The following is a 72089-nucleotide window of genomic DNA, read 5'->3' on the forward strand; positions in this document are numbered from 1 at the left end:
TCGCGTTATCTGGCATAGATTGCATTCATAACAAAACATAAGTATAAATAAAACGTGGCAAAGTAAACCTAGGGATCGTCAAACAAGCTGTCTTAAACAATTTGTAACCAGGTTAACCGTCATATTCATATCAACTAGAATACTTATAGAATTATACGCTTCCATCATTTGTGTTAAAGGGTAACTATGTACTGTGGATCTGTATTCTACTCGTAAAAGTTGTCTGGGTCGTAACTGTCTACTTGGAGCTAGAAGATTGATTTTGCTTAAAATGAACGGGGCGTCTATGGTTCCTGATAAGGACTTGTGTAGAAACATGCACTGTGCCGTCCTTCTGTGTTCTAATGAATCGAGTCCAAAAAGTAAACATCTAGTTCGGTAGTCAGGACAGGCAATATTACTGGACCATGGTTAAATATAAAATAATTTTAACACCCGCTGATGTGTCCTTGTTTGGAAGCTGGGTATTTGGCGTTGAGCGAAAAGTTTGCAAGAATAAGTCCAAGGCTTCTTGCATAGCCATTCCATCGAAAGTTATCTTCTTGATGCCTCTTTTGAAGGTGTCCACAAACCGTTCAGCTTGGCCGTTGGACTGGGGATGAAACGGAGCAGTAGTCATGTGATTGATGCCATTCTTTTTGCAGTACTCACGAAACTCCAAACAACAAATTGTGTGCCGTTGTCACTGACTATTGTTTCTGGCATTCCAAAACACGCAAAAATTGACCTCAAAATTGCTATGGTGGCCAACGTGTTAGTACTGGATGTTCTGACAATTTCTGGCCACTTCGAAAATGCGTCAACTACGATTACAAAGAACTCCCAGTTGATGGGTCCTGCATAGTCGCTATGCACTCATTGCCATGGTTTTGTTGTCTCGGGCCAAGAAACAGGAATTGCATGTGGTGGAGATTTTGCAGCAGCTGCACAGGCTTGACAGCTAGTAACCACATCTATTATGTCATTGTCCAGGGATGGCCAGTACACAAAGCTTCGGGCCAAAGCCTTCATCCGCTGAATACTAGGGTGTCCACGATAAAGTTGGTCAAAGAACATATACGAAACTTCTCCGGGATGTCCAATTTCTTCCTGAACAAAATGCAGCCGTCCACCACAGATAGTGCATCCTTTCGCTAGTGGTATCGCGCCAGTCCTGCCTCGAAAGATGCATTTTGAGGCCATCCTTCCTTGGTGTACTTGCTCAGCTTGCGTAGTATTGGATCCACTTGAGTAGCTTGCTGTACATTAATGCTGGCGATGATGTATTCTGGTTTGGCATGGTTCCTTATTAGGCGAGATAAGATGTCGGCATTACCAAACATAGAAGGTAGCACGTACTCCACAGTGAAATTGTACAACTGATACGTTAGAGCGAATCGTTGGAGTCGATTCGCTGTATAAACCGGAATACCCTTCTTCGATCCGAAGATACTGACTAGAGGCTTGTGGTCCGTCAGTAGATGAAAATGTCGACCAAAGAGCATTTTGTGGAATTTGGTGACGGCGAAAATGATAGCCAAACCTTCCCGATCGATTTGACTGTAGATCATTTCCGTCTTAGACAACGCCCGTGATGCATGTTGTATGACCTTCACCGATCCGTCAGGGAACTTGTTGCTGATGGTTGCGCCAAGTCTTATCGATGATGCATCTGCTGCTGACAATGATGTCCAACGTCGGGTCGTAGTGAGTTAGTAGCAGACTCGATGATAGAATCTGCTTGAACGTATGGAATGCATCTTCACACTTCCGGGTCCACAAACCGTACTCCGACCGCTATGCGGATACTCGGCTCGCACACATCTGCGTGTGTCGCTCAGTGCGAGCACCTTAGAGTGGCATTCCACGGGACGCAGCATACGTCCGCAACAGTAAACCAGACCAAGTGCCCCGGCGGCAAAATCAGCATGCTTTCTCGTTCTGTCGGTATCAATTGTCAATTGGACAGAACGAAAAAGCATGCTGATTTTGCCACTAGGGTGCGTCGTCGTTTGTCACGCGAGAATCTTCGCCGAATTTGGAGGTCCGTCGATTTTTGTATCAACGCGTTCGGTCCGGGCTGTGACGTGCCAACACCGGAGAAAACAACTTTAGATTGAAGTATCACACGTTAAGGTAACCGAGAACCCGGTCTGCAGCGTGACGTGCCGCTGAACAGAGAATAATCAAGCATAAGTTGAAAGTGTACTGGATTTTTCGGATAAGTTGGATGCTGGAGAGAAGAATTTCGGGTTCTTTAATGAAATAAATAATGTGAAAATATCTGCTTTATTCAAATTTTCGAGCGCTTATATAGTAAGACGCTCTTTATCTCCTAATGAACGTAAGTGAGATAGAGGATATCTTTCTAACTTTCGAGACCCAAATTTTATGACCTTAGCCTCATCTCGCGTTCAACGAAAGGGGGAGCGTGGGTCCTATCTCGCGTTTCGTTTCTGATGATAACATTTGCACCATGCTTGCGCACATGCGTTGGCCGTAGCGCAACGTTTGTCGATCCTGCATCGCCTATACCTTTTGGTACCAACGCGTCGTGTCCTTTCCTTTTTATGTTTATTAAGGATCACGATCGCAACTGTACCGAGAGTTTACATGCAAATTCTAAGCCTAGCGAGATTTACGGGCGCGTCCCGTTGATACCGCGTTATCGGTTATCGGTTATCGTCGCTTATTCCTACTCTCGTGGCCTTCGCGCTATCCCAATCTAACAAGCATTGGAAGTACGATCTTACTCGTACTTGATCTGAATCTTTTTAGCGTGCAAGTTTTTCGGTCATAAAATGTATGGTCCATGGGGCCACCTTCATACCGCCCCCTACCGATTTTTCCATACATTATTACTTTATGGAACTCTTATACTGTCTCTTATTCAGTTAAACATGGCTGAAGACTCAATGGATGCTGCTCGAACGGCCGCAACTGTGTGTACGAATAATACCTCGAGCTGCTGTCAGCGTTGGTAGCAGCAACGCCGATTTACAACCGCAGACTTCACAACAAGCGAATGAGCCACAGCAGCAGGTAAGATTGACAATTTCCAATTGCCATTGAAAGACCAAATTCTGGTTCTTAATCCTAACACGATCTTCAGCTTAAATGTTATTCTATGTACGTCTATATAATACACAATTTATCAAATTATTATCATAGTTACTTGGATAACTGTGGAAAATATAGCATACATCGTTTGTTGTTACACCGTTCGTAGTGGCGACATTATTTTGACCTATGATCGCATTGAACATTTGAGATAGCTTTCGTTAGCCACCGGAAAGTTTATTCCAGCGCAACAGTAAGAGATGCAGGCAATCAGTTGCTGAATACCTCAACGGTTCTATTGTAGTTTACGCTCAAAATGTTATTTTATTTTCAAACATTCAATAGTTTTTACTTATCCATTTGAAGTAACTGTTTTAATGTTTTGTTGTAGCTTGCTAAACAAAAACAACTTGTGAAATATCTGGAACAACAATTTTGGGTGACAGTAACATTTCCCTCCAGGCCATGTCACCCACTTTTTGGGTGACAGCGAAACCACTTGCTCTCTCGCATGCGAAAGACACTAATACCATGAACGTGCTACTGTTTGTACTGTGTTATATGCGCAAAACGGTTTGCATTGCATAAAGAAATGAGATTGATTAGTTCACAAAATTCATTCTTTATTAAACTTATTATAAAATTAATTCTAGTGTACAATGTTGAAACAAATCAGTGGTTGGTTCCGGCAACTTGCACAATATGTAGTACCTTTTTTTACATTAACGCGATCCTTCGACCGGTTCATGCTGTTATTTCGTATATAATAATAGCATAATAATTTATAAAATAATAAAATAGAGAATAATATCGCAAAGCATGAGAGTAGGTTATAAATGAGCAAAGCGCTTCCCACAAATACATATGAGTAAGCGGCTCGCTCTCTAAAGCGATTCCCTTGGCATGACGGTTAATTGCGCTCAAAAAGGCTTAGCAGTCAACGTGTTGTTTTCCTATTCTTTTCTAGCTTGCTCAACAAAAACAACTTATGAAAAATATGGAACATCACTTGCAAGAACAGCAACGGCTGAAACAACAAGCTAATGAGCTGCAGACACAGGAATGTTCCACACGAAAGCTATTTTCCTACAAACATTTTATGGGCTAAAAGCCATACAGTGAGTCGTCATCATGGACATTTCTTGGGAACCCCCTGTTTTGGAGCGTTGTAGGCTCAATCAATGTATTTTAACGGTCATGTTCGGTAGAGGTTCGGTCAAATTTTATCTATCATTCAAATTTGCGATATTCATATATTCTTCTTCTTCTTCTTGGCGTAACGACCTCTTGGTCATGCCTGCCCGTTAAAGGCTAACGAGACTTGTTTCCCTGTTGTACGTGGATAGTCAGTCCTCTCGTACGGGGGAAAGTCCGGTCTAGGTTGGGATTCGAACCCACGCCGTCGAGGTGGTGGGCCCCGGCGCTCATGAGCCGATTTTCTAACCGGCGCTACCGCTCGTATTAGATATTATTATATCATATTTGCATTTATTATCAACGCACAAAGCTTTTGTCTATTTTGTCGGATTGTTGTCCCATTTTCGAGTCAATCATAGTAAAGTGGTAAGATTAAAGAAGCCACAACTTGGTATTTACGGCTGTGTGCTTGGGATCGTTATCTAGTTGGAGTAGGAATCTTCCTTGAAATCCTATCTTCTCGGTGTTTTTTATACAACTGCCTTTCCATATTTCACCGTTGGAACAAGATTCTTTATTTGCATTTCAGTATTGTATTTAATTTCCAGCCAAATTCACCAGCTTTCCTCCTTACATATTGACAGCCATCTGATGCATAAAGGTTGATTTTTGTTTCGTATCTAAACGAAACCTGTCAAAATAATTAAGTCTAGCTACAACATGGTTGTTTGAGAAGTTTTGAGTAAAATAAAAGTGATACCTTGGATCAAAATTCTACATCTTTATCCATGCATTATTTTGCGAAATCAAGCCGTAGTTAACTTTTTTTCGGATGTGACTAGTTTTTTTTACAGCCATTCTTCCGAACAAATGGGGCTTTCTTAGAAAACGCCGTACAGTTGAAACATCAAAATGTAATCAACGCATCTCACGCAGCCTTTTTTGAAGTTCAACAACACTCGTAAATTAGTTTGATCGAAGTTGTCTAATTATTAAAGTTGTATTTTTTCTCTATTATTAGTTTTATTTTGAACTCTACGGTTAGCTTTATATATCTTAATAATATCAGGCACTCTTGGCCGACTTATATTCGTTAATTCATTAATTTCTCGAACGCTTTTGCCCTTAGTCATGTTGTGTATGACTATTTTTCTAAAACCTATCGTAGGCATTTTCAGTGATTAAAATTTCCACTAAACTTGATGCTCACCTACTAGCTACCAACCTAATTTACTTGTGCCATATTGATATATGACTACTTTTTCCATATCAACAAGAAATTCATGATAAAATGAGGTGTCCGACTTTTAGTGCCTGGCCCGAAAACAAGATTTTTTTCGTTCGTGTCCCATTATTTCCGCTGTTGGAGTTTTTTTGATTCTTTTATTTGCATATTCGCAAAGAACAAAGGTTGACGAAGTCCCCTGTGAAGTTTTGTGTCGCTACCTGCTTCGAAGAAGAAGATAACTAAACTCAAAGTGAAAAGATTGTTCGATTTTCAAGCGTCCGACTTTGAATGCCTGGTACTGTATATTCATTTACGTTTGAACCATGCACAGATAGGCAACAGTATTTTAGTTGCACGTCCGATGTTTACTTTCGGTTGTACAGTGATACAGAAGCAGCTGAACAATGCTTACCTGAGCTCGACAACGGTGTAAATAACATAATTCTTCTTCATCGTCCGATCGTATCACTCTGCGGTGGCGGAATCGAGGAGTCAAAAGTTCCTCACTTGAAAACGACGTATTTACAGGGCAAACAATGCTACAAACTAGTGTTGGGAAAGGAGCGTAAGAGCTGGCCACCTCGCTCCGCTCCTCGACAGGAGCGAAAACATCGCTCCTCATTTGTGAGCGAAGCTAGCTCCAAAAAATGTTGCACGACATTTTCGCTCCATTCGCTCCTCTCGCTCTTTTTCGCTCCTTTAAGCTCCTTTCGCTTCTTTCCGCTCCTTTGTGCTCCTTTCGCTCCTTTCGCTCCTTTTCGCTCCTTTTCACTCCTTTTGCTCCTATTGCTACTTTACGCTGCTGTCGCTCCTTAAGCTCCCTTTGCTCTTTTTCACTTCTTCGCTCTGCAATTAGTTGGTAGCAGAGAGATGGCGGCTTGTGAGGCCGCGTATTAGCGCAAATCCCGGTGGCAGAATCATCTCGCTTTCTCGTTCTGTCCAATAGACAATTGTTACCAACAAGACGAGAAACATGATGATTCTGCCACTGGGTAGCTTAGTTTCGTAACTTACGCTTGCAGCTGTTGCGGATGTAGTCTTTTGATAATTACGTGTGCGTAGTACGCACTGCGTAGAGTGTCCTGTTCGACGCTTTGTACAGTATTAGGAATAAGTTTAGGCGTTGGAAAAAAAACTACGCATGATAATTGAACAAAGTTTATTTTATTGTACAGCTTCACCAGTTTAGTCGTCATTTAGCATTTCCTTCATTCGATTATTTCTTTACTTTATTACTGTTGGCAGTACACATGCCAACACCTGCGCTACATTATTTTCAACGACTGGACGTGGGTGTGATGAGCTTGTAGATAAATTTGTTTACTTCGGTACACCACATTTACCAAGTAATTCTGAAGAAGATGAAAACAATAAAGTGCGGTCGCTTTAAAATTTAAAGTTTAAATACCGTCTATAGCCGTACGCCAGCGGTGCGATATTGTTTCGTTCTACGGTTGATCATGAATGTATAAGACAATACGCCACCCGCTGGCGGTTCTACGTACGATCGTTCACCGTTCTCCCTAGCCCTGCTCAATCGCACGCCAAACGTGCGGTCACCTACCGTGCCGACTATAGCCGCACGGTGCGATATTGATTCGTTCTACGGTTGATCATGAATGTGTACGACACACTCCACCAACCGGCGGGGTGGTATTGGTTCGTTCGATTGATCAACGAGCTGCCCACACAACACATATGCATGTAAATCGAATATCAACTTGAAATAATCGTACTTCTATGCAATATGATTGAATCGTAATTGATGCAAAAATTATGCCTATACGTACAAAAGTGGAGGCGCTAACCGTACATTGTTCAAAATGTATATGTTTAGTCGTATATTTTCTAAGTCGGCATCATATACGACTTACGATATACATTAGCCGTACATTGCTCGTTCATCTATACGTATGCATAAAGAAAATCGTATTACATTCTTAATCGGCATAATATGCAACAAAGAATATACATTGCTCGTACATTGTCTATGCATAATGCGATTCCGATTCGAAATATACTAATATGAGATTCAATTTATTCAACTTAATACGACTTCGTGTTGTGTGGGTGGCTAGTCCTACTCAATCGCACGCCAGAGGTGCGGTTACTATTCTTCGTATGGTTGATCAACTTGCCTACCATGTATGTGTGGGGCAAATCTACACACCACTCTTACTTTCGTTCGTACATTCGTACACAAACGATAGCAAAAAGCACAGGTAACAGAAGATAGCGGTAATTGTATCAACCGCTATAATTATGAATGAATTACTGTTGTGGGTGGGCAACGATATGAATTATGGTTGATAAAGTGAGACTTCTGAGAAATATGTTTTTTTTTCATTTTTATCAGGTATGGCAGGCTTGGAGAATAGGTTTTGGTATGAGTATGAAATAAATATTCTGCTAAATATCTGATACATATTGATTTATTAGATTAATTCATTGTACAACGAGTGTTCTATTTCTTTTAAATTCGATTTTGTTTTAAAAAAAAATCTTTTGGAATTTGTTAGAGCTTAATCTGTTTCTTTTGCTGGTTTCATTCTCTCCTGCTTTAGAAAACACGCGCTCACATGGCACGGAGGACGCGGGGATGCACAATTTATGGAGCATCAGTTCGTACAAAGTGGGGAATTTAGTTTTTTGTAGCTTCCACCACTCCAATGGATCATCTACTCGATGGCATAATGGTTCAGCAAGGTAGTTATCCAACTCCTTCTCATTTGAAGAGCGTCCAATAGTTGTACCTTTGGGATCTTCTTCACCATTGAAATAAGCCCATATGCTTTCACTTTCATGAATTGTATCCCTTATTTCGGTTGGCGGCGCTGTCTCGATGGAGGGATTACCCTGGTGGCAGCGGGAACTCAAAATTCCATGTCACGTCTCCGTTTCTCCCGTCTCCATCCGTTTCCTCCCCTCATTGGCCCACACTTTTCAAACGATGTGCAACACCGTTGATACGCTCAGCAGGCTCCCACCTTCGACCCCGGATTTTCGTACTCGCTCTTTTGGGACTTAGTCAATTTTTCAAACAGTTTTCAGTTTTGCAAAACATAAAGAAATAACGTCGATTTGATCAATGACCTTGTTGGTCATTCAAACTTAGTTGGTTCAATTTCAAACTTATTATAAAACTAATCAGATTAAACGTACTTAAAAAGCATGTCCATAATGCACTTGAAATGATTTCAGCACATTTTACAACGGAAATAAACATAGAAAAGAGATTATGCGTTCGATTCCATCATTTTCAATATGATTTACGTCCATGTATTTGAAAATAACAATGAAAATCAAATTCACACTTCGACCAGATTTTCAATCGCTCCGTGCCAAGCCAAACCGCCTACATTAGTATGGGATTTGGTTGTCCTGTGGACAAAGTTCATTGCGGGTGGATAAATTATTTTTATGACCGATTTTTCATGCAATTGTTGAATGGCGAAACCTCAACCACGTACAAAAAAACATTCTTCTTCTTCTTGGCGTAACGACCTCTTGGTCATGCCTGCCCGTTAAGGGCTTACGAGACTTGTTTCCCTGTTGTACGTGGATAGTCAGTCCTCTCGTACAGGGGAGGGTCCGGTCTCGATTGGGATTCGAACCCACGCCGTCGAGGTGGTGAGCCCCGGCGCTCATGGGCCGATTTTCTAACCGGCGCTACCGCTCGGCTGTCGCGGACCCCCACAAAAAAAAAAAAAAAACATTATCAAATTTAAAAAAATATAGAACAGATAAACTTTCGTCACACGCAATTTTTGTTCAACGATCACACTTAGTTTTGGCCACCATAGTCTCAAACCCTCGCTCACAGTCAAGCTGTCAGGGGAGCGTTCAGTGATGGCAGCCGCCGGGACCGGCTTGGAGTGCGTCGAGCGCAGTGAAAGTAAAGTGCGTAAATTAGTGGTGTTTTCGGTGTTATTTAGTGATCATTATCGTTAAGAGTGAAGATTTTGTGCGTGGGCTTGCTTTGCGGTTCATATTCGGCCCGAAATTGGAAGTTGTAGTGTTGTTTACATCGCTACTGTTCCGCATGGTGAGGTACTGCTGCTGCTGGCGTCCGATCCGATCTCGAGGAATTCATCGGTGGAAAACGGAAAAAAGATGAGTATTTTATCATATGTTATATTATTTATCCATGTTAGTTGTTTTATATCTCTTTTTATTTGCAGGAGCTGTTTTGTATGGAGTTGGTTTTGGCTACCACTTGACCTATGTGGGTCCGACGGCGTACCTCGGAATCGCGTTAAACTTGGCCGGATCACATTTCCAGTGTTATTTTGTGTGTTTAGTGATATTAAGTGAATTTTAATATTAAGAATAGTGTAAATTAGCGTCGTTAATCAATTAAACAGAAAATAAATATATGTTGTGAACAATGTATGGAACTGGCGGACTTATGTTTGCATGATGACCATCACTACACAGGGTGCTCGGGGGCCGCCATTACTAACCCATGCGCATGCGCAAAATCGCCCACGAGGGCATCTCAGACCCGTTGGTTGCGTGTCACAACCAGCACCAAACCAGCGCCAAACCAGCGCCAAACCAGCGCCAAACCACCCGAGTAACAAAAATACGCATGTTGCACTATCAAAAGAGTGTTTTTCATGGTATCATCAGAGTACTGATGGAACCCGCGAAATATGTAGGTCGCGTGACAAAAACGGCGTGACGCGATGTTTTTTATACAATGCGCGGTGTTTTAATGGAGGCGATGTTTTCAATATTTTGTCATCACATACAAAGGAAAATTCCCGAGTCGTAATTTTATAATAAAAGAACATTTTTTATTCAAATATATTTATAAACCACGTTACAAACCGCTTATTCGCCAGGAGCCGCCTTTACTGCAAAAATCAGTCATCTCCGCACGTAACTTGCATTCCACCGTGTGAAGACACCGCGGTTGGGCTTCTGGTGCCGCTGCTGCTTGCGTTGAACTTTGGAAGAGAAAATGCATAAAAATTAGCACTGTTTTGGATTCTTTTTGATTATCATTTATCTCAAAAACGTTTACTTACCGAATATAAACGAAAACTGCCGCTCTATTACTATTTTCTTCACATTTTTGGTGAACAGCAATTTCACTCTGCAAGCGGTGGCAAAATCAAAACAACTCTGCTGTCAGCAGGCAAAACTGCCCAAGGCTCATAGAGCGGTAGGTTGGTTTACTTTGGCTTGTTGACATTTGGTTCAAATTCATAATTAATTGTCAAAATAAAATTTTATTATTTCTTCATTGCTTGGTAATTATGAGCAGTGTTTGAAGTGATCATTGATATCAAACTGAACACATTGATTTTATTTTGCGCAATATTTGGATCTGGTTCACTTATCTTGCTTTCAGTCACTTAAAAAAGTGTCTTTTAAGTCTCCACTACACTTCTACGACTGAAAGTAACAGCTCGATAGAAGACCCATGTTTTTGACAAATGTTTTGTTTCGTTACATTATGAATCATGATGAAGCATGGTATGAGAGATGTATAGCGGTTGTTTTGGTTTTTCGCATTCGCAGTAATCAATAAACAATATTTTTTTCCAGCTGTATACAACGAACATCACAGCGTTACGATATCGATAGGTGGCTGTGCGAGCGATCGTTCTTACTCTCGCAACTGCTCAAGATAAAACAAGAGCAGAGCTAATTTTCAACCTATTGATCGAGTATATACGCTGAAGCAAGAAGTTCAAGAACTTCCTGCGAAGTTTAATTTCGCCTGAGAAGCGCGAGAGAAAGTCCCTTACTGCGTTTAACGCAGCAATACATAGAAAATACTGGCAGTTACGAAAACTGATTTCATTGGTATTTAATATAACTCATTTTTTAAGTGCCTTCATCGTAGTCATGGTTAAGTTTTGATATGAATCAATTTTCCGATTCAACTTCAGGGTTTTTATGGTTTGAAAAGTTTAACGACATTTACCAAACCTACCCTGTTTAATGCGCCTTGGTCCGAACCTTTCCGTGTTGCAGTTCTATCTGCATGTATGGGTCCATCAGGGGTGGGATGAGGAAATTCCTCCTGATGCATCGCTTCGTCGCGGTGTTTTGTTCGCGATGTTGTGCTACCGCTTGCAAGTATAGACTCGCGGAGAGGAGCACTGGGGTAGCACTTTCATCACCCGGGCGTTTTGTATGGAAATTGTTGCTCCTAAACTCGCCGTCGCGCAACTTTGTTCGTCGGGCAGCGGGGTTTACAACATATTTTTATGTCACGTGACATTTTCTGTCTCCTGGGTAGTTGCGTTTATGAGATCCATTTCTTTTAATTTAGCTCTACAACAGTTTTTGAATTCTTCTTCATCGTTAAAACTTTAATGTTTGAATCTTGGATCTAACACGGTTGCGTGATTTACTAAAGTATTATCCATGAGTTTAATTTTTTTTCTATTCCTTCAAGGAGTAACGATTTTAGCTTTTTCACATTATCTGTGACTTGGATATTTTCTAAGCTCAACTTTTTGGACATTAGTGTGACAATAACACGCATTTTCGATAAAGTAACTGTCTTTTTGCTGAAACTTCTTTGGTTACTAAATCAAAATATTTAAGAACTCCAGATGCCTTATTCATAACAATCCAATCACTATTCTCCAGCGGGTTATCAGTGTATAAAGGGCTAAAGATGAAATTATGGGCTCCTTATTGCTAAAAAACCGTTCTAACATATAGAACGTTGAGTTCCATCTAGTTGGAACGTCTTGTATAAGTTTCAATTTCATATAGTTAAGGTTCACCTGCATTTCTTGAAGCTTTAAGGAAGCAGTACTACTTTTCTTAAAATATCTCACTATATCCTTAACTTTCGTAACTGTTGAATGAATTGACTCCTGCACTGCATTTTGAATTATTAAATTCAATGTAAGAGCAAAACAAGGCATGTGGGGGGCTCCTAACATACTAATTGCGCGTTTCATGTTAGCTGCATTGTCTGTCACAATGCAGCAAACTTTATTTTCAATTTCAAAGTTGGTGATCACTTTCTCTAGCCAAGCTGATATATTATCCGAAGTGTGTCTTTCCTCATATATATATATATATATATATATATATATGTGATCGCATCACGCAAAATCTACCGGGCCGATTTACACCAAACTTTGCAGGAAGGTAGCTAATTTTCCAGGATTGAATGATTTCCTCCCTACCCCTCCCGAACACCTACCCTCTAAAATTAATTAAAAACAATTTTAGTTCAACCATTATTGATTGGATTTTCATAAAAATTGATACACATGCTGCTTACTTAGGGACATAGCATGGATTAAAATTTCATCCATCTAGGGAAAGGGGAAAGGGGGGCTCTCACATTACCCCGAACCTCAAAAATGGTAAAAATGCAATATGGGTATCAATTTCTCTTTATTAGTGGTCTCAAAATCGAATGGTCTTACTCTTAATGTTCAATCTTAGCTTCAATCTGTTCTTGAATATATAGCCATCAGTTGATATAATTTCATCCATCTTGAGGAAGGGGAAAGGGGGCTCCCTTACTACCCCATACCTTAAAAACGGTAAAAATGCAATATGGGTGTCAATTTCGCAGTTTTTATGGTCTCTAAATCGAATGGCCTTATTTTTAATGTTCAATATTAGCCCAGATTCCCTCTACCCTCCTCCTCTTCAGTAAAACAATAGCAAAGCTCAAAACTAAAAGCGTTAATTCGTATCACATGTATGCAAAGCAAAATGTAATAAGTCTATCTGTATGAAACTTGGCTGGAGTGTTGCTAATTTTTTGTTCTTTCGTATGTCCTCCTACCCTGTCCCCCTTTCGAACCCCTGAGAAAAATGAAAAATAATGAAAAATAATAATACTTCAACAATTATGGAATGGGGTTTTTTTTAAATTTGGTACACATACTACTTAAATATGTAGCCATCATGTGATAAAATGTCATCCATGTAGAAGAAGGGGAAAGAGGGGCTTTCATCCTACCCCCTAGCTCAACAATGGGTAAAATGCAATATGGGTATCATTTTCGTTGTATTTGGGGTTACTAAAACGACTAAATCCCAGACTTCTTCTATCTTCTCCTACGTAACAAATATTCTCAATCACGCAAAATCGGTCTAATCAATTTATACTAAACATAATCATAAGAAAGACAATTATTCAAGTGTGAAATGTCCAACATTCTTATGCCTCCTTCCTGCCTATAACTTTCTATCACCTGGACGATAGAATTTAAGTAGAACAATAAGATGCCACATTACTATGGATGCGACGAATTTAAAAAAAGCGTACATATCGTGGGGTGACGGTTTAACTGGGGTATTTCTCATAATTGCTTCAATTGATGAATTTTAAATTGTTGAACCAAGGTGGAAGCACAATTAGATAGCGAAAGCAAAATGTATATGAACATGGTTTCGTCGACTAAAGGTAATACTAAAAAATACCACTATCCCCAAAACGCTAAATTTAAGATTGCAAAACTCAAGATACTCAATGAAAACCCTCTTTCGTTTGGAATTTCTTTCTACCTGGATGGAATCGGGTTAATCAGCTAGTATGTAATATATACACAGTAAATATGTGTGCATCTTACAGTTATCGTTATCAATAAAATGACCTGTTGCTGCCGGTCATTTATAAATTTAAACGAATATAACTTTCGTTTTTTGCATTTGTCCACCCGTCCGACGTTAAACATATAGCTGTACAATTTTTAACCCTAGATTTAACTATGCCTAAAATCCTATCATAACTTAAATCTAACATAGTACTACTAAGAGTTTTACGACACGGAAGGCTATAACTAGGGCGTAACGATATAAATAATTCTTTAAAATCATCTGCTTCAACTAAATAAAAAGGCAGCGCATGGTTACAAACACCATGGTAAAACACCTTTAACACTTTGTCATCAATGCTCTTCTTCTCAGCCGCGCTGAGGGGTTTTTTCCCTTCAAAGAAATTATTTAACGCTTTTTGAGTCCCTGGAGTTGCTTTACTGGCGGCAGCATTTGCATCGGATTGTGTTTCGCTAGTTTGACGCTGTACGTTCACTGTAGGGTGCTTGTTTTTTATGTGCCGCTTCAAGTTAAATGACGAACTTTTATTACCAGATATTATAGCTCGGCAAATTACACAGTGAAACTTATTTGGCGTGGCAGCTTGTTCGAAATAGCTCCAAATATCGCTAGTTTTCTCCTGCGTAGACATTTCGTTATAACTTCAAGAAAACGTGACTTGCTACCCTGACGATCACTTGCTGTCTGTCCCCGAATATACGTCGGGTCACATATGCAACAAGCGGTTTCAACCGATAACAATTGAAACGGGTAGCATTCCCGGTGGCAGAATCATCATGCTTTCTCGTTCTGTCTGATTAACAATTGTTACCAACAGAACGAGAATGATTTTGAACCGGGAGTGACAAAAAAGTTGTATACCCCGCGCATTTGCCGATTCTGACCGTTTAATGCGCGGGACTGAGCTGCCCTTGTGAGGGAATTTTGGGCTATCAGTGATTTTTGCGCGGTCAGTAATGACAGCCTCCGTAGTACCCCATATAATGATGGTCATCATACATTCATAAGTCCGATAGTTCCATTAATAGTTAAGCTTCGACGTTAATTTACACTATTCTTTATATGGAAAGTCTCTCGTATTTTCATGGTAGCACTGCTACCACCATGGTTATCTGTTTTGCAGTTTTTGCTTTTCGTTTATTTTGACTTTGCTCAACTTGTACGAATGGCGTTTTTCACATGTTCTTGGTGTAGTCTCGCTATCGGCCCCATTGGTAACCGTTTTTATTGTTATCAGTTTTCACACATTCCGCCTACGCTCTGCATCCATTACAGAACAAAGGAGCGAAAAGGAGCGGAAAGGAGCGCAAAGGTGCGAAAGGAGCGAAAGGAGCGTAAAGGAGCGAAGAAGAGCGAGAGGAGCTAATGGAGCGAAAATGTCGTACAACATTTTTTGGAGCTAGCTAGCTCGCTCCGCTCCTCTTGGTGAGCGAAATATTCCGATCCGCTCCTCAAAAAGAGCCAATTTTCACAACACTACTACAAACTTTAATAGTTTACTATACGGCGGCAACTGGCAAGTCGACTTTCTTATTTATCTGAATCGAGCCGATCAGACCTACAATTCAAATTTCATAGCTATTTCTTGGGTCAAACAAAAAACCAGTTGGTTCATGCAAACACTGTAAGTACGGACAATTATTATGTTTGTAATAAAAACGAAAACGAAACATTCAACTATTTTCTGGTATCGTCTTTGCTATTTACTTCATTTTCATGTATTCGCTTCGTTTTTTTTTATGCATTTCGTTTCGTTGCACCGGTGCTCATCGTGCACTGGCATCGAACGAAATTGCAGACCGAGTGGCGTAAACGGAAAGTGTCACAAAATAGACTGGGTGATTAACTTGTTGAACTACATGTTCCCAGCACTACCCAACCAATCATTCTGGCAGCGTCCGGAACAACATGGTGTGCGAGAGTGAGTTCACCGCGACTGAAACACAACCTTTCCTTTTCACACTGCCCTCGTTCAAAATAACTGACGATCGGTATGCCGGACGGTGAGAAAATCAAACGAATGATTGTGAGACTGTGTTGGTTAAGAACAATTTTCTTTCTATCAAAACAAAACAGACCAGTCTATTTAAGAGGGCTAGAGAAATATCGAGGGCCCTAATTGTTCGATAATGTCTCGTAGAACTTTTTTCAACCGGCATCGACGTACCGGAAATCTGTACAAATGGCATGCTAAAAGAATGAACTGACTGAACAACCTTTGTGAATCTTCTAGTGAGTATAAATAAGGGAGGAAAGTGCGATGTGCGATCCAAAAGTGAAGACATTTGTATGACTCGGATAAAGTGCCTATCGCTTTCTGTTTGCTTAAATAGAACATATCATTTCATTTAATTATCGACGATGAACCTGTGTGCAGTGCTTCGGACATTCCTTCTGCAAACGATCAATCCTCCGACGAAGAGTGTACCATCGAGACGAATCCCGAGGATCCGGAGGAAGACGTTGCTCATCACGGAAAATATGGGGACATGTCATTGCAGGAATGCCTTCGATACTATGCTTTAGTCAAAGAAATCGCTCATGAAACTATGAACTTAATTCTGGACGTTCTACGAGAAAAAATGCCGTACCGTCTACCAAAGGACGCTCGGACAATAATAAAGACGAGCCAAACAGCTTCATCAAGCATCGTCAACGTTAAAGGGGGTTTGTTTTGATACAAAACCGTAAAACAGTGTCTTCTGAATCGTTTCAGCTTAGTAAATATTTTATTTAATTAGTTTGGATAAGAAGATGAGAATGCTTTACTTATTGAAGATGTTAATGCTTTATATTGTTTCAGCAATGCACGAAGCAGCATTCAGCACGAGCACGAAGCTTCAGCATTCAGCACGAAGTGAAAGTTCGGTCTATAATAGCACCAGCAAGGGCATTTGTGAAAGGTATGTTTAACATGACAAAAAAACATACGGGTTTATACATTTGGTTCCTTTGACGAATATAAAATTGTTTTTGCGACTAGCTTAAAGGGTGTCCCCGAAAGTATAAGCACGATTTCTAAACAGTTGATTCTTCGGGTGTTTGATTGTTTACAATCAAACCTACTAGATAATGCATCGAAACTATTTTTTTCAACCGTTTCTGTCAAAACGCGAGGCATCGCCCTCTTAAATTACAGTTAGAGGTGACGTTGTTATTAGATAGCAATAGCGTGGAAGGCGAGTGAAAGGAGGGCGAAAGTGAGATGCACTCTGCTAACGCGTTAGTTTCCCCTATAACGCTATACTGTGTTGCAAAGGAAACCAAGGATGCAGGATGGAAGGGGAAATTTTCCTTGCGCTCTGATTTTTGGTAATCGATGGTTACATTGATTATCGATGATTACTTTGCCGGAAAATAAAACAAAGCAAAGCGGAAATCTGCTACACAGTTTCATTCATAGTTTGTAATAGACTTTTTTTTCGAAATTTTCGATTTTTTTCGAAAACTGCAGTTACTCTTGGGAAAGGTGGTGCTGCAACGTGATGAAAATAAAACTACATCCATAAGGTTGAGCCCAGTAAACTGGCCTTTTACCGGGCCCTGCAAACAGGCCGTGTTACCGGGCCACGTAAGTCCTGTTAACGGGTCGTGTCACCGGGCCACGTAAACGGGCCCTGTAAACGGGCCATGTAAACGGGCTGTGTTACCGGGCCCTGTAACCGGGCCATGTAAACGGGCCGTGTTACCGGGCCCTGTAACCGGGCCATGTAAACGGGCCGTGTTACCGGGCCCTGTACCCGGGCCATGTAAACGGGCTGTGTTACCGGGCCCTGTAAACGGGCCGTGTTACTGGGCCCTGTAAACGGGCCATATTACCGCCGTTTACCGGGCCCTGTAAACGGGCACTGTAGCCGAGTCCTGTAACTGGGTCCTGTAACGGGGCCGTGTAACCGGGCCGTTTTACCTAGTCTTATTATAAAAAATCCTTAAAGTAACGCTGCAAAACCTAACGCTGCACGGGTGACGCTCCTACTTGGATAAAGTGACGCACTAAAATCGAAGCAAAACCACATCTTTGTATGAACATTTTGGAAACGCTCATCCCATTGCATTGCATTGATCACCATAGCAATCAGCATCCTTGGCGAAAATGGAAGAATCGCTATAGTAATCACAGTTGACCTGGGGAAACTAACTCGATTGGAAAAAAGTAGAACGGGATTTTCAAAATGGTTCTAAATTTTGTAAAATGCCGTTCACGGGCACTATGTGTTCGATTGATCAGATAGTTCTAAAAAATGTGCACCAAATCCGTGTTCAAAGGGCGCGGGCAGGCTGGCTCAGATCAATTGAATCACTTTTGCTGTGTATTTTCTAACACTGGAAATGCACAAAAAATTATTCGAAAGGTTCAAACACAAAAAAGTAGAAAAAAAAAAACACTTATAAACAAGCACATATGACACCGTTTTGGACACAAATCACTATCACCCAAACAAAAACACAATCACAAAAAACCTGTTACAAAAACGCACTACAGGTCAGTTCCCAAAACACAAATTTCTGAGCCGTCTCTCACACGAAACCACATACACGCGCCTCTAAGAAAAACAATTACAAAATTTCCTAAACAATAAACAGTCAATTTTGTAGAACCTGAAGCGTTATCTTACAGAGTCTATGTCTGTCTACCTACAGAGCCTGTCGTCTACGTTTCTCTGTACTTTGATCGCCTTGGCAATCAGCTCGCTTAAGTTAAACAAAAGGATACTTGGATGACGAAATTCATAAAACGAACACTCGAAACTCTCCGAACACTAATCCTATTGCATTATATTTTTAAATTTAACGGTTTTTAAATTGAGATCGTAAAAAGAGCCAATGCTCTTCCAACCGGGATAAGGTTTTGAGTAGATGCAGCTTTTCATCTATTGACTCTACGTGTTCACTTTATTAGATCTTCTAAATTATGCGAAATTTAAAATGTTCTTTTGCAATTAGCCAGTATTTCCCGGGGACTCCATTTAGTAAGACGATAAGACCGGGAATATTTGTCGATACATTAGTCAATTAGTGATGCTTGGCAAATAACGGGTATTGGCCCCATTATTTTTCTTTGACAGCAATTCTTTCGTTTGGCCCGATAAATGTTTCATTACTATTCAGCCATCATAAGGCAGTCAGTGAGCCGGGATTTAAATTTGGCCTCCCACAGTTTGATACAGGCTAAATCTTCTAATTGGGCTGAGCCTTTGATTTACAGAATTTGCCACAATTTTACTAGATTCTGATGCAAATTATTTCATCAACATGGGCCCGTGTAACCGGGCCGTTATACCTAGTTTCCGTTAAAAAGCGCAAAAGCGTTCTGCACAAATGGTGCTCGACTCCTAACATTTCGCTAAGGCAATTAGCAAAATAGGTAGGTGTGAGTATCGGAGCCGTACGAACCGTCATCCAAAAGTTTCGGGAGGAGTCCAGCTTCGAGGATACGCCGAAAAGTGGTCAAAAACCCCTTCCTATCGACCAACAGTTGAACCGGGAAAGAGCAAAAGCATTCAAACAAAAATAGGAAAGTTCCATTCGCGATGTGGCTCAACAAATGGGTACGTTAAAAAGTAACGTCCAATGAGACAAGGCAAAATTGAATTTAAAATCGTACAAAATCCAAAAGAAATCGAAACGGAGTGCAAATCAGGCTGCATGCGTTAAATATCGGACCCGGAAGCTGTACGACAAGCTGCTGTGCCGCCAATCCTCATTCATCAGCTCGACGATGAGTCGACCAGGACCAGACCAATTGAGATATTTTGGGCGCTAACGAAGGCACACTTGAGAAAACATGTTAAAGCTGCGGAAAACATCGACAGTTTTAAAAAAAACTGTAAAACCGTTCAAAAGTGTCGAAAACCGTTCACGACAAGTCTGTGCTGAGCCATATCAGAGGCGACAGATCAAAAGTGCGGTCATTAGCATACGGTTAAATTTTTTAAATTTTGTTTTTCCACAAATTTTTCCACAGAACCCAAACACAGTTTATGAAACAAAAATTCAGTTTCTGGAACAGGTTTTATTTTTTACCTAGTTTGTAAATCGTGCTTATACATTCGGGGGCACCCTTTACTTGCCCGGCTACACGGGCGCTATGCAATTTTTATGTGAACGTGTAGAAGGTGAAATATGAAAGTTTAGTCAAATATAACATTCATTCAACGTTTTATTCCAGTTGTCACTTGTCACTGCAAGTCCAGTTGTCACTTGTTCACTTGTCGTCCAAGTCACTTGTCGAACCATTTAAATCGGTTCTGTCCGGCTTCATATTAATTTTAGGAAGCTTCGAAATATTTATTGCTAAGAAATGTCGATCAATTAATCCCTCAGTTTCCACGTTTTGTCCAACGGAGTGAACTCTGGAATCCGTTCGGGTTGGTTTGTACATCATGGCGATATATTAGTTTTGTTAGTGACTGTGTTTTATATGAATTTGTATTTTGTACGTATTGTGAAACACTTGAAGAATCGTGTATCCCGTTGTTTGAGAAGACAGTGTAATGGAAATTCATCTTCACTTCTGTTTGTGTAGTAATTTGATTTGCTTTTTTTTCTGTTAAATTATACAAACAACATTGCTAGTTACCCGGTATCGAGCATTTGTTTTCACTTCACTCATTTTAACGCATTTCATAAGGCCCGGGCCCAGTGCCGCGCGAAAATTTGAAATTGCTTCAAAACATAATTTTAATATGAAAAGTATTTTGTTAATCCAAGTATCCTTACACTTTCCCAAATCAAGCTGGTTGCTATAGCAATCAATGTTATGTAATGGGGAAATCTGTTCAGTTGTTTTTGTCCAACGTAAATGCACTTAGTAATGTTGATCATATTCCATAAAGCCTGTCTCATAGTAAATTCAGCCAAAGAAAGCGCGCTACTGTGACGCCTCTAGTGGCGCCAGCCGGCAATTAAAATTTGTAGTAGTATTATAGCTACTAGTAAAAATCATTTTGTTAAAATTGTGTAGCAAAGTTCGGATACTTTCCGACAAAACTACGCGCGTGTAACTAGTGCTAAGTTACACTTTATTCTAATAACGGTCGAGCCTCGGTGTACTCGTATTCGAGCGACTTAGTGTTGCTTTCGGAAGTAATTTCTTAAGTGTTTTCGTAATCGTAAGCGATTTAGTCAGTGGGCGCAAGTGCTTTTGCACGTTTGCTCTTCGCGATCGTTAAATTGCTCCTGATCTTCTTACGGTGGTCAGTGCTCATCGCAGGGCGGACCCCATGACCGCTAGGACCCCGTATCGTAGTCGTTACCCAACTACCCATTTGAATGCGATAAACTCGAGTTGAGCGGGATCTAGCCGGCTATCGGCAAATAATAGCCGGCAGCGACAACTCCCCGCGATAGCAGCGTCTTCGCGGGCTATTTCAGTGGTGAGCGCGCGAGCACCCCAGGGCCTTGAGTTACTTTTCCCCGCGGTGTATTTGTTTCTTTCACTCCGACGCTTGGCTGTGACGTCACAGCTGTGACGGGCTAGCCCGTGCGCCGAATAAATACGCTGAACGAAAATTATTTCCTTTTTTACAATTTATTTACCGATTTTTTGGTTGCTACACTACAGTTGAATTACGCGATCTTCGGCATCCAATGGTAAATCTGAAACGAAAAAAAGAAAACAATTGAATAAATAAATGTTTATCTGTAAAAATCGTCATTGAGTTGATATTATAAATTAACGCCAGCAGAGTTGTTATTGATTATTTACGATGTCAACTAAACACAGTTGATACACGAAACCACCTGTAGTATCGGATATTAACGATTTGTTAATTGATCTTTTCATACCATAACACTATTTTAATATTATTCAACATAAATTTCACGGACTTCATTATTTATGATGAAAACTGTTTACCCATGAAATGAAAGCAAGGTGTTAGCAAATTGGTGCTTTAAAATTTATAAAGCTTAACTTAGGGGTATGATCCTTATTACTATGATAGTAAATATAAGAAATAGCTTACCATATGATCTGCCCGTCCATCCGCTATGATGATGTTGAGGATCACCAAGTGGTGCTGTTGAAAGTACCAGACATTTGGTCATTCCCAAAATTTCAAACGCGCACCGATGAAGAAATTATCTAGAAAGTTTCGAATATATTAGTTACCAAAAAAAGTTTTACCCAATTCAATTTGTCTTATAGCATTTAACTTAAAGAAAAGAATAACATTTCAATAAATATCAATGCAATGCCTTTCCAATACTATCACGGCCCATTGATATTCCAACCATCTCAGATAAATTGTTTGTGGCAACTCTAATTGGTTTATTAAGTTTATAATATTTGATAAAGTTAATATCAATTAAAATAAAACAATATGCACCTTATTTGGAAACAAAACTTTAGGCTCTAAGTGGTTGGATCATATAATCAAAGGCGTGTGTGATGGTTGCAAAGTTATTATGAATTAGAGTGGATTAAGACAGTCATCCGTTTCTTAATCGTAGTTTAAACAAGCGATAAAATTATAGCTTACCCATAGATCTCCTCGTCACGTTCGTTTACTATATTTATCGTATCGTTCGAATCGTATGTGGTTTTGTCTATTAGGTCAAACATTCCAGGTACATCGTACATGAGTTGATGTAATACACGGTGGATGATCTAAATTTGAACGAAGAATAGCTTAGTTATGTTCCAAGATGCGTAGCACTATTTATTTAAGATAATATAAAAATATGAAATATAACTAACCTGATTGTTGCACGCAGCACATCAAGTAAAACTTATTCACACACGTTTAAAACATACGTTTTAAGTAAGTATGCCACCCTGTTAGCTGCCCGAAGAAATAACGTGTGAACGATGCCCAAGAGACCTAAAATGATTGAAAGTATATATAAGATAAGGTTTAGATTGATTCATCATATGTTTACGGGTTGTAATTGGACACGTAACCCTACAAATATCATGACCAACGTGATCATACCTGTTGATAACCTGATACAAGAAGAACCTAAAATGAAATTGAAATCATAGCAGTGTGTAAGTAACATTGACTTAACAAATCAAGATTATCGTTGATAAATAGCATAACATACCTCAACAAATATTTTCACAGCATCGCTTTTGTTGCGCCCAGTACTTTCGCTTTAATGCAGCATCACCTGTAATAATGAAAACGATATTTTAACCGAGAACTTTTCAAACATATTCATGCATTGTAAGAACACGTGTTGCAATGTTCATCTCGTCACCACTGCAGCACAATTCTCCGATTTAAACCAACAAGTGTTGTAGGTTTGATACATTTTTTCTAAAGCCGTGACAAAGGAAAAACCATTTGGTTGAACACCATCAAATAATGTGGTTCGATAATTTTTTTTCATTGCTCACCTTATTGCATAGTTGATCCTCCGACGCGTAGAACTGCTAGATTCACGAGCTGAATTAGCTTTATCGCCTTGTCACCAAACTCACAATACGGTGGATATCTTGTTTTCCTTTTCGTTTGAGAATGAGTACGTTCATTACGTTTAGTTGCCTGCAAGCACCATTCGAAAACATTCAGTTGAATTGTAAGAACACAATACACATAACAATAGCAACATTATGAAAACGAACAAACTTTCGCTTTACGACTCACCTGTATATTTCCGGAAGGTTCCGTTGTTAAATATCTAACGCTACGAGATCTATCGTGCGTATGTGTTGAACCGCTGGATGTACCAACGCAAAACGCTAGTAATATAGGAGATTTTGTACCGGCCATAAAGCTAGAAACACAGAAGACAATTGCAACGATGTAATGTTAGTGTATTTCAGTTAAGAAGACTTTCACTTCAAAGCTTACCCGATTGTTTCCGATGTTTCCTCTGCTAATCTGCTAACTAACAGGTCGATGCGCATGTCGATCTGACAACGAAACACACGATTTGGCTTCTTCGCAAAACTGTCCTTGTACATGTTAGCTGGACGGTGTGCTTTGATGCAATCAAAAAGGAAAAACCTCACGTTATACGCATATAAAATTCACGATGCTGTACGAACAGAAAAGAGTTTTTAAAAAAAGTCAACTACTTCAAATGAAACACAACACTTCACAGCTTACTTCATTGTTTACCTTTTCACTGCTAAGGTTCCATTGCAAGGAAACGCAGGCGCGCGTCGACCTGATGCAGTATCGTCCGACGGTAGAATGACGTCGCAAACTGGCCAGAATCGTATGTTGATCGGTTGAATGTTGATTGATGAAGCGAAATATTACCCTTTACCAGCTGAAATGTATAAATAATATGTAATTATCAGCGAAAAACTTTAGTGAACTTACCGTGCTGCTTTGTTTACTTCGATGTGTCAAAATCACTCTGCGTGTGAGATGCGCCGTACGAACGGGAAAAAACATCCGCACGCACATCGTCGCGCTCGTTCGATCGCACAAAAAGGACGCTCCTTTGCTATCGCGGCATCTGCGGCGGGCTATGTTCGAAAGCGGGATCGAAAATTTTGGCTAAGTCCGCGAGCGACGCGTCTCCGCCACTATCGCGGCATCTGCGGACGGCAATCATCGAGAGTGGCATCGCAAAAATCGGCTAAGTCCGAGAGAGCTGGTTTTTTTTGTATGGAGTTTTCTCCGGCCTGCTCAATTTTCAAATGGAACTCAATTCCGGGCTGGTTGGGTATCTTTCGGTTCCTACTTCGTTCCTTACCACGGGTTCCTAGTTCCTACTTGAACTTGCTATAAACTCGGGAGCTAGATTGCCCTCGCTAGCTATCTCCTTCGTATTCTGTCACTTCGCATGTGTCGCTGTTGTTTACTAATTCGAACGTGTTTACTTGCCGACAAGATGTGTACTATTTTTTTCGCTAAATTCCGCACAATTCAAATTGTGTGGTCAGAACAAATTGGATAAATTGAAAATGCCTTGAACTCATTAAAAACAAAACAAAAAAATTACCAGAATTTTTTGTATTATTACATTATAACATGCTTATAAGCTTATAAGCGCTACGTCGGTCCCGTGGGGCCGACAATGTTCTTTCCCGTAAGCCGGCGTCGATATGCTCGGACCGACAGAGCCAGTTAGGTAGACCAGCGTTTGTACGAATCGCTTTCAGAACGGAAAGCAGTGTAATTTGTGCAAGGCGGTTACCTTGTTAATAGTTTCTTTCCGCTTAAATCGACACAAAATTAGTACGAAGTGATCTGGTTCTATGCATGACACTTGCATAGCATACTTGCATGCAACTTGAGATTGCATGCAACATGAGATTGTACAACTTGTAAGCGCACTTTGCTAAATTTTATACATTACTAGCTGATCCGTTTGATGTTGTTAAAAATTGGTTCGAAGGTCGCATTACATTTCTTCTCCCATTCAACTTGGTAGATAGCGAATATTTCAAATCATTTACCAACATCTTAAACCAGAGATATTTAACACCAACTAGAAAAGCTCTAACCAATTCTTTGCTACCGTTAATGTATAAAGAAACTAGGGACAAAATAATCAACACATTAAAATTAACAACATCTATTGCTTTAACTACGGATGGATGGAGCAATTCAAATAATACTCCCTTTATAACTGTGACGGCACATTTCATAGACGAGGAATGCAAGTTAGTTTCCTTACTTTTACGTAGGCTGCCTTTTAAGTTTCGGGATTTGAAAAAACTGGTGATGCAATCTACCAACTAAGAATTTTATCGTAAAGTTTGACGTTTTTGAGGTTATACATGCTCAGAACGTTTTGACATACGAGCGCTATTTGTGTTGTTAAAAAAAGGTTCAATGTCCGCCAAATTGTGGAATTTGGTGGTGGACATTTTCGTGCGACTATTTTTTGCAACTTTCGACGTGAATTGACAGAGCAGTAGTGCATGAATGAACTTTATTCAACTTTTGGTGATGAAGCTCCATCAATGATCAGTATTTATCGATGGTTTGGAAAATAAAAACGTGGTAGGAGTTCACTCCAAGATTAATTTCGTGAAGGTCGTCCAAAATCAGTTGTCGTTCCGAAAACAATTGATGCTGTGCGGGAACGGATATTGCAAGATCGTCATGTGACTTTTTGTGAGATAGAGACAACCTTTGGTATTACTGGGACCAGTATATACTTAATATTGCAGGAGCATTTAACTGTCAAAAAATATAGCTGATGTTGGATTCCACAAAATTTGTCAATCTCTCAAAAAAAGACTCGTGTCGATTGGTCGGAAGAAATGCTCGAAAAATACGATTGCGGTGCTTCAAAACTCGTCTTTAATATCGTGACAGGGAATGAGTCGTGGATTTACGCGAATGAGCCCGTAACTAAACTGCAATCGACTGTATGGGTGTTTCAAGATGAGACGAATCCAACCAAAGTTATTCACGCACGATGCACTTCTAAGCAAATGGTCGCATGTTTTTTCGGAAAAACTGGATGTATCGCAACCAAACCTCTAGAACTACGCAGAACAGTCTATTCTGAGTGGTACACAACAATTTGTTTGCCAGTTGTCTTCCAAGAAATTAGGAAATTCAACCGCTGTCGACGGATTACCCGTCACCACGACAATGCGAGCTCTCACACATCGGCTCAAACAACTGCATTTTTGAGTACTCAAAACATCGATTTGATGAGTCATCCGCCATATAGTCCTGGATCTAGCATCAAATGACTTCTTTTAATTCCCGTACGTAAACTGAGATTTCAACGTTTTTCAACACCTGAAGAAGCGAAGATCTCTCAAAAAAGAATCGTGTCGATTGAAACATTAAACATTTTTTCAACAACACAAATAGCGCTCGTATGTAAAAACGTTCTGAGTATGTACAACCTCAAAAATGTCAAACTTTACGATAAAATTGTTAATTAACAGATTGCATCAACAGTTCTTCCAATTCCCGAAACATAAAAGGCAACCCTCGTAGATTGCTCTGATTTAGAAGGCAATCACACCGGTGCTCATTCGGCGAACTGTATTGAAACCACATTAAAAAAATTCGAAATTGACGAAAAGATAATTAGTATTACAACGGATAACGCGCGCAACATAAAACTTGCCGCATCTATTTTAGAACGGAAACACTTCCCATGTTTCCCTCATACACTTATTTTGTGGTAAAACAAGCCATTAAAGTAAGTATTAATGATTTAGTAGAAGAAGTAAAACAGATGGTTACTCATTTAAAAAAAAGTTGCCTGGCAACGCAAGACTTTACGAAGTCCAAAAAAGTTTAAATATGGAGGAACTGAAACTTAAACAGGATGTACCAACTCGTTGGAATTCTAGTTAGACTATGCTGGAAAGGTTTCTGAAAAATAGAATTACGTTAGGAGTTTGTATAGACACGTTAAAACTGAAATGTAGTTTAAAAAACGATGATTGGGAAACAATGACCCAAGCTATTACAATTTAAAAATACTAGGTATAACGGCCCGGTTACACGGGCCCATGTTGATGATAGAATTTGCATTAGAATCTAGTAAAATTGTGGTAAATTGAGTTTCTCAAAGCTTCAGCCCAGTTAGAAGATTGAACCTGTATCAAACTGTGAGATGCCAAATTCAAATTCCCAGTTATTCTGATATGATAATGGCTCACTGGCTGCAGTATGGCATTCTCATGGCTGAATGGTAATGAAAAGTTTATCGGACCAAACAGAAGAATTGTTGATTACTGAAGACTTTACCTGAGGAATGTGTTTTACATTGTCCGGATAGAATAATTTCCTGATTATCATAATGCCAAATTCAGCCAAAGAAAAATAACAGGGCCAATACCAAAATAACAGGAAAAATGTGGCCAACTTTAGAATCACGCAAGAAATATGATTTTCTCCTGTGATTTTCTGAATCCCGTTGATAATCAAATGGTCAAGCCATAGGGACTGAATGGCTGAAGCTGTGCAATTGTGCTCTTCTCACCATCTTAATTTAAAAACCGTTAAATTTAAAAATACAATGCAATAGGTATAGTCTCCGGTGAATTACCATACAAAGACGTACATTTTGCACCATTTTAAGTGCATCGCCTTGTTCAAGTAAGGACATCAGCCGGAAAATATCACACATATCAATCATTTCAAACACTACTTTTTTCGAGTGCTCGTTTTATGAATTTTGCTATCAAAGTATCCTTTCGTTTTCTCAAGCGAGCTGATTGCCATGGTGATCAAAGTACAGAGAAACGTAGACGATAGGCTCTGTAAGCAGACAGCCGTAGACTTTGTAAGTTAATAGGTACGGTCACACGAGACGAACCTTTGATGGCGAACCTTTCGCACACTATTACAAACGAATGCCAAAAAAAGATCTCGAACCTTTTAGCGTTCACACGTAACGAATCTTTGATGTAGTTTCATTGATAGTTGGTAAGAATAAATCAAAGTAAGCATTGTAAACAAATGGGGAAATCGAACGGAACGTCAAAAAGGTTCGCGGCAAAGGTTCGTGCTATCCACCAAAATCGGTGAACCTTTTCTGCTCGAAAAAGGTTCGCGAACTCTGCTCGATTCACTAACACATTCAAGAAAAGGTTCGACCGTACCTAATGCTTAAGGTTCCGCAAAATTGGCTGTGGATTGTTTAGGAAATTTTCTAATTGTGTTTTTTAGAGGCGCGTGTGTGTTTTCGTGTGATAGACGGTTCAGAAATGTGTGTTTTGGGAACTGACCTGTAGTGCGTTTTTGTAAGAAATTTTTTGTGATTGTGTTTTTGTTTCGGTGGTAGTGTTTTGTGTCGAAAACTGTGATATATGTGCTTGTCTTTAATTGTTTTTTATATTATTTGTGTTTGAACCTCTCGAAGAATTGTTCGTGCATTTCCGGTATTAGAAAATACACAGCAAAAGTGATTTAATTAAGCTGAGCCACCTTGGTTGCGATCGGCCAGTCGACGAGAGCAGACGTGCTTTTGGATGCTCCGCAGCTAACAAGTGGGAACTTGCGTGTGTGTGTGCGTGTGAGTGTGAGCACTGGTGGAGTGATCTACAGAAGGTGCAGAGCGAGAGCAACGTATACCGGCAAGTGACAGTAGCGCATTGGGACAAGAGAGTAGAGATTTGGGACGAGACGACGGGAGGCCGAGATACGGAGGTACCTAACGGTAAAGTAACGGTGAAATAACGGCTTTTGACTCCTGTGTAGCAGCGTGGGCCAGAGCGCGTCGGTGCGGGTGAGCTTGGTACCACGAACCAGAAGATGCGAGCTTCGACCCGTTTGGCCGAAAAGCGACAGGGGACAGCAGCAGAAGCAGCAGCAGCAACAGCAGCATCCGGACCAGCAGCAGCAGCAACCGGAGCAGCAGCAGCAGCATCCGGACCAGCAGCAGCAGCATCCGGAGCAGCAGACGGCCCCCAAGCGCGGCCAACATGCCTGGCAGCTGGTTGAAAACCGAAAAAATGGAAGTGCTAAAAACAAAGGGGAGAAAATAAAGGTTCCCCGCGTTCACGCTAGACCAGATGCCATCCTGGTCAAGATCGCCGAAGGAAGAAGCTACAAGGAGGTGCTAACAGCCCTTCGCACTGACCCCAGGCTAAAACAGGTAGGAGAGGCCAGCAAGCGAGTTCGGCGGACGGGCGAGCACATGCTAGTGGAACTGACCAGGGAGAGCTCGAGGGACTCCACGGTATTGGCGGAGAGAATGGAAGCTTCGCTTGAGGGAAAGGCGACTGTGACCACCCTTAGACAAACCGTCACGGTCGTAATCCGCAACGTAGACGAGGTGGCAACGCGTGAGGAGATCCGCGATGCACTCGAAGAGCAACAGCGCGTCAACATCAGCGCGTCGGCGGTTCGTTTGGGAGCGGTACACCGGGGTCTTCGCAAGGCGTTTATCCGGGTGGCAGCAACCGAGGCGACCACCTTACTAGAGAAAAGGCTGCGTATCGGATGGACGTCCTGCACGATAGCAGAGAACACCGAGTCCAAGAAGTGCTTTAGATGCTTCCACAGTGGACACATCCAACGTCACTGCGAAGGACCGGACCGCTCGGGTCTTTGCATGATCTGTGGCAACGAGGGTCACAAAGCAGCCCAGTGCTCGAGCGAGCGTCGCTGCTTGGATTGCGGGGTCGAGTCGGGATCGGATCATGTTACCGGCCACGTTCGATGCCCTAAGCGCTCCAGTTTCAACAAAAAACGAGTATGAAACACCTGCAGATTAATATCAACCATTGCCAAGCCGCCCAGCAACTAATTTATCAGACGGCTCTGCAGAAAAACTGTGAGGTTATATTAGTGTCGGATCCATACAAAGTCCCGCGCGAAAATGCCAACTGGGTGGTTGATGTGGGTGACAGAGCTGCAATCCTCGTACTGGGAAGATACCCAGTCCAAGAAGTAATATCCACACAACACCAAGGATGCGCTGCAGCAGTGATAAACGGCACTCTCTACGTGAGTTGCTACGCACCACCCAGTTTTTCTCCGGAGGATTATGAGGCCTTGATTGCTCACGTTGAGGCGTTGGTCGTCGGGCGCAGCAGGGTAGTAGTTGCGGGTGACTTCAACGCATGGTCCACCAGCTGAGGAAGCAGAGCAACCAATAGAAGAGGAGAAAAGCTAGAAGAGGCAATGGAGAGTGCGGGGATGCTGTTGCTGAATGTCGGAACTAGTCCCACCTTCAGCAGGAACGGAGGGGAGTCGGTAATCGATGTAACCTTTTGCAGTCCATCCATGATACGCGGGGCAAAATGGGAAGTTGGAGACGACCACATGCAGAGTGACCACTTCCCAGTGTTCTTCGAAGTGGGAATGATTTCCAACAATGGACAGCGACGACCGCAGCACCTAACAAGAGAACGCTCACTACTGCCAGCTAGGGCATGGAAAACCACCTTCTTCGAAAAGGAAGTCTTTGCAGAGGCACTACATGCAGAGGACATCTACGGCCAGGACCTGCGGGCAGAGCAATTAACCAGAGCGGTATCTAATGCCTGTGACGCGACCATGCCACGTCGCTCTACGGCAAGGGGTCCCAGGAAGGCTTTTTGGTGGAACGAGGACCTAGACAACAAAAGGGACCGTTGCAACAGAGCTCGCAGGGTACTAAAAAGAGCTGGAACTCTCGATCGGATGGACCCCAGGTTGGTGGAATACCGGACAGCAAAGAAGGAGCTAGCGATAGCAATCGAGGCGACCAGACAACAATGCTTCGAAGAACTATGCGCAGAGGCCGATGTAAACCCGTGGGGATCTGCCTATCAGGTCGTAATGCGTCGGATGAGATGCCCACGAACTGCTCCAGAGAGGTGTCCCGAAAAACTCCGCCGGATAGTGGACACACTCTTTCCACATCATCAACAGCAAACATGGCCGCTCCCTCGACTGGAACCGGTCGCTGAGGTGGCGGAGATTCCTACAATCACGGAACAGGAACTCTTGTCGATCGTAGACCGATGGGTGTCGCGCAAGGCGCCGGGACTCGACGGCATCCCAAATGTTGCTGCAGCTGAGACAGTACGATCCCAACCGGCAGCGGTGAGAGCTATGCTTCAAAAATACCTGGAAGAGGGTCGGTTTCCGGACATTTGGAAACAGCAAAGGTTGGTTCTCATACCAAAAGCAGGCAAACCACCGAACGACCCAAGCGCATATAGACCAATATGTTTGCTGGACGCGTTCGGAAAGCTCTACGAACGAGTTATCACCAACAGGCTCACGGAGTATTCGGAAGGGGCGAACGGACTGTCGGGACTGCAGTACGGGTTTCGTCGAAAGCGTTCCACAATCGACGCCATCCGTTACGTCATCGAACAGGCGAGACCACACCGCAATCGGTACCGGTATGGCGGACGCTTCTTTGGGCTTATAACTCTGGACGTACGAAACGCCTTTAATAGCGCCAGCTGGGAAGCGATAGCCTCGGCGTTGAGGAGATTGCAAGTCCCCGGCTACCTCTACAGAGTCATCGGAGACTACTTCTCCAACAGGCTCCTCCTCTATGAGACCAACGAGGGAGTAGAGAGACGCGGCATCACGGCGGGGGTTCCACAGGGTTCTGTCTTAGGACCAATACTGTGGAATATAATGTATGATGGCGTTCTTCGGCTGGACCTTCCTCAAGGTTGCGGCATCGTGGGTTTTGCGGACGACATAGTACTTACGGTCGTAGCAGATAACATCCCGATGCTAAACACTACGGCAGAAGTGGCAGTCCATGCAATACAACAGTGGATGTCAAGTGTAAAGCTTCGATTGGCGCTACAAAAGACGGAGCTCCTGGTCTTCCACAGCCAGCACAGGAGCTTGCATGAGCTGGCCAAAATATCCGTCGAGGGTGTTGATGTCCTAGAGCAGCCTGCGATTCGGTATCTTGGAGTTACCTTGGACACCAAGATAACGTTCAAACAACATCTAGAAACCGCAGCAAAGAAAGCAACCTCGGCCTTCCAGTCTCTCAACAGAATCATCAGCAGCAGATGAGCCCCACGCAGCAGCATTAAGAGAATCCTGGTCAGCGTGGTAGAGAGTATCATCCGATACGGCGCCCCGGTGTGGCAAGAATGCTTAAGATACGACTCGTACCGAGCAATACTGCAGAGAGCGCACAAGCCTGCGGTAAACAAGGTCGCGTGTGCCTTCAGCAACGTTTCTTACGAGGCAGCATGCGTCATTGCGGGGGTGGTGCCAATACATCTGGTAATCCGCGAGGATGCCCGTTGCTACGAACTGCGGAACAGCGGGAGAGATCCGAAGGAAGTTCGGAGAGAAATGAAGGCGGAGACGATGATACTCTGGCAGGAACAATGGGAGGCTGCCGGGCACGGACATCATACCCGCGAATGCATCCCAGATATCTCCAGATGGACAACAAGGAAGCACGGAGAGATCAACCGACACCTAACGCAGGTGCTGACGGGGTTTGGTTTTCTCCGCGCCTACCAACACCGGGTCGATAACGCTGAGTCACCAACATGCCCAGCATGCCCAGCAGAACAAGAGACAGCAGACCACGTGCTTCGCATCTGCCCTCGGTTCAACGCGGAAAGACGACCTCTCCAACGGCCCGATGGATCATATCCAACACTACGAGAATTATGCGACGACATGTGTGCGAGTGAGGATGTGTGGCAGGCAGCCTGCTCCACCAGTAAAAGCATTATGACGAATCTACAGCGGATGTGGAACTACGAAAGCCCCATGCCAGCCAGGAGACGACAGCGACAACGATAAAGAGATGCACGTTAAAACGAGCCATGATGCCATGCATCACCCAAGGCGAGATGTACCAACATCACCCCCACCCATGCCATATCAGTTAAGACGGGATCTGGGTGGAGCCAGGGTTTAGAGGCCGGGGTTAGGTTTTAGTCCGTAGAAATCAGACACTCCCCACCTGTCGTGCCAGGTGGGCGCCTTTTGAAGGTTTCCTCCCAGAAAACCAAAAAAAAAAAAAAAAAAAAAAAAGCTGAGCCACCTTGCCCGCGCCCTTTGAACACGGATTAGGTGCACATTTTTGTTTTTACCATGTTGAACAATTAATTATCAATCAAGTGTTCCCTTAATACATCTGATCAACCGAACACATAGTGCCCGGGAACGGAATTTTACAACATTTAGAACCATTTTGCAAAACCAGTTTTCCTTTTTTCCAATCGAGTTGGTTTCCCCAGGTCAACTGTGATTGCTATAGTGATCCTTCAGTTTTTCCCCAACGAAGCTGATTGCTATGGTGATCAATGCAATGCAATGGGATGAGCGTTTTGAGAATTTCCATAAAAAGATGAGGTGTTGCAACGATTTTAGTGCGTTACTTTATCCAAGTAGGAGCGTTATCCTTGGAGCGTGACGTTAAGGATTTTTTATAATAAGATTTTGATGAAGCTACGCAACATGCGTCTGCTGAAAAGGTTGCCACATTGTCCAAAATGGACCTTTTAATTCGTGTTTAAAAAAAAAATCAATGATTATAAGGAGAAAACAAAACTCATTCAAGAGCAAGTAAGTTTACTTATTACATCGCTAATTGAGGGCATATCAAGTAGATTTGAGTCGATAGAAGGAAGATACGTATGTCACTAAATCAATGATACTAGATCCTAGACTGAAAAAGAATTCGTTAGCAAATGAACCGGAACGTTTTGAAGAAGCCTACGAAGCAATCAAACATGAAATAACACCTCTATTTGAAAATACCACTACCCGAAGCCACACAACCACAACAGAAAGAAGTACCAGCAGACTCAATATTCTTCGATTTTTTATCGAATGTGAATTATACTGACGTAAATGTAAGCCCTCAGATAGCTGCAAAAAAGGAATTAGACAGTTATTTAAAATTAAACAATACTAGATTTAACGATGATCCGATTGCATGGTGGAAAACTGAAGGAAAACAATTCTCAAAATTAGATGATTTATTTTTAAGGCGATTTTGTATACCTGCAACATCCGCGCCCAGTGAGCGCGTAAAAGCAGGCAGTATATATACGAAGAAGCGCAACAGGTGCACCAAAACGGCTGCAAGAAATCTTATTCATAAAACGAATTTATTCAAGCATCAATTAACACGTTCTGTACCGCGTCACCCAAATATGGGTGAAGGCTATGTTTCCTGGGGGCCCGCATCACCCAAATATGGGTGACGCGTTTGCTTTGCGGCATTCGCAATCCTACGAACGATTGCAAAGCAGAATTTGCGTTTTTGGCCCGCAGGAAACTATACCGTTTTGTGCTTGGTACGGAACGTGTTAAATGCTGCTTTGTAAATAGAGATTAGCCTCACGGCCACGACAGCTGAAAAATAATTTTCAACCGAAAAAAACGGTTTTTTTTCGCTTCACTATCGTTTTCACGACGCTTACCGTGGCCGGGCTCTTTATGGTAGGGCACTCTCAACACTGTCTTTTATCTGAAGATTTTAGATGAAATTGATAATTCTTTGATTAATTTATCAAATAAACGTTCAATATTTGGTAGAATCGGTGATAATACGCACAACGGCAGAACAGTTTGCTTAGATTTGAGCTGTCAAAACATTTTCACCCTTTTTTCGCTACCATTTTCGTGGTCCATCCACAGATTTTGAAAAACTTTTTCGGCACTCACAGTCGCGAAAAAGTGAGTGCCGAAAAAGTTTTTCGCCTCTCGTGGCCGTGAGGCTAATGGAGGAAATTTCTTTCTTGTTATTTAATACCTAAACTTAGAAAACCATCAACTTCAGAGAGCAATCCCACTTCACCAGCAGTTGTTGCGGTACAGGAATCAATGGTAATTAGACCCATAATTACTATAGAAAACTTTGTAAGCCTTGATTTTCCTAGCTCTCATCAAGAGCAAATCAATTTTGATTGAAAATTTTGAAATTGATAGTAGAAGAAGAAGGATTCAAAGATTTCGTGAAGACTTTAAATCCTTCTTATAAGCTGCCCTGTAGAAAGAGGAAAGAGTGGTTCGTTGACGAGTGCAGGCGGGCACTATCCGAGAAGAACGCAGCGCGCGCCCGAATGCTGCAGCGCGAAACCCGTCAGGACGTGAAACACTACAAACGATTAAGAAGCGCCGCTTCGAGGAGTCGGATGAACAACTGATGCAGCAGCTGACTCAGTCGAGGGAAACTCGCCAGTTCTACAGGATGTTGAAGGAGACACAAGGCGGCTTCACGCCAAATGTCGCAATGTGTCGTGACGAGTAGGGCAACATTCTTACGGACGAGCGAGAGGTGATCGAAAGGTGGAAGTGCTACTTCAACGGACATCTGAACGGAGCGGAATTAGGGGAGTCCAGCAGCGGCGCAGGCAGAATTGAGCAGCACATTAGCCAGGAGGTAGATGACGATGTGCTCCCACCATCCTTGGACGAAGTCACTAGTGCCATCAAGCAGCTGAAACAGAACAAAGCAGCTGGCAGCGATGGGCTGGTGGCAGAACTATTCAAGATGGGTTTGGTAGAGCTTGCCGTCAGTATGCAACAGCTAATTGTGAAAATCTGGGAGCAGGAAAGGCTACCGGATGACTGGAAGCTGGGTGTCATCCACCCAGTGTACAAGAAGAGTGACAGAATGGACTGTGCCAACTTTCGAGCCATCACAGTTCTCAATGCTGCCTACAAAATCCTATCCCAGATACTCTTCTGCAGACTCGCGGCCCTTGCTACAGATTTCGTGGGAAGCTACCAAGCTGGGGTTGTTGGAGGCAAATCCACCACCGACCAGGTCTTCACTCAACGGCAAATCCTCCAGAAGTGCCGGGAGCACCAGATCCCGACGCACCACCTCTTCATCGACTTCAAAGCGGCCTACGATACCATAGACAGGAAGGAGCTATGGACGACCATGCGGCAATACAGCTTTCCCGAGAAGCTGGTACGTCTGCTGGAGACCACAATTTTTTTTTTTTTTTTGACGAGGGTTCACATTGGCGTGGCCCCGTGAGACAACAACCAACATTACTCCCTCCTCTTGTCTTTCGCCTTCCGTCACGCTATGCACATACACGGTAGAAGCAATGACGGAAGAGGCATCTGTCCTTAGGCTAAAATCTCAGTTTACGGACGCTGTGGCACGCAACTAACTCCTGAAGGGTGAAAGCGCGTGTTACTAAAGGTCTAACAGGTACTACCCTGACTACCAGGGGCTATTTCCCAAGCCTAAAGCAACGGACTCGGTGCAGTGCAACTTAAGCAGCTCAGAAGATCGATCCGACAGCTGACTTATCTGACACCACTACCTACTAAAAACCCGTAGATGGACTTGCTCTCAGGTTCATATACCATACGGATCGTCAGCCCGCAAAACTAGGCTCCTGCCTAGTCTACGTGCTGGGTTTCCGGTACATGACACCTCTGATCTGATGTTGTGATTGTTGGCCCGCAAAACCGAGCTCCTGCTCGGTCTACGTGCCGTCCACGTACTGCACCCGCTGGTGCTATCCTTTGGCCTGGCTGGTCTTGTGCCAGGCCCTTGGCGAGTCTATCGTTTGGCCTGGCTGATGTTCTGCCAGGGCCCTTGGCAAATCTAGTTTCTAGATTGACCTGGTCATAGTTAGATGGGTATCACCTTGGTGCGGCACTTCACCGGTGCATCCCTTACCAACCAGTCTCTGGTCGCCCTATAGCCAGACTTGCCTTCCTCCACACCACGAGCGACCCCAGCGATCTGCTTGCCGGTTAAAAGGGGATTTTCAAATTTGAATCACATTCTACACATCTGTAACCGGCCGCCCCTGGAAAGCAAATCAACAGTTCATTCGTAGCCAGGGTCACTCGCAGCTCGCGCATCAGTCTTGGTCCTGCGCCCCGGGGAGCGACAGAGCACATCGTGACCTCGACTTCTGCGACTTATGTCCTGAATCTTCCAGGAGAGTGAATCCCTTCCGAAACACTCCCTACGTCTTCACGGTCCAGTCCGCTGACATAGGGTCCGTCCATCCTAACCTCCGGAGAGGCTAAACAGACCAGAGGGCTAGATACCTAAAACCAGGATTAAAGGTACCTTACAAGGTACCCGATCCGTCTGCGGCACACTACCAAACCCCATCCCGGCAATTGAAACGCGCGCTATCAATCCCGGATGCAAGGCTGAGAGCTCACCACCTTCGGGAGTGTCACTCTGATAGTGCACGGGAGGTCGGGTAAACCTCCCACCCAGATCTCTGTTCGTCTTCCCCCCCCCCCCCCCCCCCCACCCGTCCCCCCCCCCGTCCCCCCAGCAAGGGGTTCCAGTGGCGCCACGAGGAGGCCAGTATTCCAGGCGTTCACGCCGTCTCACCGTTTGACCGGAATGACCCCGCAATAACTGCGAGCCCGCGGAGGGCCACAATGGAGGGGGTGCTGTGTAAGGTGAGGATTTCGAACATGCTGTCGAACATGACTCTCCTGCCTTCAATTCAACATCGCTCTGAAAGGTGTCATCAGGAGCGCGGGCTTCAACATCCGTGGCACGATTTTCACAAGCTCTCTCCAATTCCTCGGTTTCTCGGATGACATCGACATCATCGGGCGGAACACTAGGACGGTGTGCGAGGCGTACACCCGACTGAAAAGCGAGGCCGCAAGGATTGGATTGATGATCAATGCGACGAAAACAAAGTACCTGCTCGTCGGAGGCTCTGACAGTGACAGAGGGGAAGCAGTGTATCAGAGGACGGCGGCGAACTTGAGGTAGTAGAGGAGTTTTGCTACCTCGGCACTGTCATAACTCCGGACAACAACGTAAGCTGCGAAATCCGGAGGCGCATTGTTCAGGGGAATCGTGCCTACTATGGGCTCCACAAACTCCTGAGTTCCAGATGGCTTCTCCCACGCACTAAGTGTGCCATATACCGCACGCTGATCAGGCCGGTCTTCTCTATGGGCACGAATCTTGGACTCTGCTCACGGAGGACGCTAACGCTCTCGCAGTCTTCGAGCGGCGCGTGCTCCGGTCTATCTTTGGCGGCGTGTGTGAGCAGGGCGTGTGGAGGAGAAGGATGAACCACGAGTTAGCTGAGCTGTATGGCGAGCCGGACATCCTGACGGTGACGAAGGCCGGCAGGATTCGTTGGTTGGGGCATGTCATCAGGATGCCGGACTCATGCCCCACGAAGAAGGTGCTCACCAGCGACCCGCCCGGCACGAGACGACGAGGAGCTCAGCGAGCTCGGTGGATGGACCAAGTGGAGCAGAACCTGCGAGAAATCGGATGCGAGCGGGGTTGGAGGGCTGCAGCCATGGACCGAGCAACCTGGAAAACGATTGGTGACCAGGCCATGTCAGCACGACGTGCTCAACTATGAGCGGGCCAGAAAAGAAGAAGAAGAAGAAGAAGCTGCCCTGTAGGAAAACCTTAACAAACTCACTTACACCGATATTGTATAGTGAAACACTAAAAATAGTGGAAAGTGAAGTCCAGAAAGCAAAACTACAATAAAACGAGTTTTTATGCAGTCACCGCTCATTTTATAAATGAACACAGCAAATTATCGTCTTATTTGCTGCGATGTTCCGAATTTCCTGTAAGCCACACCGGTGAAAATATTGCAGAATGGCTGAGGAACGTCATGGTAGATTTTAAAATCGTCGTAGCAATAGTAACGGACAATGCTGCAAACATGAAGTCAGCCGTCCAGAGTCTTAACATCAGTCAGTTAAGTTGCTTTGCGCACACACTTAATTTAATAGTGCAAAAGAGTTTGAATACCTCTTTTGAAAAAAACCATAGATGAAGTGAAGGTAATAGTGTAAAATTTTAAAAAAAGTTCAAAGGCTACACATAAGTTAGCTCAAATGCAGCAACATTTAAATCTACCAAACTTAAAACTAAACCAGGAAGTGCCAACTCGGTGGAATTCCACCTACGATATGTTAAGTAGATTTATAGATGATAAGGAAGCATTATTGTCCTGCATAGGAGTTCTTAATATAAAAAAAACTTTAGAAGAAAGGAAGTGGAATTTGTTAAAGCAAGCTTTAGACATTCTGCAACTATTTAAATTAGTAACCGAAGATGTTTCAGCTGAAAAAACAATAACCACATCTAAAATGGGAGTGCTTTGTAGGATATTATTGCATGAAATGCAAAAAGAAGTGCAGAAAGAAGGTTTAGAAATGGAGATTAAATAATTAGTTAATGAACTAATAGCAGGTTTAAGAGAAAAATTGTCCAGTTTTATTAGCAATCAACTAGTTTCAAAATCTATTTTACTGGATCCTAGACACAAGCGCGATGGTTTTTTTAAAGACCAACAGAAATACCGCGAGACGTACGATTTAATTTTAATTAACTAGGTTTTTTAGGCCAGGTACCTGGCCCGTCAGCAGTTCCTGGCTCATCTACCGGCCCATTAAAGGTTCCATGTCGTTCCCGTTACAGTTTCTTGGTCTTTCTGCCGAAGGTATATTTTATTGACAATTGCCGAGCAGTTAGTGGGTTCTAATACAAATATGAATTGCGGGATCAAAACTAACGAAATAATCTGACCCGCTCCCTGTTCGACCAGTGCCTGATCTTGGCGCACAGAATTTATCCCTTTAACTGAAGCCCCCATCGACATAAATGTAAAAGCACTGTGTTGTAACTACAACTTTCGGATTTCGAAGAAGTTCGAAGCGAATAATTATTTTAGACTTAGTCAACTCGTCAAAATTAAGTTAATTCATCCGTTTTCCTGATCCTAACCCCCATTTCTTTTCGGATTTATATATCGTCCCGGGCTCCGGTTCAAACATTTGAACTATATAGTTCTAAACTAATATTCCCAGTCCGCAAGAATCAGTCGGGAGCTTTAATATTTGTATGTATTGTCCTATCTGTACACGGGCGAGCAGCTCACTCTGCTTCCCTTTCATTCCTCTCCAACACCCCTCTCCCACAAAGTTGATGAGGCGAGATTCTCACTTGGCTCATTCTGCGTCGTTCTCTGTTCGAAGCGTCGAACGGCGCAATTAAAAATAAGCTTTACTACTTTTGTCTCGTTTTTATTTTTTCCCTCGCTTCCACATCTGCGGAAGGGTACCCCCTGCGATTTACGATGTGTAAATATGTATAGGTTTAGCTTCAACCATTCGCTCGCACCAGCAGACGCACACCAGCAGACGCGTACCGCGTTTCTGGATTTCTCTTCATTCTTTCATTCGTTTTCAGTGCGTTCACATGCGTGCGATATACTCTTCAGTCTATCGCTGCTAGCCGACGCGGTAGCATGCCATAGATGGCAGCGGAATTTCGTTCGTGGACACGCTTTATTAAATGTCCGTATCGACCATGAAAACACGCTGCGGTCTCAATCGTAACCGTAACTTGCCACGCGGTATATGCCTCTTCTTCATGTGTAATTCTTACCTTTCAGAACATTTCAACTAGAACAAAATTACATATGATCTTCGCTCAGGATAAAACTGTTTCCTAAACGTTTCATTATGTTTCTTGCAGTACCTTACAGTCAAGGACAAAGTTTTAGTTAATTTTTTGAATGCAAAAAAAATGACCGTTTTATTAATTTTATTTTTATGGGGTGAAGAAAGCCTCAGAGACGAAAGTGGTGCAAGTAAAAAAGTTGTAATTTATTGTTAACCAAAACTTTGTCGGAGACCTCAATTAGCTATCTTCAACCGTTTGCCCGTTAGAGCCGAAAAACGGTTTCCCTTTGGGTCACGAACAAATCGATTACATCAGCATGTCGTCAAATGATGCACATTCGATTTCTGAAACAAAAAAAATTACTGAAAAATTCTATATTTGGACTTAGAATTTTTTTTCGTGATGCCTGAGCGCATCAAAACCTATTTTATATTGGACGCAAGAACGGTGATTGTTGGAGCCAGCGATGGCCTAACGTGTACAGTTTGCTATTTTCAGAAGGAAGGAACGGAATCGACGCGCGACGACATCGCACCGCATAGAAGACCCCCGCCGCATGCATGCATGGAAGAAAGTGTGCGCAGATCGGACGGAGCACGCACAGCCAGCCGACTGAGACTGCATCGTACCAGCGCTGTGGACATACTGCCGAACAGACACGCGCGATAGATTCGGGAAGTCAAGCTGGCTAAGGAAAGAAAGAAGGAAGAGATGAGACAGAGAAGAGGCGCGAACGGTGACCGAGCCACGGGTGCACGACCACCAACGCAGAAGTCAATGCGAAGCAATCGCGGGGCGTGGCTGGTCAAAGCTTACGCTCCGAGCTTTTTTCCAAAGTTTTGCCAATTCCTACAGGGCATGAAGGCAGAATTTTTCCCACAAACATTTCCCATTTCACATCTAACATCTACCACCTCCCATCTCTCACCTCCCACCATCCAACACCCACCACCCAGCACACCTCCCAAATCTCACCTTTCACCTCCCACCAACATACCTCCCACCTCCCATCACAAACTACATACCTCCTGCCACAAATCACCCATCTCCCATCTCCCATCTCCCATCTCCCATCTCCCATCTCCCATCTCCCATCTCCCATCTCCCATCTCCCATCTCCCATCTCCCATCTCCCATCTCCCATCTCCCATCGCATTCACACTGCCTCTCTTTCTCATAACCTCTCTCCCCTTTTAATCATCTCTCTCTCTCTTTCGCTCTCTGGCTATATCTATCCCTGTCCCTATGCCTCACCTTATCATACTTTCCATTTTTATCTCTCTTTTTCCCACTATGACTGCCTCTATCTTTACTGCTTGCCTCTCTCTTTCTCGTTCTACCTTTTCCTATTTCTTTTTCTCACTCTTACACACACTAACAACTCAAAATTCCAACAATTGCGCACAGAAGGGTCGGTTTTGTTTAGCAGGCCCAGTTTTCTGATTTTGAATTAGTAGCGACATCGAATCAGACTTCGATCGAATAAGGGTTACTTTTCACGTGCGTGTTTATTGGGCCATGGTCGACCCTCGGAAGGAAAATTATTACATAGGATGTAGCAACTTTGAAGGCAAAGCAAAAACGTGCAGAAGATGAATTGGTTAGGGACTTAGTCGAGGAATGCCTAGGCAAAGCGATAGACCGCTTGTGGGGAGAATACGACAAAAAAAAAGAATGTTAAAAGACCAACAAATAACCCCAAAGCAGCAGCCATTTACGAACTAGATAGCTACATGAAGCACGAAGATGCAATGCGGAACGAAGATCCACTGGCGTGGTGGAAAAAAACCAGATGTACTACCCCAACATGTACAATATAATGTTAAAACTAATGTGCATCCCAGCGACGTCGGTTCCCTGTGAACGAATTTTTTCCAATGCGGGAAATCTTATAACAGATAGGCGAAATAGGATGGCGACAAAGAATGTTGAGGAGATTAGTTTTTTGAAGCACAACTATGGTCGCTAAACAAAACTGTTTCTAATGTACCTGTACCAAAACAAAATGGAAATAAACTAACGCATCGAAATTTGAAACAAATGACCTTTGTTTTTGATAATTCAAATAGAGCAACATTATAATAATTTATCCTCCCAAGCAGGTTCTTTGCACCCAGTTCCGCGGAGCTGTTCCGAAGTCTGTGAAGTTCCACTCCGTTCCAGGCCTTTGAAAAAAATCCCATTTCTATGCTAGACTGGTTTGAACTACATGACTATTTAAATTCCCACTATGGAGCTTTCTCCCGTCCATTCGTCTCACCCCCTCTGCCTTGTCCTTCGCGCCCCTCTGGCCTATATACACCAGCCAAACCGGCTATGACAGCCGCGTGTTCGTGCATGTTATCATTTTATTTTTTATTGTAAAATCTGCGCAATATGTTTCTGTGTTTTGCCATCGATCATTTTTAGATAAAATATGCAGCGTTTCAACAACGTTGCAATAATGTGGATAGCATATCATGTGTAGACATATCCTATATAATAATTTTCCTTCCGAGGGTCGGCCATGGCCCAATAAACACGCGCGCGAAAAGTAACCCTTATTCGATCGATGCCTGATTCAATGTCGCTACTAATTCAAAATCAGAAAAATTAGCCTGTTAAGCAAAACCGACCCTTCTGTGCGTTGTTGTTGGAATTTTGTGCTGTTAGTGTGTGTAAGAGTGAGAAAAAGAAATAGGGAGAGGTATAACGAGAAAATGAGAGAGAAAGAGAGAGACATACGGTAAAGATAGAGGCAGACATAGTGGGGAACAGAGAGACAAAAATGGAAAGTATGACAAGGCGAGGCATAGGGATAGGGATAGATATAGCCAGAGAGAGAGAGAGATAAATAGAAAGAGAGAGATAATGAGAAAGAGAAAGAGACAGTGTGAATGCGATGGGAGATGTGGTAGGCAAATTAAGAAAGAGTACGATGGAGAGAAGAGAGATTGTTGATGAGGGATGGAAGATGGGAGATGGAAGATGGGAGATGGAAGATGGGAGATGGGAGATGGGACATGAGAGATGGGAAAGTTGGGGACAAAGAGTGGTAAACAAATAAAGAGCGGGATGAGAAGTGGGAGAGATATAGAGATAGAGCGAAAGAGAGAAAGAGAGAGAGAAAGAGAAAGAGAGGAAGAGAGATGAGATAAGAAAGAGAGAAAGAGAACGAAGTTGAGAAAGCGAAAAAGATAAAGAGAACAAAATTTAGAGAGCGAGAGAGAGAATGAGAGAGAGATAGGGAAAAGAAAGAAAGAGACAGAAAATGAGCGGCATAGGACGGTATGTCTAAGCTGACTTAGCGATTATGTGAGAAGGAGTGAGAACAATTGCGCTCGCATACAGGATTAGCTTACAACGCATCCAGTTGATTCGAACTCGCATCTCTATGCATGTGTTAACGGATCTACCACTACAAGAAAACAAAACAAGAACGTGAGCAGTGGGGATCGCTATCCGCGGCAGAGCATACGGTGGACCGATCCGAGACTGCAGTTGTGCGAGCAGGTAACTTTACCTTCCGCGAAACGAACAAGGCAAGAAAAGGGAGATAGTTCCTTCCGCGAAACACAGAAGGTGGGGGATAGCAAGCGGCAGAGTGTGCCGGCCGTCGAGCTGCTACTTCGCGCCTTTTATGAATCATCACACACATGGAAGGATTCTCCATTAGAAACAAAAGAAAGAAAAAATCGATGGGGGGAATAGTGAGCCACAGAACGTGCAGCGTATGCGGCACTGATGGCACAGGGAGAGAAGGATGTGCCCCTCATCGCATCGCAATAATATGGATTATCATGCGTAGCAGGAGTGTTATGCTCAGTTTACACGGGACGCAAAAGCCTGATAAAACACGAGCAAATGTCAGTTTTGCTGTCATTTTTTTTTCGTTTCGTGTCGCCGCTACTATTCGTGAGCCGATCCAAATGAAAGCGCAATCAGTAATGATTTGAGTGCTTAACTGTAAAACAATAGCAGAGAGGTAATGTGTCCACCGAAATCTTATCAACAAACATTGAACATCATCACAAACAACTATTTTCCATCCACTTGGAATCAATACTAGGTGCACACATTTTAGCCTACTCCTTTTTTAACTCGACGACCGAGAAACAAATTTGCGCAGATTTTGACAACCGTAGTTAGTCAGTTAGTGTCAGACTGACAATATTTTACCGTTTGCAAAGGTTGCTTTGTGGTTCATGTTCGACCCACACTTTAAAAAGTGGCATAACCACAGGACATGCGTAGGCTTGCATGTACTGCGTAGCACAGAAACTGGTACAATATGCTGTAACTCGGTTTAAGTACATGTCTTTGAAAAACCTCCTACTAACCGGGCTGTTTGATAAACACGTTTGATTTGGTATTTGGTAACATTTTTCGATATAACTGTAATTTTACATTTATATCGATGGGGGCTACAGTCAAAGGGAGATATCCTGTGCGCCAAGATCTGGCTCTGGTCGAACAGGGAGATGGTCAGCTTACTTCGTATCTTATCGATGGTCCCGCAATACGTATTTTAAACCCCCTTACCGTTCTGCAATTGCCGATACAATTGAAACCATAACGGGACGACATGGAACCATCAAAAATGCGGTAGGGGAACCAGAGACTGCCGACGGGCCAGGTACCTGGCCTAAAAAACCTAGTTCAAGCTATAAACCACCGTAAACTCAACCTTACGATGGACAATACCGAGTTATCAAACAGAAAAAGAAAGTCTTCATAGTTGAAGTGAACGGCAAAGCAGCAGCCATTTCAATTGACCGTTTGAAAGCAGCTTTTATTATCGAATAATCGACAGCAAACATTTCGAAGGGGGGAGTAATGTAGCGAACATAGTAATATCGAAACAGGTAGGCTAAGTAAAACATTATAAGTCAAGCAAGCTGTGCAACAGCATATTAAGAGCAAACCCGCAGCTTGCAAGCAAGTTTAATCTTGGCTTACAACTGAGAAGCATTAAATAAATATAGAACACACTATAGATTCATCAGAACCACCAACGGTGGCATCCACGCCAGCTTGGATGGCTCGATATGCCACTCCACCGGATGAGACCCCCGATGACAAAAAAAGCGGCTACAACGGAAGCGGAATGCGGAATACAACTATCGCCGACGAGCCGCAGGAACAGTCTCACATCGAAAGCGTAGTGCAGAATCCTACTATCGCTGAAGTGCCGCGGGAACAGTGCCCCCGGCACCTACAGCGGCCTCGATGGGAACGGTAAGTTGCCACAGTGTGGACGTTAGATTTGTGGAACCAGCCACTTCCAATCCAACATCTTGATATCCACCACAGCCACAGCCGCCAGTATAAATATCATCATCGCGCACTGAAGCCCGAGACGTAGAAGCTGCATCCACGCCAGCCCATGTTCCTGAATGTCATCTCCCGATTCGGCAACGCTCGGAGAAGCCATATTGCAGTATAGACTTCAACAGCGGAACTGCAGTGGTAGATTGAAGGTGGCACTTAGCGACCTGGATAGCTACAACCGTCCGGAGAGACATAGGCTGAGTGCTCTCAACGACGACGCATTCATGCGCAACATTCGCAGGTATAATATATATTTTTATGATTCGAACAGCGAGGAACATAGTGATCGAATGGTGGACTCGCGTCTGGCATACACTCCGAAACTCGATCGAGCAGTAGTCCAACGCATCCAAAACATTCTGCAAGGATGCAACCCACTTGCCGCGTAGTTTCACCATGCTTTCGAGCGGATATGCGGATCGGAGAATTTGATGCTGCGGATACACGCACGATTGCCGGGCGCTACAACCAGCACTTGACCAGCGCCGCTACAACCAGCCTATCGTGGTTGAAGTCGCTGGCATTTTTCTCTGCTCCGAGCTAGGCAATCCACGTGATGTTGTGCTGCAAGATCGTGACACCGGATATCTTAACCGGGTATACGAGTCACATCAGCTGTTCGAAGCCATGCAGTATCCGCTCCTGCATCCTGCATGTTTGGCATACCAAAACAGCCAAGATTCGACGTTAGCGCTTCACGACATCCGGGCACCATCGCGGCAAATTTCTCCCCGCGAATATAACGAGTACCGACTGTGTTTTCGGTGAAAGGATATGTCTCTCATTCACCGCTTATGCAGCAATACTGCGTGGACCAATGTTGCAAGATCGAGGAGCAGCGCTTGAAGTTCCAGCGAGAAAATCAGGCGCAGCTACGTGCCGACGCCTACGGTGGTCTTATGGGTTTGGGCGGCCGAGTCACCGTACAGCCAGGACAGGAACCACGCACACTGGATCAGATGGGTACGCGTATCATCCTATCTACCACGTTCCCCGGTGGCGACCGATACATGCGCACTCAGTATCAAGACGCTATGGCCATCGTACGGACGATCGGAAAACCCGACCTCTTCATCACGGTCACGTGTAACCCGAACTGGCCGGAGATTACTAAGGCGTTGCTGCTCCGCCAGAAGGCCACCGATCGACCTGATCTAACGGCGCGTGTGTTTCGGCTAAAGTTGAAATCCCTGCTGGAGGACCTGTTGGCCGGAGTGCTTCGCCTCGAAATAGCTCGAATCCACGTGATAGAGTACCAGAAGCGTGATCTTCCGCACGCTCAAAGCCTTGTGATCCTTGCTGAAACCGACAAGCCACGGTCTGTAAGCTGGAAAACGGCTGCTCCTTGCATGAAAGATGATGTGTGCTCGAAACGGTTTCCCAAGCCGGTTTGCGAAGAAACACGCAAACGGAGGACGAGTATCCGATGTACCGACGTCGAAACGATGGCCGGACCGTTGTCGTCAAAAACGTAGCGCTGGACAACCGCCACGTATTGCCTCACAACCTGTGGCTGTCGCATAAGTATAATTGCCACATAAATGTAGAGGTGTGCGCGACCATCAGCAGCGTTAAGTACCTTTATAAGTACGTGTATAAAGGACACGACCTGGCGTTTCTACTACCGAACCAGTGGACGAGATACAGCAGTATATCCACGCACGGTACATTTCCACATCGCAGGCTGTCTCGACGATCTGCGGATTCGAGGTTCAGGGCAAAACGGTGACAGTTGCAAACCGTTACATTCAAATTTGGTCGCACCCAAATTATGTTGTTTGCAACTTGCAAGCCAGTTGTCGGAACTTAAAAAAGATCGCCGGGTCACCTTTGCCCGGTCAGCTGATAAGCAGGAATGACCGCGATCGGCTAGCGATCGTCAGTCGGGCGCGTGAGAACCATAGGAGAAAGGACATAAATAGGAGCCAAGAAGGAAAAGGGCTACACTCTTGGCTCAGAACGGATGAATAAAGCGAAATTTTTTTTAACTGCCCGCATTTCTGCGTGTTAGAAGAAATCGCTTACTTTTATTGAAGTTATTGAATCCGATATATGCCCAGACACGGTTTTTCCAGCTGACGGCAAACGATTCTTACGCGCGCAGGCTGACATATCAGGACATCCCAGACTACTACCGGTACGCAAAACCGTCAACTACATAGCGGCTGTCGTGGCACGATGGAACGGGCAAACAGTGGATCCGCCGTATCCAACAGAACGGTATCGTTGTTGACCGAATGGTCTATTGCCCTATCTCCTATGGAACGTTACTCCGTATACTGCTTGACGAGTCGGAGTGGGATCGGTCGAACCAGGAAGCCGTATCATTCCAGATGCCATCCCAGCTGCTTCACCTGTCCTAATACTATCGGAAGGTAAGCCACTGAACCTCCACAGCCTGCGGAAAGCATACGCCGATCATCTGTGCGAGGACTACCATCGGCAACATCGAGAGCGCTACTCGCTGGACGATTCCGAACAAAATCACCCTTTGCGTGCGGAGGAACACTTCTGGGCTTTGCGGTCGATTGACCAGTATTTACTAGAGATGAGTCCAACGAGCGGGAACTGTACGGATCGATCCCATCCTAGGCGCGAGCGACGGATCCCGATTCACAAAGCAGCGATCCGGCGGATCAGACGGATCGTCCGTTCAAGCCAAAATCTTGCATGAGACAGTTTTCTCCCTCTCTGACCTCACAAACTCTTTCTTCGTGGTATCAGTGTCCTATGGCAGTTCAAAGAGCCGCGGTAGTTTTACTCACCAATCAACTTACTCACCAAACTCCCAAGGGAAACAAGTCGACGATTTCATTCTCATAATCACGATCTCATTCAATAAAAAACCTGGGCCCCATTCTAGCGGGACGTTAAGTCGACTTAAGTCTCACTCTTTCTCAGTGAATAAAAAAAGGAGAGACAGCTCGATGATTCGTCCACGATCCGTCCACGATCCGCCCACGATTCGTCCACGATCCGTCCAAGATCCGTCGGATCGCCCATACATTCAAAAATCTGGAGAAGTCTATGCCTGTGGGTCGTTTAGTACTACTCTCACTGACTTTGGAAGGGGGACCTGTCGGCGATCCGTCCACGATCCGTACGTTCCGGCATTTATTCAAAAGCCTGGGGGACCTTGAGCGATTCGTTCACGATCCGTCCACGATCCGTCCGATCGCACATACATTCAAACGTCTGGGGGACTCATGCCAAGCGAACATTTTGTCTCTTTGCTCACCATTGTAGCCAAGCTTGGGGAATACGTAGGTTGCCTTTTAAGTTTCGGGATTTGAAAAAACTGGTGATGCAATCTACCAACTAACAATTTTAACGTAAAGTTTGACGTTTAAGAGGTTATACGTTCTCAGAACGTTTTGACATACGAGCGCTATTTGTGTTGTTAAAAAAATGTTAAAAGTTTTATCTCTATCAAGGTCGGAGTCCACTCCGAGGTGAATTTCGTGAAGGCCGACCAAAATCAGTTGTTGTTCCGAAAAACATTGATGCTGTACGTGAACGGATATAGCAAGATTGTCTCTATCTCACGATAAGTCACATGACAAACTTAGGTATTACTGGGACCAGCATATACTTAATATTGCGTGAACATTTCACTGTCAAAAAAAATTTGTCCGCATTGGATCCCAGACAATTGGCCAATCTCTCAAAAAAGACTCGTGTTGATTGAAACTTTAAACATTTTTTTAACAACACAAATAGCGTTCTTATGTCAACACGTTCTGAGAACGTATGACCTCAAAAACGTCAAACTTTACGATAAAATTGTTAATTAACAAATTGCATCACCAGTTTTTCCAAATCCCGAAATTTAAAAGGCAACCCTCGTAGGTGAGGTATTCCTTTCTTTCTTCTATCCTGGTTTGTTATTTTCATTTTCGTCTATCGCTCTTTAATCGACCTTCCTTGGAGCCAATTGATTTGAAATTTTAGGTCAAGTTCATTCATTGACGAATGCGCACGTTATTTTACTGTTATTTTGGTCATTCGTTTTGCGTGTGGTCGCTTCAACCACTGTCGATACATTTTACTCTCCCGCAGGAAAGGGGACAAAGCTACCGAGAAATTAAATGAATGAGTGGAAAACTATGAAAAATTTATCGTCGCCCCGTCCCCCTTCAGGCGTAATGAGTATAATATCAATCAGCTAAACAATCCATTTGCATGGGGTATGCCAGGTTCAGAATGTATGGGTGATCCGACGGATCGTGAATGAATCGCCCAAGGTCCTCCAGGCTTTTGAATACATGCCGGATCCGCACGGATCGTGGACGGATCGCCGACAGGTCCCCCTTCCAAAGTCAGTGAGAGTAGTACCAAACGTCCCACAGGCATAGACTTCTCCACGTTTTGGAATGTATGGGCGATCCCACGGATCTTGGACGGATCTTGGACGGATCTTGGACGGATCGTGGACGGATCGTGGACGGATCGTGGACGAATCATCGAGCCAAGGGAGACTTTTATTCACTGAGAAAGAGACTTAACGTCCCGCTAGGAAGGGGCCCTGGCTTTTATTGAATGAGATCGTGATTATGAGAATAAAATCATCGACTTGTCTCCCTTTGGAGTTTGGTGAGTAAGTTGCTTGATGAGTAAAAATACTACCGTGGCTCTTTGAACTGCCATAGGACACTGATACCACGAAGAAAAAGTTTGTGAGGTGAGAGAAACCTATGTCACTTGGCGGTATTTTAACGTGTTGAGAATGTATTTTTTTTTTCTCACGATCCACGAACCGCCAATGGATCGCGGATCCTCATAGGGATCGATCTAGGATCGCTCAGTTCGTGGAAATGAATCGTCTTGTGCATCTCTAGTATGTACGTGGGACGACGCCCCCCAAGACATTGGAAACGTTTCCCAGTATGCCACAGCTCTTACAGCATGCACAGGATGCAGAACGCTTTTACAGCATCACTGGATTGGATAGAATGCTCCGTAACATGGAAAGGTTGAATGCCGAACAGCGTGCGGTGTACAACACCATCACTGAAACGGTGGATCGGAGCAGTCAAACAGAGCAGAGCGAAGGACGTGCGGCAGACGAGGAAAGTGGAAGCCTATACTTCCTGGATGGACCCGGTGGCACTGGGAAGTCGTTTCTACTCGAGACTATCCTGGCACACACCCCACGTCAGACGAAGATTGCGCATCAGCCTCCAGTGGATTCGACGCATTGCTTCTCACTGGTGGGAAAACAGTGCATTCTACGTTCAACCTCCCTTTAATTTTGGACGAAACTTCCCATTGCAACATACCCGCCTAGTTGCAGCTGGCGGACTTAATGCGACAGGCGACTCTGATCGTGTGGGACGAAGCATCGATGAGCAGCCGGTATGCGCTCGAGGCCGTGGACCGACCGCTTCAAGATATCGTCGGAGTACGTCGTCCGTTCGGTGGGAAGGTTGGGTTGCTGTGTGGAGATTTTCGCCAAATCTTACCGATCGTGCCCAGAGGAACGGATGCGCAGGTGGTGCAGCACTGCATCAAACGGATTCCGCTATGGCACCTCTTCTATGTGTTGCGGTTGTGGGTGAACATGCGCGTCCAAAAGGTTCCGAATGCACAGGATGCTAATGATGTTCAGGAGTTTGCCGATTTTCTGCTTCGCATCGGTGAGGGTCGGCCTCAAACGCTTCAGCGATTAGACACCAGCTTCGCCAGTAAGCAGAGCGACGTTCTATAGTTGATCGGTCACGTCTACCCAGATCTTGGTCTTGAATATAAGCACTCCGGATTTTTTTTACCGACCGAGGCATCCTGTCACCACGGAATGTCGACGTGACCGCAATCAACAACAGCGTGTTGGAAGGGCTAAATGAACAGGAAGAGCTGTATCTGTCCGTCGATACGTTGGTGAATAGCGAGGAACAAGAAACGCTAATGCTGCCGACCGAATTTCTAAACTCGCTGAACATGAGCGGCATTCCGGTGCATAGGTTACGGTTGAAGCGATATTCGCCGGTACTACTTCTCCGTAATCTCAACACCGAGCGTGGATTGTGCAATGGGACGCAGCTGCAGATCGTGTCACTTAGACCGCATTGCCTACATGCACGGATTCTGACTGGCAAGTGGCAGGTTGAAGACGTATCGTTGCCCCGTATCTTCTGCGACAGCAATGATGCGACCTTGCCGTTTCAGATCCGTCGCAAACAGTTTCCAGTGCAAGTGTGCTTTGCGATGACCATCAACAAGGTATAAGGTCAATCGCTTCACCATCTCGGACTCAGGCTGCAATGTGTCATTAGGGTAAGTTCTTACACGCAAAGTGCTTATAAACGTAACACCTAATTTAATTCTATTCTTTTCAAAATAATTAACCAGCAATTGAAGAACACACGATCGAGCGGATGTTAATAGTATTGACGTGATTATCCGATCACAACGCAGCATCCACTACCTGGGCGTGCTGGTGGAGGATCATCTCTCCTGGACGCCACACGTGAAACACGTCGCTGAAAAGGCCACGAGACTGGTTAAAGCACTCCGAATTCTGATGAGGAATCACACGGGACCGTCGAGTGCACGGCGACGAATGCTGGCCAGTGTGGCGACATCGGCTATGCGATACGCAGCACCTGTGTGGCACGGGGCGCTGAAGCGGCAAGTAAACTGTCGGTTGCTGAAGCAAGTTGATCGCACCTCCGCAAAGATGGTGGCAAGCACGTTCAGGACGGTTCGATACGAAGTGGCCAGTGTAGTAGCCAGCATGCCCCCGATATGTGCATTGATAGAAGAGGACCATCGCTGCCACGAGCAGCGGAGAACCACCAACGTTGCTCCTGGCCAGATAAGGAAAGATCAGCGATCGGAGACCATGCGGAGATGGCAGGACGAGTGGGACAACTTAGCCGAGCAGCCTAACGCCAGCAGGTATGTGAGGTGGGCACATCGAGTGATCCCGCAAATAACGCCATGGGTCGCACGGAAACATGGAAGGGTGAACTTCCATTTGTCGCAGGCTCTTACGGGACACGGATTCTTCCGAGAGTACCTGTTCCTTAAGGGGTTCACCCTATCCCCGGACTGCACCCATTGCGTAGGCGTAGTAGAGAACGTGGAGCACGTGCTGTTTTCCTGCCCGCGGTTCGCAGATGTACGGCAACGACTCCTTACTGACCAACAGGACCTCGTACTCACTGCCGAAACGCTGGTGAGCCACCTTCTCAGTAGTCGCCGAAACTGGGACAGAGCAAACGAGGCAGTACACAGCATCACCAGGGAGCTGCAGCGCTCCTGGCGAGCGGAGCAACAGCACCGATCAACGGCAGCAGCAGCGGAAACGAGAGCGGATGCTGCGGCAGCAGAAGCGAGGCGAGTGAGAAACAGGCTGCGTCGACCGGGCGGATACTCGCGCCGTCGCCCGGCACTCACCGCCAGACTCAACGCCATGACGCCCGTGGACAGATCAAACTGGCTTCGGGAGTTGCGCAACATCCGTGAGCGAATCCGTCGCCTGAGGAACAGGACTGTCCAGCGAGCTACGCACCACGCGCTCGAGCGCAGGAACGACGCAATGCTGAGGCGACACGAGGCTACGAACCAGCAGGAACTGCAAGACGCACAGCGAGACCTCGTAGCAGCGGAAGCAGAGCTCGTAGAAATCCGAAGGGACCAACGACCCCTCCACACGTACTTTTCCAAAGCTCTGCTTTTAAAACATTCCCAAAACTGTATACTTTATACAAGCGTCGGATTTGCATCCCGGCTTCGTCGGTTCCATGCCTAAGGATCTACTTTCCAAACCAGGGAACATAATCGTCGAAAAAAGAGAACAGACAAGTGCAAAAACGGCTACAGGAAATAAGGCTCATACAAGAAAACTTTTGGTTCGTAGAGCCAGGCTGGCTATTGATATTTATCTGAACCATGTGAACCATGTGAAAACAACCCATTGAAATATTTGAATGAATCTCTTCGAAAGATTCAAAGTACCCAACATTAATCGAATGATGTCGCAATCGCCCAACAATGGTAATAGCCAAAATAAAGATTGGTAGATGTATCGTAATCTTTATAATTCTAACGTATTCTAATTTCAAACTGCGTGCTAAAAGTGGCGCTTGGAATGAGAAGTAATCTCGAATCCTTACGGGGAGTCGTGAGAAACAAGTGTACAGCAAGTAATTATTGACGAGAAAATCAAGTCTACAGCCCACATTGATAATTTGATTTAAAAAATGGCTAAGCGTTGTGGTCTCTTTCAATTAAGGGGTGGGACCTATGCTTGGTTAGTAGGATTCTGTTATAAAACTCTCTGATTATGCCATACCTTGGCTTTTGTTCGTCAATCCTGTTTCTAGCTTCCCAGACCCAAGTTGACAGGCTACAAGGTTGCAAAATAAAGCCATGAGATATGTATAAGGTTGTATTCGGTTCAATTCGTCTCTATCGACTATGATCAACATCTTGCAATGTGAAACTAAGAAACGTGTACCAAACTGTGATATTCGTTCATAAGCTTCATCAGGGTCATTTACATTAACCGAGAGTGCCGAGCCATACTACGATAAGTAGTATTCAGCGTAGGTTTACTGAATTAGCTCTTTATTACGCACCGTGGTTCAGGCCTACTAATCAGATATGCTATCGTGATCGTTGCTCACTATTAGGTTTGCAACCCCTGTCCTATAGGCGAAATGGGCCCAAGCTACGTTTATAGCCAAACTATTAAATAACGAAATTGACGCACCATCCCTACTAGATAAACTAAATATTTCTGCGCCGGAAAAGGCCCTGAGATTCAAAGACGCTATCAGAGTCCCGCATACAAGTACGGCATATCATATGCAAGTATCCGATTATCGCTATGTCTAAAATGTTTCATATATTCAGCGCCTACCATGATTTTAATGTTAGCACGGCTCGTTTCAAAAATAACATACTGTTAAGATGGACGTCTAGCACTAATTAAAAATGTTCAGTTTATGATTTTGTTTTAAATTGGATGAATTGGAAGATAGTAAACTTAGATTTAATACCAATTTTAATTTCAAACAGACCTAATTGTCCATTGAATAAAACTAATAGTAATAATAATTTATTATTATTATTTATAAACTACCAACCACAATTGTCAATGCGGACACACCACCTGAGTTTAAAAAATTGTGTGCGGCTTATGTTTTTATAGGGTATGTTAGGAATTAGGATAGAATGTATTGTATGTGTACACAGCATTCCACAATCAGATGATGATGATTAAGAATTAAACTTAATGTAATTTTTATTTTAAAACTAGCTGATTAACCCGATTTCATCCGGGTAGAAAGAAATTCCAAACGAAAGAGTGTTTTCATTCAGTATCTTGAGTTTTGCAATCTTAAATTTAGCGTTTTGGGGATTGTGATATTTTTTAGTATTACCTTTAGTCGATGAAACCATGTTAATATACATTTTACATTCGCTATCTAATTGTGCTTCCACCTTGGTTCAACCATTTAAAATTCATCAATTGAAGCAAGTATGAGAAATACCCCAGTTAAGCCCTCACCCCACGATATGTACCGTCGCCCGGCACTCACCGCCAGACTCAACGCCATGACGCCCGTGGACAGATCAAACTGGCTTCGGGAGTTGCGCAACATCCGTGAGCGAATCCGTCGCCTGAGGAACAGGACTGTCCAGCGAGCTACGCACCACGCGCTCGAGCGCAGGAACGACGCAATGCTGAGGCGACACGAGTGTAGCAGAATGTTGTAATCTGCTAACCGAACTCAAGCAACAAAGAAAGAATGAATCAATTCTAAGAAACACAACAATGTCAGGGAAGCAACAAACTAGAGATTCAGATTCAGAACAAAACGTGTCACAACACGTTCACAATAATATGTTGCATTAACTAAACCGAATTATGGATTGATGAATTCACGCACAATCCAATACGATACAACATTGTACGCATAAGACAAATAGCCGAAAACAGCGCGAGCAGGAATCAACATTGTTGATAAGCGTAGCGTGCTGTAAGATGATGTAACCAATCTTCAATTGTTTACACGATCAGCATCAGAACAGAACACACATCTTAGAATCAGAAGCAGGCCAAAATACTACAATGAATCAAATATCGAGATAACTAAGTTCAAATTAAAACATAGTAGTGCAGATCAAGTGTTACGCAACATGTAAAACAAACATACGTCCATCCAGTTACAACAAATAACCATAGCACCATAGCCTTACCAAAACTAACAACAGTGTACACAAAATGTAATAAGTAGGTCACAAAAAGAGGTATAAATAAACTGACCAGACCGAACACGATATTCAGTAAACCAGTCACCATTCAGAAGTTGACCGGTCATCATCATAATCAAATCGGCTGGAAACCAAAAACTTTAGTGCAGTGGATTATTTAAAAGTTATCACACGAGGCTACGAACCAGCAGGAACTGCAAGACGCACAGCGAGACCTCGTAGCAGTGGAAGCAGAGCTCGTAGAAATCCGAAGGGACCAACGGAGACTGTCACAGCAGGAAAATCGGCCCCGACAACGACGTCATCAGCGATGACACCGTAAGGACATCCCGATGACAGCAGAAAGAAGGCAGGGGTAAACTGAGCCAAACATGGGAGCAAGACGCGCACCAAAGCGCACGGAACAACCAGCTCGGAAAGGTTTTTAGGAGGTAGTGGTGGGAGTCAATCAGCGGGGGCAACCCGTCTGCTGTATCTCACAGAGTCCGTTCCCCAGGGCGTGGTACCCCTTACCTTGGTAAGGAGCCCGACAGTCCCTCAGGAACATCCCCTATCAGATCAGACGCTATCAGAGTCCCGCATACAAGTACGGCATATCATATGCAAGTATCCGATTATCGCTATGTCTAAAATGTTTCATATATTCAGCGCCTACCATGATTTTAATGTTAGCACGGCTCGTTTCAAAAATAACATACTGTTAAGATGGACGTCTAGCACTAATTAAAAATGTTCAGTTTATGATTTTGTTTTAAATTGGATGAATTGGAAGATTGTAAACTTAGATTTAATACCAATTTTAATTTCAAACAGACCTAATTGTCCATTGAATAAAACTAATAGTAATAATAATTTATTATTATTATTTATAAACTACCAACCACAATTGTCAATGCGGACACACCACCTGAGTTTAAAAAATTGTGTGCGGCTTATGTTTTTATAGGGTATGTTAGGAATTAGGATAGAATGTATTGTATGTGTACACAGCATTCCACAATCAGATGATGATGATTAAGAATTAAACTTAATGTAATTTTTATTTTAAAACTAGCTGATTAACCCGATTTCATCCGGGTAGAAAGAAATTCCAAACGAAAGAGTGTTTTCATTCATTATCTTGAGTTTTGCAATCTTAAATTTAGCGTTTTGGGGATTGTGGTATTTTTTAGTATTACCTTTAGTCGATGAAACCATGTTAATATACATTTTACATTCGCTATCTAATTGTGCTTCCACCTTGGTTCAACCATTTAAAATTCATCAATTGAAGCAAGTATGAGAAATACCCCAGTTAAGCCCTCACCCCACGATATGTACCGTCGCCCGGCACTCACCGCCAGACTCAACGCCATGACGCCCGTGGACAGATCAAACTGGCTTCGGGAGTTGCGCAACATCCGTGAGCGAATCCGTCGCCTGAGGAACAGGACTGTCCAGCGAGCTACGCACCACGCGCTCGAGCGCAGGAACGACGCAATGCTGAGGCGACACGAGTGTAGCAGAATGTTGTAATCTGCTAACCGAACTCAAGCAACAAAGAAAGAATGAATCAATTCTAAGAAACACAACAATGTCAGGGAAGCAACAAACTAGAGATTCAGATTCAGAACAAAACGTGTCACAACACGTTCACAATAATATGTTGCATTAACTAAACCGAATTATGGATTGATGAATTCACGCACAATCCAATACGATACAACATTGTACGCATAAGACAAATAGCCGAAAACAGCGCGAGCAGGAATCAACATTGTTGATAAGCGTAGCGTGCTGTAAGATGATGTAACCAATCTTCAATTGTTTACACGATCAGCATCAGAACAGAACACACATCTTAGAATCAGAAGCAGGCCAAAATACTACAATGAATCAAATATCGAGATAACTAAGTTCAAATTAAAACATAGTAGTGCAGATCAAGTGTTACGCAACATGTAAAACAAACATACGTCCATCCAGTTACAACAAATAACCATAGCACCATAGCCTTACCAAAACTAACAACAGTGTACACAAAATGTAATAAGTAGGTCACAAAAAGAGGTATAAATAAACTGACCAGACCGAACACGATATTCAGTAAACCAGTCACCATTCAGAAGTTGACCGGTCATCATCATAATCAAATCGGCTGGAAACCAAAAACTTTAGTGCAGTGGATTATTTAAAAGTTATCACACGAGGCTACGAACCAGCAGGAACTGCAAGACGCACAGCGAGACCTCGTAGCAGTGGAAGCAGAGCTCGTAGAAATCCGAAGGGACCAACGGAGACTGTCACAGCAGGAAAATCGGCCCCGACAACGACGTCATCAGCGATGACACCGTAAGGACATCCCGATGACAGCAGAAAGAAGGCAGGGGTAAACTGAGCCAAACATGGGAGCAAGACGCGCACCAAAGCGCACGGAACAACCAGCTCGGAAAGGTTTTTAGGAGGTAGTGGTAGGAGTCAATCAGCGGGGGCAACCCGTCTGCTGTATCTCACAGAGTCCGTTCCCCAGGGCGTGGTACCCCTTACCTTGGTAAGGAGCCCGACAGTCCCTCAGGAACATCCCCTATCAGATCAGACGCTATCAGAGTCCCGCATAGAAGTACGGCATAGCATATGCAAGTATCCGATTATCGCTATGTCTAAAATGTTTCATATATTCAGCGCCTACCATGATTTTAATGTTAGCACGGCTCGTTTCAAAAATAACATACTGTTAAGATGGACGTCTAGCACTAATTAAAAATGTTCAGTTTATGATTTTGTTTTAAATTGGATGAATTGGAAGATTGTAAACTTAGATTTAATACCAATTTTAATTTCAAACAGACCTAATTGTCCATTGAATAAAACTAATAGTAATAATAATTTATTATTATTATTTATAAACTACCAACCACAATTGTCAATGCGGACACACCACCTGAGTTTAAAAAATTGTGTGCGGCTTATGTTTTTATAGGGTATGTTAGGAATTAGGATAGAATGTATTGTATGTGTACACAGCATTCCACAATCAGATGATGATGATTAAGAATTAAACTTAATGTAATTTTTATTTTAAAACTAGCTGATTAACCCGATTTCATCCGGGTAGAAAGAAATTCCAAACGAAAGAGTGTTTTCATTCAGTATCTTGAGTTTTGCAATCTTAAATTTAGCGTTTTGGGGATTGTGGTATTTTTTAGTATTACCTTTAGTCGATGAAACCATGTGATTATACATTTTACATTCGCTATCTAATTGTGCTTCCACCTTGGTTCAACCATTTAAAATTCATCAATTGAAGCAAGTATGAGAAATACCCCAGTTAAGCCCTCACCCCACGATATGTACCGTCGCCCGGCACTCACCGCCAGACTCAACGCCATGACGCCCGTGGACAGATCAAACTGGCTTCGGGAGTTGCGCAACATCCGTGAGCGATTCCGTCGCCTGAGGAACAGGACTGTCCAGCGAGCTACGCACCACGCGCTCGAGCGCAGGAACGACGCAATGCTGAGGCGACACGAGTGTAGCAGAATGTTGTAATCTGCTAACCGAACTCAAGCAACAAAGAAAGAATGAATCAATTCTAAGAAACACAACAATGTCAGGGAAGCAACAAACTAGAGATTCAGATTCAGAACAAAACGTGTCACAACACGTTCACAATAATATGTTGCATTAACTAAACCGAATTATGGATTGATGAATTCACGCACAATCCAATACGATACAACATTGTACGCATAAGACAAATAGCCGAAAACAGCGCGAGCAGGAATCAACATTGTTGATAAGCGTAGCGTGCTGTAAGATGATGTAACCAATCTTCAATTGTTTACACGATCAGCATCAGAACAGAACACACATCTTAGAATCAGAAGCAGGCCAAAATACTACAATGAATCAAATATCGAGATAACTAAGTTCAAATTAAAACATAGTAGTGCAGATCAAGTGTTACGCAACATGTAAAACAAACATACGTCCATCCAGTTACAACAAATAACCATAGCACCATAGCCTTACCAAAACTAACAACAGTGTACACAAAATGTAATAAGTAGGTCACAAAAAGAGGTATAAATAAACTGACCAGACCGAACACGATATTCAGTAAACCAGTCACCATTCAGAAGTTGACCGGTCATCATCATAATCAAATCGGCTGGAAACCAAAAACTTTAGTGCAGTGGATTATTTAAAAGTTATCACACGAGGCTACGAACCAGCAGGAACTGCAAGACGCACAGCGAGACCTCGTAGCAGTGGAAGCAGAGCTCGTAGAAATCCGAAGGGACCAACGGAGACTGTCACAGCAGGAAAATCGGCCCCGACAACGACGTCATCAGCGATGACACCGTAAGGACATCCCGATGACAGCAGAAAGAAGGCAGGGGTAAACTGAGCCAAACATGGGAGCAAGACGCGCACCAAAGCGCACGGAACAACCAGCTCGGAAAGGTTTTTAGGAGGTAGTGGTGGGAGTCAATCAGCGGGGGCAACCCGTCTGCTGTATCTCACAGAGTCCGTTCCCCAGGGCGTGGTACCCCTTACCTTGGTAAGGAGCCCGACAGTCCCTCAGGAACATCCCCTATCAGATCAGACGCTATCAGAGTCCCGCATACAAGTACGGCATATCATATGCAAGTATCCGATTATCGCTATGTCTAAAATGTTTCATATATTCAGCGCCTACCATGATTTTAATGTTAGCACGGCTCGTTTCAAAAATAACATACTGTTAAGATGGACGTCTAGCACTAATTAAAAATGTTCAGTTTATGATTTTGTTTTAAATTGGATGAATTGGAAGATTGTAAACTTAGATTTAATACCAATTTTAATTTCAAACAGACCTAATTGTCCATTGAATAAAACTAATAGTAATAATAATTTATTATTATTATTTATAAACTACCAACCACAATTGTCAATGCGGACACACCACCTGAGTTTAAAAAATTGTGTGCGGCTTATGTTTTTATAGGGTATGTTAGGAATTAGGATAGAATGTATTGTATGTGTACACAGCATTCCACAATCAGATGATGATGATTAAGAATTAAACTTAATGTAATTTTTATTTTAAAACTAGCTGATTAACCCGATTTCATCCGGGTAGAAAGTCGCAACGCCGTGTAGACCTGCCGTTACCTATCACTCTTTCACTGCCCCACATCAATAACACGTCATGCATTTGATAAGACCAATAGTACGCCATAATATTCGGTTAAGCTGAAATGGACCAAAAAGCAGAGTCATTAAAGATTCAATCGTACCTTTCCACATATTTCATAGTAATTTTCAACTCACCACATTATTTGGAAGGAAATTTGCCGTCATTTAAAATTCAAATCGGTTTATGAACATCACATTGCACATATTTCTGACGAAACGAAACATTATAACATACCAGCCAGCCACTGTTTACGTAGAGAACGTGGAGCACGTGCTGTTTTCCTGCCCGCGGTTCGCAGATGTACGGCAACGACTCCTTACTGACCAACAGGACCTCGTACTCACTGCCGAAACGCTGGTGAGCCACCTTCTCAGTAGTCGCCGAAACTGGGACAGAGCAAACGAGGCAGTACACAGCATCACCAGGGAGCTGCAGCGCTCCTGGCGAGCGGAGCAACAGCACCGATCAACGGCAGCAGCAGCGGAAACGAGAGCGGATGCTGCGGCAGCAGAAGCGAGGCGAGTGAGAAACAGGCTGCGTCGACCGGGCGGATACTCGCGCCGTCGCCCGGCACTCACCGCCAGACTCAACGCCATGACGCCCGTGGACAGATCAAACTGGCTTCGGGAGTTGCGCAACATCCGTGAGCGAATCCGTCGCCTGAGGAACAGGACTGTCCAGCGAGCTACGCACCACGCGCTCGAGCGCAGGAACGACGCAATGCTGAGGCGACACGAGGCTACGAACCAGCAGGAACTGCAAGACGCACAGCGAGACCTCGTAGCAGCGGAAGCAGAGCTCGTAGAAATCCGAAGGGACCAACGACCCCTCCACACGTACTTTTCCAAAGCTCTGCTTTTAAAACATTCCCAAAACTGTATACTTTATACAAGCGTCGGATTTGCATCCCGGCTTCGTCGGTTCCATGCCTAAGGATCTACTTTCCAAACCAGGGAACATAATCGTCGAAAAAAGAGAACAGACAAGTGCAAAAACGGCTACAGGAAATAAGGCTCATACAAGAAAACTTTTGGTTCGTAGAGCCAGGCTGGCTATTGATATTTATCTGAACCATGTGAACCATGTGAAAACAACCCATTGAAATATTTGAATGAATCTCTTCGAAAGATTCAAAGTACCCAACATTAATCGAATGATGTCGCAATCGCCCAACAATGGTAATAGCCAAAATAAAGATTGGTAGATGTATCGTAATCTTTATAATTCTAACGTATTCTAATTTCAAACTGCGTGCTAAAAGTGGCGCTTGGAATGAGAAGTAATCTCGAATCCTTACGGGGAGTCGTGAGAAACAAGTGTACAGCAAGTAATTATTGACGAGAAAATCAAGTCTACAGCCCACATTGATAATTTGATTTAAAAAATGGCTAAGCGTTGTGGTCTCTTTCAATTAAGGGGTGGGACCTATGCTTGGTTAGTAGGATTCTGTTATATAACTCTCTGATTATGCCATACCTTGGCTTTTGTTCGTCAATCCTGTTTCTAGCTTCCCAGACCCAAGTTGACAGGCTACAAGGTTGCAAAATAAAGCCATGAGATATGTATAAGGTTGTATTCGGTTCAATTCGTCTCTATCGACTATGATCAACATCTTGCAATGTGAAACTAAGAAACGTGTACCAAACTGTGATATTCGTTCATAAGCTTCATCAGGGTCATTTACATTAACCGAGAGTGCCGAGCCATACTACGATAAGTAGTATTCAGCGTAGGTTTACTGAATTAGCTCTTTATTACGCACCGTGGTTCAGGCCTACTAATCAGATATGCTATCGTGATCGTTGCTCACTATTAGGTTTGCAACCCCTGTCCTATAGGCGAAATGGGCCCAAGCTACGTTTATAGCCAAACTATTAAATAACGAAATTGACGCACCATCCCTACTAGATAAACTAAATATTTCTGCGCCGGAAAAGGCCCTGAGATTCAAAGACGCTATCAGAGTCCCGCATACAAGTACGGCATATCATATGCAAGTATCCGATTATCGCTATGTCTAAAATGTTTCATATATTCAGCGCCTACCATGATTTTAATGTTAGCACGGCTCGTTTCAAAAATAACATACTGTTAAGATGGACGTCTAGCACTAATTAAAAATGTTCAGTTTATGATTTTGTTTTAAATTGGATGAATTGGAAGATTGTAAACTTAGATTTAATACCAATTTTAATTTCAAACAGACCTAATTGTCCATTGAATAAAACTAATAGTAATAATAATTTATTATTATTATTTATAAACTACCAACCACAATTGTCAATGCGGACACACCACCTGAGTTTAAAAAATTGTGTGCGGCTTATGTTTTTATAGGGTATGTTAGGAATTAGGATAGAATGTATTGTATGTGTACACAGCATTCCACAATCAGATGATGATGATTAAGAATTAAACTTAATGTAATTTTTATTTTAAAACTAGCTGATTAACCCGATTTCATCCGGGTAGAAAGAAATTCCAAACGAAAGAGTGTTTTCATTCAGTATCTTGAGTTTTGCAATCTTAAATTTAGCGTTTTGGGGATTGTGGTATTTTTTAGTATTACCTTTAGTCGATGAAACCATGTGATTATACATTTTACATTCGCTATCTAATTGTGCTTCCACCTTGGTTCAACCATTTAAAATTCATCAATTGAAGCAAGTATGAGAAATACCCCAGTTAAGCCCTCACCCCACGATATGTACCGTCGCCCGGCACTCACCGCCAGACTCAACGCCATGACGCCCGTGGACAGATCAAACTGGCTTCGGGAGTTGCGCAACATCCGTGAGCGATTCCGTCGCCTGAGGAACAGGACTGTCCAGCGAGCTACGCACCACGCGCTCGAGCGCAGGAACGACGCAATGCTGAGGCGACACGAGTGTAGCAGAATGTTGTAATCTGCTAACCGAACTCAAGCAACAAAGAAAGAATGAATCAATTCTAAGAAACACAACAATGTCAGGGAAGCAACAAACTAGAGATTCAGATTCAGAACAAAACGTGTCACAACACGTTCACAATAATATGTTGCATTAACTAAACCGAATTATGGATTGATGAATTCACGCACAATCCAATACGATACAACATTGTACGCATAAGACAAATAGCCGAAAACAGCGCGAGCAGGAATCAACATTGTTGATAAGCGTAGCGTGCTGTAAGATGATGTAACCAATCTTCAATTGTTTACACGATCAGCATCAGAACAGAACACACATCTTAGAATCAGAAGCAGGCCAAAATACTACAATGAATCAAATATCGAGATAACTAAGTTCAAATTAAAACATAGTAGTGCAGATCAAGTGTTACGCAACATGTAAAACAAACATACGTCCATCCAGTTACAACAAATAACCATAGCACCATAGCCTTACCAAAACTAACAACAGTGTACACAAAATGTAATAAGTAGGTCACAAAAAGAGGTATAAATAAACTGACCAGACCGAACACGATATTCAGTAAACCAGTCACCATTCAGAAGTTGACCGGTCATCATCATAATCAAATCGGCTGGAAACCAAAAACTTTAGTGCAGTGGATTATTTAAAAGTTATCACACGAGGCTACGAACCAGCAGGAACTGCAAGACGCACAGCGAGACCTCGTAGCAGTGGAAGCAGAGCTCGTAGAAATCCGAAGGGACCAACGGAGACTGTCACAGGAGGAAAATCGGCCCCGACAACGACGTCATCAGCGATGACACCGTAAGGACATCCCGATGACAGCAGAAAGAAGGCAGGGGTAAACTGAGCCAAACATGGGAGCAAGACGCGCACCAAAGCGCACGGAACAACCAGCTCGGAAAGGTTTTTAGGAGGTAGTGGTGGGAGTCAATCAGCGGGGGCAACCCGTCTGCTGTATCTCACAGAGTCCGTTCCCCAGGGCGTGGTACCCCTTACCTTGGTAAGGAGCCCGACAGTCCCTCAGGAACATCCCCTATCAGATCAGACGCTATCAGAGTCCCGCATACAAGTACGGCATATCATATGCAAGTATCCGATTATCGCTATGTCTAAAATGTTTCATATATTCAGCGCCTACCATGATTTTAATGTTAGCACGGCTCGTTTCAAAAATAACATACTGTTAAGATGGACGTCTAGCACTAATTAAAAATGTTCAGTTTATGATTTTGTTTTAAATTGGATGAATTGGAAGATTGTAAACTTAGATTTAATACCAATTTTAATTTCAAACAGACCTAATTGTCCATTGAATAAAACTAATAGTAATAATAATTTATTATTATTATTTATAAACTACCAACCACAATTGTCAATGCGGACACACCACCTGAGTTTAAAAAATTGTGTGCGGCTTATGTTTTTATAGGGTATGTTAGGAATTAGGATAGAATGTATTGTATGTGTACACAGCATTCCACAATCAGATGATGATGATTAAGAATTAAACTTAATGTAATTTTTATTTTAAAACTAGCTGATTAACCCGATTTCATCCGGGTAGAAAGTCGCAACGCCGTGTAGACCTGCCGTTACCTATCACTCTTTCACTGCCCCACATCAATAACACGTCATGCATTTGATAAGACCAATAGTACGCCATAATATTCGGTTAAGCTGAAATGAACCAAAAAGCAGAGTCATTAAAGATTCAATCGTACCTTTCCACATATTTCATAGTAATTTTCAACTCACCACATTATTTGGAAGGAAATTTGCCGTCATTTAAAATTCAAATCGGTTTATGAACATCACATTGCACATATTTCTGACGAAACGAAACATTATAACATACCAGCCAGCCACTGTTTACGTAGAGAACGTGGAGCACGTGCTGTTTTCCTGCCCGCGGTTCGCAGATGTACGGCAACGACTCCTTACTGACCAACAGGACCTCGTACTCACTGCCGAAACGCTGGTGAGCCACCTTCTCAGTAGTCGCCGAAACTGGGACAGAGCAAACGAGGCAGTACACAGCATCACCAGGGAGCTGCAGCGCTCCTGGCGAGCGGAGCAACAGCACCGATCAACGGCAGCAGCAGCGGAAACGAGAGCGGATGCTGCGGCAGCAGAAGCGAGGCGAGTGAGAAACAGGCTGCGTCGACCGGGCGGATACTCGCGCCGTCGCCCGGCACTCACCGCCAGACTCAACGCCATGACGCCCGTGGACAGATCAAACTGGCTTCGGGAGTTGCGCAACATCCGTGAGCGAATCCGTCGCCTGAGGAACAGGACTGTCCAGCGAGCTACGCACCACGCGCTCGAGCGCAGGAACGACGCAATGCTGAGGCGACACGAGGCTACGAACCAGCAGGAACTGCAAGACGCACAGCGAGACCTCGTAGCAGCGGAAGCAGAGCTCGTAGAAATCCGAAGGGACCAACGACCCCTCCACACGTACTTTTCCAAAGCTCTGCTTTTAAAACATTCCCAAAACTGTATACTTTATACAAGCGTCGGATTTGCATCCCGGCTTCGTCGGTTCCATGCCTAAGGATCTACTTTCCAAACCAGGGAACATAATCGTCGAAAAAAGAGAACAGACAAGTGCAAAAACGGCTACAGGAAATAAGGCTCATACAAGAAAACTTTTGGTTCGTAGAGCCAGGCTGGCTATTGATATTTATCTGAACCATGTGAACCATGTGAAAACAACCCATTGAAATATTTGAATGAATCTCTTCGAAAGATTCAAAGTACCCAACATTAATCGAATGATGTCGCAATCGCCCAACAATGGTAATAGCCAAAATAAAGATTGGTAGATGTATCGTAATCTTTATAATTCTAACGTATTCTAATTTCAAACTGCGTGCTAAAAGTGGCGCTTGGAATGAGAAGTAATCTCGAATCCTTACGGGGAGTCGTGAGAAACAAGTGTACAGCAAGTAATTATTGACGAGAAAATCAAGTCTACAGCCCACATTGATAATTTGATTTAAAAAATGGCTAAGCGTTGTGGTCTCTTTCAATTAAGGGGTGGGACCTATGCTTGGTTAGTAGGATTCTGTTATATAACTCTCTGATTATGCCATACCTTGGCTTTTGTTCGTCAATCCTGTTTCTAGCTTCCCAGACCCAAGTTGACAGGCTACAAGGTTGCAAAATAAAGCCATGAGATATGTATAAGGTTGTATTCGGTTCAATTCGTCTCTATCGACTATGATCAACATCTTGCAATGTGAAACTAAGAAACGTGTACCAAACTGTGATATTCGTTCATAAGCTTCATCAGGGTCATTTACATTAACCGAGAGTGCCGAGCCATACTACGATAAGTAGTATTCAGCGTAGGTTTACTGAATTAGCTCTTTATTACGCACCGTGGTTCAGGCCTACTAATCAGATATGCTATCGTGATCGTTGCTCACTATTAGGTTTGCAACCCCTGTCCTATAGGCGAAATGGGCCCAAGCTACGTTTATAGCCAAACTATTAAATAACGAAATTGACGCACCATCCCTACTAGATAAACTAAATATTTCTGCGCCGGAAAAGGCCCTGAGATTCAAAGACGCTATCAGAGTCCCGCATACAAGTACGGCATATCATATGCAAGTATCCGATTATCGCTATGTCTAAAATGTTTCATATATTCAGCGCCTACCATGATTTTAATGTTAGCACGGCTCGTTTCAAAAATAACATACTGTTAAGATGGACGTCTAGCACTAATTAAAAATGTTCAGTTTATGATTTTGTTTTAAATTGGATGAATTGGAAGATTGTAAACTTAGATTTAATACCAATTTTAATTTCAAACAGACCTAATTGTCCATTGAATAAAACTAATAGTAATAATAATTTATTATTATTATTTATAAACTACCAACCACAATTGTCAATGCGGACACACCACCTGAGTTTAAAAAATTGTGTGCGGCTTATGTTTTTATAGGGTATGTTAGGAATTAGGATAGAATGTATTGTATGTGTACACAGCATTCCACAATCAGATGATGATGATTAAGAATTAAACTTAATGTAATTTTTATTTTAAAACTAGCTGATTAACCCGATTTCATCCGGGTAGAAAGAAATTCCAAACGAAAGAGTGTTTTCATTCAGTATCTTGAGTTTTGCAATCTTAAATTTAGCGTTTTGGGGATTGTGGTATTTTTTAGTATTACCTTTAGTCGATGAAACCATGTGATTATACATTTTACATTCGCTATCTAATTGTGCTTCCACCTTGGTTCAACCATTTAAAATTCATCAATTGAAGCAAGTATGAGAAATACCCCAGTTAAGCCCTCACCCCACGATATGTACCGTCGCCCGGCACTCACCGCCAGACTCAACGCCATGACGCCCGTGGACAGATCAAACTGGCTTCGGGAGTTGCGCAACATCCGTGAGCGATTCCGTCGCCTGAGGAACAGGACTGTCCAGCGAGCTACGCACCACGCGCTCGAGCGCAGGAACGACGCAATGCTGAGGCGACACGAGTGTAGCAGAATGTTGTAATCTGCTAACCGAACTCAAGCAACAAAGAAAGAATGAATCAATTCTAAGAAACACAACAATGTCAGGGAAGCAACAAACTAGAGATTCAGATTCAGAACAAAACGTGTCACAACACGTTCACAATAATATGTTGCATTAACTAAACCGAATTATGGATTGATGAATTCACGCACAATCCAATACGATACAACATTGTACGCATAAGACAAATAGCCGAAAACAGCGCGAGCAGGAATCAACATTGTTGATAAGCGTAGCGTGCTGTAAGATGATGTAACCAATCTTCAATTGTTTACACGATCAGCATCAGAACAGAACACACATCTTAGAATCAGAAGCAGGCCAAAATACTACAATGAATCAAATATCGAGATAACTAAGTTCAAATTAAAACATAGTAGTGCAGATCAAGTGTTACGCAACATGTAAAACAAACATACGTCCATCCAGTTACAACAAATAACCATAGCACCATAGCCTTACCAAAACTAACAACAGTGTACACAAAATGTAATAAGTAGGTCACAAAAAGAGGTATAAATAAACTGACCAGACCGAACACGATATTCAGTAAACCAGTCACCATTCAGAAGTTGACCGGTCATCATCATAATCAAATCGGCTGGAAACCAAAAACTTTAGTGCAGTGGATTATTTAAAAGTTATCACACGAGGCTACGAACCAGCAGGAACTGCAAGACGCACAGCGAGACCTCGTAGCAGTGGAAGCAGAGCTCGTAGAAATCCGAAGGGACCAACGGAGACTGTCACAGCAGGAAAATCGGCCCCGACAACGACGTCATCAGCGATGACACCGTAAGGACATCCCGATGACAGCAGAAAGAAGGCAGGGGTAAACTGAGCCAAACATGGGAGCAAGACGCGCACCAAAGCGCACGGAACAACCAGCTCGGAAAGGTTTTTAGGAGGTAGTGGTGGGAGTCAATCAGCGGGGGCAACCCGTCTGCTGTATCTCACAGAGTCCGTTCCCCAGGGCGTGGTACCCCTTACCTTGGTAAGGAGCCCGACAGTCCCTCAGGAACATCCCCTATCAGATCAGACGCTATCAGAGTCCCGCATACAAGTACGGCATATCATATGCAAGTATCCGATTATCGCTATGTCTAAAATGTTTCATATATTCAGCGCCTACCATGATTTTAATGTTAGCACGGCTCGTTTCAAAAATAACATACTGTTAAGATGGACGTCTAGCACTAATTAAAAATGTTCAGTTTATGATTTTGTTTTAAATTGGATGAATTGGAAGATTGTAAACTTAGATTTAATACCAATTTTAATTTCAAACAGACCTAATTGTCCATTGAATAAAACTAATAGTAATAATAATTTATTATTATTATTTATAAACTACCAACCACAATTGTCAATGCGGACACACCACCTGAGTTTAAAAAATTGTGTGCGGCTTATGTTTTTATAGGGTATGTTAGGAATTAGGATAGAATGTATTGTATGTGTACACAGCATTCCACAATCAGATGATGATGATTAAGAATTAAACTTAATGTAATTTTTATTTTAAAACTAGCTGATTAACCCGATTTCATCCGGGTAGAAAGAAATTCCAAACGAAAGAGTGTTTTCATTCAGTATCTTGAGTTTTGCAATCTTAAATTTAGCGTTTTGGGGATTGTGGTATTTTTTAGTATTACCTTTAGTCGATGAAACCATGTTAATATACATTTTACATTCGCTATCTAATTGTGCTTCCACCTTGGTTCAACCATTTAAAATTCATCAATTGAAGCAAGTATGAGAAATACCCCAGTTAAGCCCTCACCCCACGATATGTACCGTCGCCCGGCACTCACCGCCAGACTCAACGCCATGACGCCCGTGGACAGATCAAACTGGCTTCGGGAGTTGCGCAACATCCGTGAGCGAATCCGTCGCCTGAGGAACAGGACTGTCCAGCGAGCTACGCACCACGCGCTCGAGCGCAGGAACGACGCAATGCTGAGGCGACACGAGTGTAGCAGAATGTTGTAATCTGCTAACCGAACTCAAGCAACAAAGAAAGAATGAATCAATTCTAAGAAACACAACAATGTCAGGGAAGCAACAAACTAGAGATTCAGATTCAGAACAAAACGTGTCACAACACGTTCACAATAATATGTTGCATTAACTAAACCGAATTATGGATTGATGAATTCACGCACAATCCAATACGATACAACATTGTACGCATAAGACAAATAGCCGAAAACAGCGCGAGCAGGAATCAACATTGTTGATAAGCGTAGCGTGCTGTAAGATGATGTAACCAATCTTCAATTGTTTACACGATCAGCATCAGAACAGAACACACATCTTAGAATCAGAAGCAGGCCAAAATACTACAATGAATCAAATATCGAGATAACTAAGTTCAAATTAAAACATAGTAGTGCAGATCAAGTGTTACGCAACATGTAAAACAAACATACGTCCATCCAGTTACAACAAATAACCATAGCACCATAGCCTTACCAAAACTAACAACAGTGTACACAAAATGTAATAAGTAGGTCACAAAAAGAGGTATAAATAAACTGACCAGACCGAACACGATATTCAGTAAACCAGTCACCATTCAGAAGTTGACCGGTCATCATCATAATCAAATCGGCTGGAAACCAAAAACTTTAGTGCAGTGGATTATTTAAAAGTTATCACACGAGGCTACGAACCAGCAGGAACTGCAAGACGCACAGCGAGACCTCGTAGCAGCGGAAGCAGAGCTCGTAGAAATCCGAAGGGACCAACGGAGACCGTCACAGCAGGAAAATCGGTCCCGACAATGACGTCATCAGCGATGACACCGTGAGGACATCCCGATGACAGCAGAAAGAAGGCAGGGGTAAACTGAGCCAAACATGGGAGCAAGACGCGCACCAAAGCACACGGAACAAACAGCTCGGAAAGGTTTTTAGGAGGTAGTGGTGGGAGTCAATCAGCGGGGGCAACCCGTCTGCTGTATCTCACAGAGTCCGTTCCCCAGGGCGTGGTACCCCTTACCTTGGTAAGGAGCCCGACAGTCCCTCAGGAACATCCCCTTACCCTCTTCAAGGGTCTGGGGGTGCCACAGCGTCCGTAAAGAGAGATTTTTCTCCTTTCCAAATCCCCCCCCCCCCCCCCCCCCCCCCACCCCCGAATGATCGCTCTACCACGACGGTGCACATGCGCATAGGGAACAGGGTACGTGCGATCGCCAGGAGGCGATCGATCACTAAAAAAAAATGTTAATAGTATTGGAGAAAAA

The 72089-nt window shown here is 43.3% G+C and overlaps 2 protein-coding genes and 2 long non-coding RNA genes across 5 annotated transcripts; 2 read left to right on the plus strand and 2 right to left on the minus strand.

The window, feature by feature from the left end:
* Positions 1 to 21494: 21494 nt before the first annotated feature.
* On the minus strand, positions 21495 to 23408 carry LOC131265922 (uncharacterized). The gene is made up of 7 exons (XR_009178330.1): positions 23301 to 23408; positions 23006 to 23071; positions 22894 to 22920; positions 22659 to 22782; positions 22441 to 22568; positions 21925 to 22043; positions 21495 to 21556 (listed from the first exon to the last, which is right to left on the minus strand). It is a non-coding gene; the product is annotated as an uncharacterized LOC131265922 (long non-coding RNA).
* A 146-nt stretch (positions 23409 to 23554) lies between these two features.
* On the minus strand, positions 23555 to 24176 carry LOC131265932 (uncharacterized). Of its 2 annotated transcripts, none has more exons than XR_009178342.1 (3): positions 24028 to 24176; positions 23758 to 23944; positions 23555 to 23680 (listed from the first exon to the last, which is right to left on the minus strand). It is a non-coding gene; the product is annotated as an uncharacterized LOC131265932 (long non-coding RNA). The 2 variants fall into 2 exon arrangements; XR_009178343.1 differs by having other exon boundaries at positions 24016 to 24176.
* Positions 24177 to 29539: 5363 nt separating this feature from the next.
* Positions 29540 to 30046, plus strand: LOC131264547 (uncharacterized). The gene has a single exon (XM_058266832.1). The coding sequence runs from the start codon at positions 29540 to 29542 to the stop codon at positions 30044 to 30046; it is 507 nt and encodes a 168-aa protein (XP_058122815.1).
* Positions 30047 to 50949: 20903 nt separating this feature from the next.
* LOC131264548 (ATP-dependent DNA helicase PIF1-like) lies at positions 50950 to 52210 on the plus strand. The gene is made up of 3 exons (XM_058266833.1): positions 50950 to 51195; positions 51273 to 51669; positions 51762 to 52210. The coding sequence occupies exons 1-3, from the start codon at positions 50950 to 50952 to the stop codon at positions 52208 to 52210; spliced, it is 1092 nt and encodes a 363-aa protein (XP_058122816.1).
* The last annotated feature ends 19879 nt before the right edge of the window (positions 52211 to 72089 follow it).

Source organism: Anopheles coustani, chromosome 2 (genome assembly GCF_943734705.1).
Source record: "Anopheles coustani chromosome 2, idAnoCousDA_361_x.2, whole genome shotgun sequence".
NCBI classification, from domain to species: domain Eukaryota; kingdom Metazoa; phylum Arthropoda; class Insecta; order Diptera; family Culicidae; genus Anopheles; species Anopheles coustani.

Excerpts from the sequence above, each read along its gene's own strand:
- LOC131264547 (XM_058266832.1), top strand. The coding sequence starts at position 29,540 with ATGGAAGCTTCGCTTGAGGGAAAGGCGACTGTGACCACCCTTAGACAA.
- LOC131264548 (XM_058266833.1), top strand. The coding sequence starts at position 50,950 with ATGGAAAGGTTGAATGCCGAACAGCGTGCGGTGTACAACACCATCACT. Across the intron at positions 51,196-51,272 it reads CGACGCATTGCTTCTCACTG|TTGCAGCTGGCGGACTTAAT; the intron begins GTGGGAAAACAG and ends ATACCCGCCTAG. Across the intron at positions 51,670-51,761 it reads ATTAGACACCAGCTTCGCCA|GCATCCTGTCACCACGGAAT; the intron begins GTAAGCAGAGCG and ends TTACCGACCGAG.